Source organism: Equus quagga, chromosome 8 (genome assembly GCF_021613505.1).
Source record: "Equus quagga isolate Etosha38 chromosome 8, UCLA_HA_Equagga_1.0, whole genome shotgun sequence".
NCBI classification, from domain to species: domain Eukaryota; kingdom Metazoa; phylum Chordata; class Mammalia; order Perissodactyla; family Equidae; genus Equus; species Equus quagga.
The window spans coordinates 120,058,352-120,130,440 of record NC_060274.1 but is presented as its reverse complement, the minus strand read 5'-3'; the positions used below and the strand labels follow the sequence as shown (position 1 = coordinate 120,130,440).

The 72,089-nt window shown below is 39.7% G+C and overlaps 1 pseudogene and 4 gene segments (V, D, J or C); all 5 read right to left on the bottom strand.

Moving 5' to 3' along the window:
• Positions 1 to 7,700: 7,700 nt before the first annotated feature.
• LOC124243384 (T cell receptor beta variable 19-like) lies at positions 7,701 to 8,436 on the bottom strand. The segment is given in 2 exon segments: positions 7,701 to 8,197; positions 8,329 to 8,436. Coding segments are annotated over 2 exon segments (546 nt in total).
• Positions 8,437 to 20,337: 11,901 nt separating this feature from the next.
• Positions 20,338 to 20,827, bottom strand: LOC124243383 (probable non-functional T cell receptor beta variable 23-1). The segment is given in 2 exon segments: positions 20,338 to 20,663; positions 20,779 to 20,827. Coding segments are annotated over 2 exon segments (375 nt in total).
• Positions 20,828 to 37,548: 16,721 nt separating this feature from the next.
• On the bottom strand, positions 37,549 to 38,391 carry LOC124243382 (T cell receptor beta variable 20-1-like). The segment is given in 2 exon segments: positions 37,549 to 37,982; positions 38,318 to 38,391. Coding segments are annotated over 2 exon segments (465 nt in total).
• A 5,081-nt stretch (positions 38,392 to 43,472) lies between these two features.
• On the bottom strand, positions 43,473 to 56,830 carry LOC124243381 (T cell receptor beta variable 19-like; annotated as a pseudogene).
• A 12,058-nt stretch (positions 56,831 to 68,888) lies between these two features.
• On the bottom strand, positions 68,889 to 69,514 carry LOC124243380 (T cell receptor beta variable 11-1-like). The segment is given in 2 exon segments: positions 68,889 to 69,325; positions 69,427 to 69,514. Coding segments are annotated over 2 exon segments (486 nt in total).
• Between the last annotated feature and the right edge of the window lie 2,575 nt (positions 69,515 to 72,089).

Below are 72,089 nucleotides of genomic sequence, written 5' to 3'. Positions count from 1 at the left end.
ATTTGTGTCAGGTCATGTTTATCACTATTGTCATATTCCTCTAAAATTAGACATGCGGGCAGCAGGTTGTCTCTAAAAGTGAGCTGGATTGGAAAAGGCAAGTGTGGACACAGCATCCATCCGTGCTAAGTGATGCTGAACCACTATGAAGCTTAATGTAGAGGAGGGAAATCAATGACTGCTGGAGATAGGGATGTGATCATTTCCCCACGATGTTTCATAACAGAATATAAAATACTCTTATCTTTTCCTTGCCTTTGGAGAAGGAAGTGGTGGGATATTTAAAAACTATTTTCCCAGCTCTCTTCTCCAGGCTGAAAATGCTGAGAGAGTAGGAGGCTCCAATTAAAATGGGTCCCTGGTTTCAATGGCAATGAACACAGTCTGAAATGACTGACCCCAGGTGGGTTATTTAATCACCAGTAACGACATGGTCATGGTCATCATGTGGATGTAACATGGCAGCCTGTCCATCGCTGAACCGGCTCCCATCTTAGTCCATTCAGTTCTACTTTGGTTGGGGGCAACGTCTTGTTTCCACGCCTGCATTTTCACACTTGGTATCTAAGTCCTCATTCCCTGATCCTCACTACACAATGCTCTTCATTCTCCTCTTTCACAGACTCTAATCCCTTCAGTTATTTGTTTCATTTTTTCTCTTTTTTGATCTTATATGCATAGAATTTGATTCATTATAACCTTTGGTTCAGCACGCACAGGCATTATCTGTTGATGGTAATTAATTTATTTAAAAAATATAGTAGGCCCTTGTAAAACATGTCTCTCCCTCACCCAATGATACTCTAGATAGTTCTTGGCAATATTTAAATTTAGTAATGTGATTTTCTCCCATCCCGTCTCCTGCAATTCCCCATCCCACATTAAACATCATCCTGATCTCGAGTCATCATTGTTTCTTCCCAATGTTTGTTGGTAAATGTTTGACAACCAGCTCTCTAGAGGAAAATAACCCAGCCCTGATTTTCTGTGTCTACTGTTATCCATGGTGTAAATATTACCACTGTGGCTGATTTCAAGCTACCAACATGATGTCTTTGAAATTGGAGTTCGGAAAGCTGTGTACAATCTGCTCTTGTGGGCTGGTAAAAAGCATCAACACGTGTTTATTGATTTCTTTTAATATCATTTTATCTAATGTATTTATAGTTGTTAAAACTATGTTCTGGATTTTTTTAGCTTTATAAAAAGTACATCATCCTTTATATGATCTTATCAAGGTTTTTGCATTTGACATTGTATTGCTCAGATTCATCTATAACATTGCTCATCACCGGAGTTCATTTATTTTCATTGAATTATATATTGTTTTCCATCATACAAATATATCACAGTTTATTCATTCACTCTCTTGTCAGTGCATATTTGGCTTGGTTCCCTGTCTTGCTATTGTGAATAGAGCTGCTAAGAGCACTGTTATATTTATGTCCTCTGATGTGCGTATTCAAGAGCTTCTCCTGATGTAAACCTAGAAGTGGAATTGCTGGGTCAAGGAAAACAGGAATGATCAACTGTAAGAGATAATACCAGCTGTTTACATATTGTTTGTATCACTTAAGCTCCCACCCATGATCTTGTGCCTCCATACCGTCTTGAAAAGTTCATATTCAAAGCTTCTTATATTGCTAATCAAATGGATATAACTTACATATCACTGTGTCTTGCTTCACATTTTCCTGATCACCAGTGAATTTAATTGCTCCTCATATGTTTATTGGCCATGGACGTTTCTTCAATTAAACGTATGTTAATATCTTTTGCTCATTTTTTTTGGTCATGCAAGATTTGCATTCAATGTAATTTTTTGGTTTTTCAGAGGAAAGGATTTCTTTGAAGGGCTTACACTAACTGCTCCATTTCTCTTCCAGATTCTGACAGAAATTTCTAGTTCTGTAGACAAGCCATATTGTCTGAAGTCTTTCTTAAATGCTCCTTCCACCTTCTTTTCCCTTTGACACCTTTCTTGAGATCCAGCTCACTCACCTCTTTCTCTATGAAGGTTTGGTATGCTCTGTACCTAGGTATACAGGGTGCACACCTTCATTTGTACCTGGCCTTACCCTGTTCATTCACTAATCAAAACACTTTATATAGCACATCATCACCTTCCTTCATGAGTGAATATCTCTGCTTGGTTGCCTTACGATCCTCTTTATCTCGAGTGTCTGGGATGGAGACAAGACAGTGCTGAATAGTCTTGGAGAGTCAAATGCCAAAGTTTATTATAGTAAATACACAGTGTTTTATAGATGCATTTTGAGATCTAGCTAGAGGGTTATGTGCACATTCATCTAGGAACACATGATTGACATACAGTATAGTCAGGAAAAAAATTCAGGTTTTATAGTTTTCAGCCCAGGGAAATTTCCACGTCACTTGGCCACTTTCTAGGCCCAGCTCCATTACATTTTGTTAGTTTTCAAATGCTACACCTTCTTCACACTCCACACTCAGATATTATCTCTCTCTCTTTCTCTACACAAACACACACACACACACCCCTTACCCATTACCTTCCCAAAGGACCTGGACGTCCCCTCTCTTTGTGACCAGCAGAAAGAATATGACTTCTGGCTACCACTTCACTCATGCCAACACCCATGCACAATCGCCCAAGTTACTGATAAAATAAGGATCATAATGGGCCCCAGAAGCAGCAGAAGCATCACCATCTTCAGGGGTTGGCCTCACACCACACCTCTCTCAAGAGAGGTATAACCATGCTCTTCATTCTTCCTTTCTTCCACCCTAAAAGTTTGGATGACTGCTTATGTAATCCTGAGGATGCTCTAATCTGCCCCTTGGTGGTGATCTTTGACAATGATCTTTGATAGTCTTTCTGGCTATCAAAGAACCATACATCCATTGCTGAAAGGGCCCTCAAAAACGTTTGAATTCAACTTTTAATTTTATAGAAGATACGCTGAGACCTAGATCATTCAAATGACTGAAACAAATTTCTTGGCCTTATATGATGAAAGGGGTGTATGTTTCCGTAGTATATGGCATTATAGTCAGTTCTTTACCTCTGTGCCATATCCTCAAAGTAACCAAGTGCAGAATGAGTTGTGACAGTTGGATTTTTTTTATGGTAATGCAAGTACTTGACTTAAGCTTTGATTGCTGAGGCATCCCTTCAAAGAGGCACCCACTTCAAGGATGGCTGTCTTGAATAAACACAGTGGGAACCACATGACTGGATAAAGAACCAGGGCACTTTCCTGCTGCCTCTCTCACCAAGCCCCTTTCTTTAAAGACCTTGGTTGATTTCCATAACTAACCACTTCGGCCATTTGTTTTGTTTCTTCCAGTGCCTTAAATTCTGGGTCTTGTATTTTAAATTCACTAATACAGAGTGAGCCCACAGAACCCTAGACTGTCACCCTCAAGACCAATAAAAGCATATCCCTGGCCTGTGCTCTCTCTCTCTCTCTCCACCTGCAACCTTGCCCTGTGACCCCATGTCTTCCATATAATTTCCAGGATCTGTAAGTAATAAGCATTTTTTTTTCAAGTTTCCTGATGGTTATTGCTAAGGGAATCTTGCAATCATAAGAACCGCAAGGGCCCGTCCAGTCACAATGTTGGTTATTGATAGGCTGAGACCAGCACTCAGCACCAAGACAACGCATGGTTGTTAATCACTAGAACTACAGATGAGCATAAGAAATCCTAGGCTATAAGTTCAATGTTTCTTTATGTTGATGATGTGGACACTTCCTCATCTTAAATGAACTATTTATTTCACAGCTATCATGCCAGTTCCCCTCATATTGATGGACTTAACACTAAACATGGCTACTTACTATAGTCTCTATGTCTTTGTGTAAAGCACTGTGGAGGCTGTGAGGATAGTTTATCTATAGCTCTTTCACCATGATACAGGTCATAAGCTAAGTGTTGGCCAATGGAAATGCATTCTAGGAGATTTAGGGATTTATTTCTGCTTTGAACATGATGGAATATTTGTTTTAAATGGCTCATGCTTGGAAAGGTATAGCAATTTCAAAAAGGCTGAAGATTTGTCTACAAAGCATTATACTTTAATTTTTTTAACAACCTCCAAGTTGTGCTTTCAGTTAAGGTTTAGTGCTTTTTATCTAGAATGGGAAACTAGGAAAGGTGGGATTATGTGTTATTTATCAAATTATGTTTGTACTATAATGATGTAGATTTTTATCATAGCAAGTATAATTTTTGCATATTAAATATTACTACATACATAAGACTAATACACGTGTTAAAGGGGTTCTGACATGCTCTTGTGGCTATATATGTTTCATGGGTAGTACACACCACATTACACTGGGACTACCTCCCACTATAATTGTACATTTCCTGCAAAGACTGGGTGATTGTACCTTACGATGCATTACTTCTGGTATAACATTATGACATATATGAGATGAAGTGGCTGATAGCTCCTGGATCAGAAGAAAAACTTCCTACCATATTTGAAGACCACCAACCATCAGGTATATACTTGTGGTTGATATTACTATAACAACTTAACTAAAGAAGAAATGCCTTTCCCAGAACCTTCTTCCTGGTATAGCTCTTGATTCGAGTTGATCTCAAATTATTTGCAAATTAGTCAGTTGCCACTATGCTCTGAAGTCATCATTGGTCCAAGGCAGTGGGGAACAGGATCAGAAGTACCATTTTATCACATTATGGTAGCTACTCTTCAAGGATGTCATCCAGATGAACCCCACTTCCCAGTTTTTACATTCCTGTCAGTCCCTTCCTCTTGACTCTGGACTGGCCTGCATGTACTGGAAACAACATTGTATAATGTTCCAAAATTGGTCATAAGTACCCTTGTAGATCCCACCTGGGTCTTTTGAATGCTCATTTTTTGGGAAGTTAGACACCATGTGATACTTTTAACTATCCTGAGACCACCATCACTTGAGGAAAAATACCTAACCACATTGAGGGGCTGTGTGGACATAGAGAGACATGCCAACCTGGGCAATAGCTGTTCCAGCCACCCCAGGTGAGGAATCAGATATGCACATAAAGAAACCACCTTGGATGTCCAGCCCAGGTGAGCCTTCAGGTATCTCCAGCCTCAGTGATTATCTGACTGTGACGGCATGAGAGACCTTAAGTGGGAAATGCCAAACCAAGCCTATTCAAGCCACGGAACAATGAGAGATAATGCATTTTTATTTTAAGTGACTATATTTTGGGGTGGTTGTTGTTATTATTGTTGTTTTTCTAAGCTTTTTAAGTGAGCTATAAAATATGTATTATAGACTGCACAACTCATGAGTCTACAGCTTGGTGAATTTTCACAGATGAATACACTTTTCTGGCTACCATCCAGGTCAAGATATAGGACATTATCAGCCACCCAGAAATCTCTCTCATGCTTCGCTCCCAGTAAATTAGAAATATCCCCACTATTTAAATTTCATGTAGTATGCACTGTTTCACCTGTCTTCTTTCATTCAACATTATGCCTGAGAGATTCATCCATCCATGATTTTACAAATAATATTTTATTTTTTGCTGTTTTTTTACCCTGTTATATAAACATAACACAATTTATTTTTCTATTTCATTGTTTATAGACCTTGAAGTGTCTTCCGGTTTGAGGTCTTCATGCACAAAGCAGCTATGATGGTGTTTTTCTCACTCATTTTTTCTATTTCCTCAAAATGCTGGAATATTTGTTGAGTTTGTATCCAACTACCAGACTGGATTTCTGGCTTGTCTAATTTACTACTAACTGCTTGTAGTATATTTTTAAATTCATAAATTGTGTTTATTGTATCCAAGAAAGATGATCATTCTTTGATTCTATTTTCTATAAATTGTTCTTCCTAATTCAAAGATGAAATGGCTTCTCAAAACTTGCTAAGGAAACATTTAGTGATATTTTAATTTCTTTAACTTTTTGACTTTCTTTTCATACAGTAATTCTCTTACAGCTTGGTCCTGGGAATGGGAGCTGTTATGAAACCTCACAGCTTTTCACTGTTAGGACCACCCTGAAAAAGGAAATGGTTCATTAGCTTTAAAGTGGATGTTTTAAAGTCAAGTAAAATCCATATGTTCTATTTTTCAAATTCCTCAATGGACAGGAGGAAATCTGCATCCCTTCTGGTTATGCCCAAGACAACAAAGAAGAACAAGACTCTCTGTCTCTTATTGTTGTCCCTTTAATTTCCTTTCTTTCATTGGACAGATAGTCTCACCCTGTCCCATGGCTTGCACACAGGGATCAGAGAACTCTAGGGCTGTCTCCCCAATTGCCACAAAAGTCCATGACTGCATCATATGGCTCAGGAAATGATTGACTTGGAGGTGCCTTTGAACATGGTCTGCACATTCCAAGTGAAGCATCTTAGATCCATCCCATTCCCAACTGTTTCCTCACTATTATCAGACAGCATTTGTTACAATGACAGCTTGGAATGCTCATCATACCACATCAGTGTTTTAAATCCGATTCAGAGGTTAGTGTCTCTTTCTCATCTCTGTATCTCAGTAAATTGGTCTCTGGGTGAGTAAGGCTTCCATAGAATACGTGGGAGAAGAAAGCCAAAACTAAACTCAGAACCAGGAAGGAATCCAAATAAAATGCATGAAGCCAAGGCTTGTGTATTGTGGTTAGGGACTTCCCATATTTTCCCAGAATTTGCTTTTCCCAGGAGTGATAGGTCTGTAAAGAAGAATAGACTGGAGTTCTTAAATCCCTTCAAAAAATTTTTAAAATATATTTCATCCAGAACTTTTAGTTGGAAGTACTATGTGTGTTAGTCTGAATAATATAGACTGACATACATTTCTTGAAACAGAGTTAGGTGATCAAATAAACACTGGTAAAGAAATGCAATCCCAGGAATTAACACTACTTGCTCTTTAATTCCATACTTAGGTGGCAGAACACAAAGGGACAAACTATACAGAAAACATAAAGATCATTTGAAAAATAATACCCACCAACTGTCTGCTGATTTTTCATGCAAATATTTCTCACAAGCCTGAGTCTCCCTTCTGAGAGCCAAGTGCATTCGCAGGAGCCTACTGGGTATTTCTATGCAGATATCCAAGGAAAGTCCACTGGGACTAGAAGCTCAATTTTGTTCAATAACTTTGCTCCACTCCTTCTTCCAAATTTTCTATTACCACTACATTCTGAGGAAGGGGGTGGTGATCATCTTTATTCTTGATATTATTTTATCACTCTCTCCTAACATGGCTCCCTAAGGTTGTATCACTCAGGTGGTGCTCTTGCATCTTTTGAAATCTTGGTCATCATTTGAGTTTCATCTTATATTTTGCCTTCTCTTTGAACCCTTCCTGTGTCACTAGACAAAATTGGGCATGTTATTTCTTATACTCCACTAACACTTGTGATTAAAGCACACATGTATGATCAATCATACATGCATGATATTAGGTTATAGTATTTGTCTTCTACACATTTCTTTCCCCATTTGACTCTTGCTTTTTTTCTGAAAAAGGGGAACCTTTTCTATTTATTTTTGTTTCCTAGTGTTTAGTAATGTAGAAAACAGAGCTGGGTGGTAAAATAAACTTCTGTCCTCTCCTCTTTCCTTCTTCCCCTCCTCCTCCCGTTCATCCTTGTTCTTCTCCTTCCTCTCTCTCTCTGTCTGTCTCTCTCTCCATGATATAGTTGGATATAGATATATGCATATATGTCTTATTTAAAACCAACTTAGAGGATCACTGAACAACCCTGCCATTCCACAAAGCATGTTGATGGAAGCAGCTGCTTTGGGGGCCTGGTTGAGGTGGAAGAAAGCCAGCAGAGAAAGGTACTGAGTCCAGAAAAGCCCTGCCACCTGGTGGGAAGTGGGGCTTGGGACACATTTATGCACAAAGAGGAGGTGGCAGTGCTTCACTGTGTCTCTACTACTGGCACAGAGATACAGGGCTGTCTGGTTTTTTCGAGTTGATGTCACAGTGAGAGGAAAGAATGCCTTCTCCTCCCGGGAGGCCCTGTAGCCTTCAGATACATCTCCTTTCTCGACAGCCTTTAGAACCTGCGAGTAGTAGATCAGTCTCAGCCCTTGTCCCGGGTCCTGTCGGTACCAGCACATGTAATCATAATCCAAACTCTGTTCACATTCCAGGGTCACATCTCGTCTTTCTTCTCTGATCAGGTATTTTGGCCTCTGAGTGATTCCGCCATCCATAGTGCCTATGGAAGAGAGAGAAAGGCTCTGGAAACACAGCCCAAGAGGCTGCCTAACGCTGCTGTCACAGGGACAGGCTTAGATCTGGAGCTGGGCACCTACAGGATAGGATTTGCTCCCTGAACCCAGGACTCACTTGCTCCCAGGAGACAAAGGGCCACCCAGCAGAGCACCTGGTTGCCCATCCTGGGCAGAGGGTTCTTTGCAGCTCCAAGCACTTGCTGGAAACAAACGAGGAAAGAAACTTAGCTGTTGGGATCACCTCCCTATATTTGGAAAATTTGTCAGAAGGCTAGACTGGATACTTGGAAGGGATCCTGGAGATATTCGAGATGGGCTCCCTAATTCTGTGGATGAGGAGACTGAGAGGGGAGACCTGAATCACTTGCTCCCCACTTGTGCCTCCCTCCTGAAGCTCTGCACTCTTTTGACCAGAGTGGGCTGGCAGTGCCACATCTCTAGGTTGGAGTCTCTTCTGATTGGCCCACTGGATTTTACCTTCTTAGTTATGCTAATTTACAATGATTATGATAGCAATGAACACAGTGTGGGGTGATTGACCCCAGGTGGGGTATTTAATCACCATTAACAACAGGCACATGGTCATCATGTGGATATAACGTGGAAGCATGTCCATTGCTGAATTGGCTCCCATCTTACTCTGTTTGCTTCTAGTTTGCTCGGGACAAAGTCTTGTTTCCACACTTTCGTTTTCATACTTGGCGTCTAAGTCCTCATTCCCTGATTCTTAATACACTCTGCTCTTCGTTCTTCTCTTTCACAGACTCTACTCTTCATTTATTTATTTTATTTTTTTCTCTTTTTTGATTTCATATGCATAGGATTTGAATCATTTTAACCCTTGGTTCATCACATACAGGTATTGCTTGTGGATGCATGTTTCTTTCTTTATTTAAAAATATAGTAGGTACTCATAAATTATCTCTCCTCCTTACCCAGCAATACTCAAGATAGACCTTGACAATATGTAAATTTAGCAATACACTTCCATTACATCCCACCTCCTCCCACTCCCCATCCACATCCCATATGAAAACCATCCTGGGCTGGCCCGGTGGTGCAGCGGTTAAGTATGCATGTTCCGCTTCTCGGTGGCCCGGTTTTTGCCTGCTCGGATCCTGGGTGCCGACATGGCACCGCTTGGCAAAACGCCACACTGTGGTAGCTGTCCCACGTATAAAGTAGAGGAAGATGGACATGGATGGTAACTCAGGGCCAGTATTCCTCAGCAAAAAGAAAAAAGAAGGAGGATTGGAAGTAGTTAGCTCAGAGCTAATCTTCCTCAAAAAAAAAGAAAACGAAAAACCATCCTGATGTTAAGTCATCATCATTCCTTCTCAGTGTGTGTTGGTAAATACTTGACCATCACCTCTCTGAAGGGAAATAAAACAGGCCCTGATTTGCTGTGCCTGCTGTTAACCATGGTGTAAATATTCCCACTATGGCTGATTCAAGCTACCAAAATGATGTCTTTGAAATTGGAGTTCAGAAAGATGTGTATTATTAGTGTTTATGCATTGGAAATAGCCAGTTCCAGCAAAGTCTGTTTCTTGCTTTCCTTTCCATATAATTTTATCTAATATATTTGTAGTCAGGAAAATTATTTTCTTGATTTAGTTGTCCTAGATTTATAAAAAGTGCATCATGGTTTACATAATCTGATTTGAGTTCATTTTTACATTTCATATTATTTGCTAAGATTCACGTGTAACTTTGCTCATTCCTGGAGTTCATTCATTTTGTTTGATGTATATATAGTTTTCTATTGTATGAATAAACCACAGTTTGTACATTCACCCTCTTGCCAATGCGCACGTGGCTTGGTTTCATGTCTTGGTGCTGTGAAAAGAGCTGCTTAGAACACTTTTGTATTTGTTTTCTCACGTGCATATGTAAGAGCTTCTCCTGACATAAACCTAGGAGTGGAATTGCTGGGTCATAGAATACAGGAATGATCAGTTATAAGAGATAGTGCTAAACTGTTTTGAAACTGTTTGTATCTCTTAAGCTCCCAGAAGTAATCTTGTGGACCCATACCCTCTCTAACGGTCTATATTTCCAAGATTTTTATATTGCTAGTTAAATGGATATAAACTTACATACCCTTATGTCAAATTCACCTTTTCCTAATCATCAGTGAAGTCAAATATCTCCTCATTTGTTTATTGGTCATAGATGTTTCATCTATTAAATGCATGTTAGTATCTTCGGCTTATTTTTAATTAGATTGTACAAGATTTGTGGCCAATGTAATATTTTGGATTTTCCTGGAAAGGGATGTTTCTGAAGGCCTTACACTAACTGTTCCACTTACTATCTCCAGGCTTCTGAAAGAACTTTCTAGTTCTGTTGACAAGCCATGTTGACGGAAGTCTTTCTTCTATGCTCACTTTGCCTTCTCTTCCCTTTGACACCTTTCTCAACATCCAGCTCAATCATCGCCTTCTCCATGAAGGTTTGATATGCTCTGTACCTAGGTGTGGAGGGTGCACACCTTCCTTTGTACCTGGTCTTACCCTGTCCATTCATCAATGAAAACACCATATAGCACATCATCGAATTCTTTTATGAGTGAATATCTCTGCTTGGCTGCCTTACTATTCTTTTATCTTGAGAGTCTAAGATGGAGAAAAGACCGTACTGAATAGTTTTGAAGATCCAAATGCCAAAATTTATTATAGAAAATACAACGAATTTTATAGAAGTGTTTTGAGATCTACCTGTAAGAGGGGTGGAAAAGAGATTGGAATCTCTTTACACCTCTAGACCAGCAACAATATAGAAAACTGGATAATGCCATAAGAGGACTGGGGGCCATGGAAAGCCTTATGCATATTTAAATGGGATTTTAGACTTACACAGAATTTCTGAAGAGCCCTCTGGTGGTATTTGGATACAAAATATTACATATACATATAGTACTCCGTGTCTCAGCAATCCTGACTCTGGATCCAGGATCCCATAAAATGATTATACAGGTCCATGATGCAATATGTGCAAGCAAATTCAAATGCTGGCATGAAACTGGAGGAAAACTGGGTGTCTATTTCTGGAGATGGGGGCATGGAGTAATGTGCATCATATAGAAACCACAGACTAGATGTACATACAGAAAAATGAAGCATTTCACTTACTTTGAACTGAGTGGAACAATCTAACAGACAGAATTGCATGCATAATAAAGTAAGATTTACATGATTTTAAATACAAACATACACAGCAGGAGTTGAATTCTCCTGGAGAAGGTTCATGGCTGGATTGTAACCAGTGTGTTCTTTCCCCTGGGATTTTAAACCCCGGTTTAGAAAGAGCTGGGCTGATCTTTGTCAGTGTGGTGAAATGATAACTTATTATGACCAACGACGATTTTGTTTTCATCATAAGGACTGGAAGAAAAGAGAAACACAGAATACAGGGAGACAAAACTTGTGGCAGACAAAATAAGAGAAGTAACATGAGAACTGGAGAGACATTCATTCCAGACTCTGGCCAAGTGGTGTTTTGTCCAGAATTGTCTGTCCATCACTCCTTGACTGATACTAAACATCCTTTAGCCTTTTACTAAATTCTGCTGTGGCTTGAGCTTCCTTGTTAATTTCTGTTACTTCCTTCCAACCTCATACATCACCTGCTTCCTGAGTTGGGTCCACGATGAGTTTTCAAACTAAGAGGAACTACCATTTCAGCCCTCTGGATTGGCTGCTGGCACAGAAATACAGTGCCAAGTCTCCTATTTGGAGACTGGATTCCAGTCTGTAGGGTGACTTTTAGGGCATTGAGCTGAGAATCGCTCCTTGGCCAACTCAGTTTGATCAAGAACTTGTTCATCCTCAAAATAAACAAAAACTTAAACTCTTTTATCTGAATCTATTGATACCAGTAAACAGAATTATGTCCTTTTTAGGGCGTACAATCCACCCTTGCTTTCTCTCCTTTGCCTTTGACCAGATGTTCTGGAGTCTGGGTGACTTTGGCTTCAACAGAGCCTGTAAGAGGAGGACACAGCAGCTACAGATAAAGCCCAGGAGGGAGACTGACAAGGAAAAAGCTTGGGACTGGGAGTTGGCAAACCTAGAAGGAGAGTTTTTTTGTGCTCAGGATTCACCTACTCCCAGGAGACAAAGGGTTACACAGCAGAGGAGACTTGCACCCATGTGGCATTGAAGTAGCAAAAGGATGAGGCTTTTCCATGTTCCATCAGCAAGCAACTATCCTGTGATGTGATTGCTTTGCAGACTCATAATCCTTATGTTACTGCTTCACGTAACAGGACAAAACCACTTCATGGTATCAGAAGGAAAGCTTTTATCCTTGCTCAGTAAGCATAGTTTATATGTTACTCATTTTAAAATATTCATTTAAAAAACATTTTATAGTTTTCCTAACAGAAATGATATATATATATATATATATATAATTTTAAAAAGTTAGAAAATAAAGATAAAACACCGTATCACTGCCAAAGAAGATCACTGTTAACACCTTAGAGATGCTCTTAACAGATCTCTCCCTCATTCTCTGTTTTTCTTTATGCGTGTGAGTTTATACACAGACATTCTTTTTGATAAAAAATGTTATTCTGTTAATGCTGTTTTTAACCTATTCTTTTTCAATTAATGATCAGCATCTTTCCCTTTCATTGCATTCTCATTTTATTTACCAACCAGTTTTTCTTCAAAGTTTAGCAGTTGTCTGAAAAATGTCCTTTGTCATTGGTTTGAACATCGGTTTCTAACTCGGGACTGGGCACTGCTTTTGATGATTAATTACCTAATTATCTTTTACTATAATACAGATCCCTCTTGTTACTGTTGTTTTTATGATTTGGAGACTAGTCACTGCTTTGCAGAATGTTTCAGCTTCTTGATATTTCTGGTATATATTAGCTCGTTCATTTATTAGTGTTTATTTTAGATAAGTTCTCTTTTTCTTCCCTGATTTTTCTCTCCACCACCCTTTATTTTAAATAAAGCACTTCTTTTTTCATGATCTATATTTGATTATTTTCTTCTTCCTTCATCCCATCCCCATTCTAGGTAAGTAATGTTAACAGTGTAATGTGTATCATTTCATGGATCATTCAGTTGTTCTATGAGGATGTTTCCTCCCCCTTAAAAAATTGATATTGAATATGTACACAAGAATTTGATAAAATACCAATCAAATGAGAACTTGAACAAATAATCCCTCTTAGGGAATAAAATAGTGCCAGAGTCTTTGAAATCTCCTATTTCTTTCCAGGATCTGATGCCCCTCCACTCCCTGTTCTCTAACTCTATTGAGGTGTTTGTGTTTATCTTTCTTTGCTTCTAATCTATATTTTAACACATAGGTGTATAACTAAGGAAAATAGTGTGTATTTTTGCATGCTTTAAGCCTTGTACAAATGGGATAATGCTGTACATGTCTTCTGTAATGTAATTTTTCTCTCAAAATTACAAAATTCAGTCATATTGATGTGTTCACTTTTACATCATTCATTTTCACTGCTGTGTAATTTCTTCATAGTAATTCACAATCATTTATTTATCCATTCTTCTGATGGTGTTCATTTGGGTATATCATGGTTTTTTGCTATTACAAAGTAGTATTACGTGAATGTTCTTGTACTTGTTCTCTGGTTTTTACATATAAGAGTTCCTCTAGGAAAGAGTTTCTCAAGGGTGGAATTCCCAGATAGTGGGTACACACATCTTTTTCTTTTGTTTTTCACAGTTTTATTGGGTGTAACTGATATGCAAAAAAATGTATTTAATTATAGAGTCTGATGGGTTTGTACAGATGCATACACCTGTGATACCATCACCACATTCAAGATAATAAACATATCCATCACTTCCAAAAGTCTACTTGTCTGGAACTTTAGTAGATAATGCCAAATTGCTTTCCAAGTTAAATCTACCAATATACGCTCTGTCCAACGGTTCAAGAGAGTTCTTGACACGTTCCCTTGCCAACAGTTGATATAGTGCACTATTTCCTTTTTAGCTGTTTTTGTGATATATTTTATTGGGGTGTTAGTCTGTATTTCCTTGATTAATAATTAAATTTAGCAATGCTTGCACATTTAATGGCCTACAAAATTTTGTCTTTTGTGAGGTGAATGTTGAGATTTTTACCCATTTTTCTATTGGGTTAAGTTTTTTCCTTGGTAGAGAAATTAATTTGCAGGTGTTCTTTATAAATTTTATATACCAGCCTTTCTTTGGTACATAAATTTCAATATCTATAGGTATATTAATATATATTATATAAGAAACCTATTATATATTTCTATAAGTATATATAATATATAATCCTATCTCATTATATAGCTAAACTTTTCATTCTTATATGATTAACTCTGATGAATGGAATAACCTGATTTTGATGTGATTGGTTTTACCAATCAGTTCCTTACTGATTAACAGAGTTAAGAAATTCTTCCCTGCCTTGAGACGCTAAAGATATGTTCCTAAGGTATATTCTTAAAGCCTTTTAGCTTATTACATTTATGCTTCTAATACAGTGGAAACTAATTTTAGATATGTTGTGAGGTGAGGTAAGTGACTATCAGTTTTCTTCCTAGAGATATACAATTTTTCCAACAACACTTACAGAAAAATCTATTCTTTGGCTTCTGCAGTACTACTTCCGTGTGTATATGTACATATCCTTATATTTCTTTCCAATGGATCAATATATATATCACCGCCCCTATGCTACCTTTATTATTGTGGTTTTATAATAATTCTTGACATTAGTTATATCCTCCCACTTGGTTGTCTACTTCAAGACGGTCTTGACTATCCTTGGCTCTTTGCAGCAGAACATAAATTTTAAATTTAACTTACCAAGTTCTACCAAAAATACATTGGGATTTTGACTGGAACATATTAAATCTATAAATCAATTTGGAAAAAAATGAAATTTTTTTTTAAAGCATTGAATCTATCCAACCTATAAAGATAGGATCTGTTTTTAGTATTTACGCCTTCTTTAATGGCTGTCAGCAGCCTTTATATATTTGTATATTTACTGCAATGTAAAAGATCCTATTTACCAGAAGAAACTAACGTTTGACCATTCCCCTACTTCTGCCTGTTATCCGAGAAGTGTTTGAGGGTTTTTCTCTGCGGTTACCTTTTATTTCTCGTTTTTTAAGAAATATCAACATTAGGCAAGCCAAAACCCACTCTCTCTCTAAACTACTTCTTTGTTTTTGCATTTTGCAACCTGATCATTCCCTACTCAATCAGCCTCAACAGTCCCTTTCTGCATTCTTTTATCACCCTAAAGAGCCAGAATACCGCATTCTATATTTCCAAGCATTTTATCTCCGTTATGGAAATTTATACTTTGGGTGAAATTTTCCGGCCCCATAGTTTAACCCTTTATATGCTGAGCTCTGCAGAATCTATATCTCTAGTCCAGCTCTATTGCACCTCAATTTCACAATCGCCTACTTCCAATTTTCATCTGGCTGTCCCACAGACAACTCAAAGCTTACTAACCCAAATGGGAATTGCTACTGCTAGCAAGATCCCACATTACTTGAGGTTGCGGTCATTGTAAGAAACCAAAGTCATATGGAGACAGTTGAAAAATTGTGTTGATCACCTGTCTGCTGATGATAACCAAATATTTTATCAAGCCTCAGCTCTCTCTTTGGAGCAACAGCCTACAAGGGACTTCCATACTTACATCCATGACCAGAAACTCAACTTATTCAGAAACTCCATTCTATCTGTTCTGTCAAGTTTGTCCAATTGGATTTATTTCCTCTCAGTTGATCCTCTTCTTTCTCTTCATTTATTTTTCCTGAAGTATCACTCTCTTTAATATATCTTTGCAGAACTTGTTCTCTTTGTCCAGAATGAGCTTCTCACAATCAGGTCCATCTGGTGAACCTCAAATGTAACCTTCTCTTAGCTTTCTGTGATCCAACAAGAGAGAATTGGCATGTCCTCCCCAGAGTTTCCAAAGAACTTCTGATTATAGTATTGTCATATATTATGTTGCTATATTATGATACTATATTATGATGTATTATATTAAATTCCATTCTATTATAATTACTTTCCTTACTAGTAGACTGTTAGCTTCTTTGAGGAAAGATCTATTTCTATTCAACTTTGTATCTTTCGTATTTGAAAAAGTGGGAGGACATAGTAAAATCTCAAGAAACGATATAGATGAATGTAAAAGGAGTCATTAAATGACTGGAAGCACAAGGAGAAAGTGCATCCTCTGGGTCTGTTCTCCTGAGCCCTTGATGAAGAATTCAGAGAGTGCAGGGAGGGATACTTAGCCAAGTATTAAAATAGAGGCTGTGCTGGGGGCTGCAGGGCTGGAGCAGGTTTGTGCACAGGTGGACAGTGGCCGTGCTCGACTCTGCTGTGCTACCAGAATAGAGATACAAGCCTGTTTGATTGATGTGGGCCAACCTCACAGTCAGAGGAGACATCTCTGTCTCCTCTCGAGAGAAAGCGTGGCCTTCAGGTACGTCTCCTTTGTGAACATAATTTACAACCTGTGAGTAGTAGATGAGTCTCAGCCCTTGACCTGGATTCTGTCGGTACTGGTACATGGCGTTGTATTCCAAATTCTGTTTACACTCCACGGTCACATCCTATTCAGCCCCAGTGAGCAGGAATGCTTAGGTCTGGTAGATTTCAGCATCCACAGGTCTTGTGTGGGTAAGGATACAAATGTGGGGAGTAAGGCTTAGAAGGGAACCCCACTGTGTTGTAAGAAGGTGCTGGAGTGGGCGTCTGCACACTCAGGATAAGAATTTACCACCTGGGTGTTGGACTTACCTGCTCCCAGGAGACAAAAGGCAATGTAGCAGAGGGCCCTGCTGCCCATGGCAGGGACAGGATCTTTGTGACGCTCCAGACACAGACTCTGAGAGAGGCCAAGGGAAGGGGCTGGGGTTGAGGGCTCCCCCAGGCTCAATGTGCAGCTTTTGTCATTGCTATAAAATGGCTGACTGCCACAGGTGATTTTGTAGATGGGGAGACTGAAGCTTAGAGAGATGAAGTCACTTGCATCTTCTCTTCTGCCTACAGAGCTCTTTATATCCCTTCTAAATGGACAGGATCTTGCATGGTGAGAAGACATAATCTCCCATTTCCTGGTCAGAGTCGCACTCTGAACGCCATGTGCCTGTGCACAAGCTGTGTTAAGAACAAGGAAAAGAAATACGTACAAGTTTCAGAGTCTATTACATGCCTGTCAACCTCTGTGTTTCCCACCAGTATTGTTAAGTGGGGAATCTCCAAACACAAGAAGAGGTTAAGATGCTTTGTTGTTGTAAAATAGATCTAATCCTCTCCATCCTCTGTGTTTATTGATACAGTGGTATTTGATGCAGTAGTGAAGGAGCAGAGGCTACTCCAGTAATTTCAGCAATAGCCAAGGGCCCTAAACCCACTGTCCCCTGGTGGCAGTGCATTAGAGCAGGGATATGGGAGATGGCCTGGGTTTGAGTCCTATCTGGGCCATTTGGCAGCTAGGTAACCTTGGGCAAGTCTCTCACCCTCCTTTTGATGTGATTTTCTCATCAGTAAAATGGGTATAATGAGTCTCTACTTCTAAAGTTGTTGTGAATATTATATAAATAAAGAAATTAAAACACTTCTTAACACAAAGAAGCACCATATTCCTGTTTGCTATTATTATTTTCTGGACCTGGCATTCTAATCCACAGATTTAGGAAGTTAATGTTTTGTTAAAGAAAATGAGACACATACTGACATAGGATTGCACCAGCTAACTAAAATGTCATTTCCCAGCACTGAGTTGAAATTTATATGAGTGTGAATTCATTTCATGGCATACTTTCTTCTCAAGAGTCTTAGATAAATGAAAATGTGATCGTAGATTAACTACTTCTTAATGGATGCTATTATTTTGGTAGATAAATGTTTGTTTCATTTTTATGTCTGAGGTTATCTGTAATAAAAGACACTTTCATGGTGAAACTTTTGCTATAATGTGGTGACTTCGAAACTGTTGCTGCCCACTCCTGGAAGAAAGGCGTGTGTCTGTGTGTGTGTGTGGAGGGGAGAGAGAGAGAGAGAGAGGGAGAAGGGAGAAGAAAAGAATGTAATCATTTAGAATGAGCATCATTAGAAAGTGCAGCATGTGCACAGAACTCTGAGAAAGAATCCTGCTGACAGGTTGCTTCCAATGACTGCGTTTAGGATTCAGGTTTTCAGTCAAATCTGCAAAGCTGAGCATCTCATCCTCATATGGGATCTCTTACCCTTGTTGTACCACGTGCCCCTTTGACAATCTGGCAAATCCTAAGGACCCCTTCTCAGAATAATGCTTTAAACCCATAAAATAGAATGCATAGTGTTACAAAGGAAACCACTTATTTTGAAATGTAGTTATAAAAATATTTTTAAAAAATTTATGATATATTAATATACATACATCTTTAAATTTCATTAAATAAAATATATCCTAGCTTCTGAAAACTGCCGTGATTTCAAAGTAGTGATGAAGTTAAATGATATTTACTCTACATAACGTGATATGAAAATAACTGTGGCTTTCATTTCAACTGCAGTATATGCAAATATCTGTGATTTCCATTATTGACTTTGTCACAGGTACTGCTAACATTGCTGTGGTTTATTCACTACTTTCTATTGTGAACTAAATACTATATTTTAGTTAGAGATAAGTGAAAATAAAGATACATTTTTCGCATTCAAATTCATGGATTCCCTGAATGCCATCTATAGAAGAAGGTCCATTGGTCCCAGGTTAAAAATTTTTGCTTTAGAAGAGAATATGCCTCATGATGGAATCAGTGGACCTGAAACATTAGGAAGTTGACATATCCTTAGAGATAGTTTACCCACATGTGCAATCTCAGATTTTTCAAAGGAGTCCTGATTAAAAAATAAAAAAGGAAAAAAGATTTAAACCACTTCTTTAGACTGATTTACAGGCCCACATCTCCAATGAGAGCTACTTACTATGATTGTATTTGGTCCTGGGAACATGCACAATTTCTATAACTATGTTTCTGTATAGCACCTTCATTATGAGTCACCTTCATCCTCCTCCTCCTCATCAACATCCCCATCTCCTCATTATCATGATGTATATGTGATTCTCAAGGGGCACTATTGGAATAGAAAATGACAGGGACACAGTATGATAGAAATATACTTTCTTTCATGAAAGAGTGAGGTTTTATGCTAAGGAAACCTGCAATCAGAAAAAATATCCCCAAAATTGAATACCAAAAAGACCTACACTGTATATACTTTAAAATAATCCCTTACAATAGCATGTGTTGTTAATTCTGAGACACTTCAGATCTCACTGAATGGTAATATATATACTATTTTTGTTGACAGAATTTCAGACAATTCTAGTGGGTTCAAGATCCTTGATGCTTTCATTGTGAAGCAGTGTCAGGTTTCAGAGGTAGTTCAAAGGAGTAAACAATGAAAAAGTATATATTCCTCACCACCCTTTCCCATTTTGCAAAAGATTCCACACTCTGCTCCCATTCCGTGCTTCTAATGCTGTCTTTCTTCATCTGGAATGCTTACATATTTTCAAAGAAACAATGAAAAGATAAGCCAAGAAAATAACTAAAATGGTTACCTAGAAGGGGAAAGAAGAAATTGGGTAAGGGAGACTGAGTTCCTATGGCAGGGACAGCTATGAGAAGCAGTCATGAAACCTTAATGAGTCTCTGGGTCTGGATCAACGGAATGTGCTGGGCCAGAGGATCAGGGTCCTCAGGAAAGACAGCTGACCCGCCTGTTATCCTTATTCCTGAAGGCACAGGTTTGCCAGGTGGGAAATACAGAATTACACTTTTTAAATAAAGATTGTTAGAAATCTATCAAGCTCAGGGGGAAAAATGTATCCTGGGTCTTTCCTTTGCCAGATACCCTGCAAACCTAAGAATCTGAGCTCCCTTCACACCTTCCTTCCCCTTCCTTGGGTTTCTTGTCCCCATAAGCTATTTTAAACAGTATGTTCTGCTCAGCTAGAACTGCCATTTACACATTTTTCCTTCTGAGTTATGATCTTCAAGTTGGTTTCTGTTAGTTCCTGTTCACCTAACACACCACTATTTCCTGAGCTGGGTCCACGATGAGTTTGTGTGCTAAGAAAAGCTCACATTCAGCACTGTGGAGTCACTGCTGGCACAGAAATACAGTGCTGGGTCTCCTGGCTCAGTGGACTTGATTTCCAGGCTGTAGCGTTCATCTTGGGGCCGTTCAACTGAGAACTGCTGATCAAACCCTTCTATTTTATCCGTAATCTCTCCATTCCTTACGTAAACCAAAAACTCAAACTCTCCTTCCAGCTTCCGGCGATACCAATAAACATGAATATGTGTTTTTATGGGGAAACAATCCATCTTTGCTTTCTGTTCCTTTCCTTTGACTAGATGTCCAGGCCTCTGGGTGACCTTAGTGTCCATGGAGCCTGTGGAGGAAAAAGACAAAAAGTGGAGAAAGGACCCAGGAGGGAGCCTGGTACCCAGCAGCCCCAGCAGCGAGTCCTGAAACTGGAATTGGACATGTTCACAACAGGAACTCACCTGCTCCCCAGAAAAAAAGGGCCACACAGCAGAGAAGTCTGTGGCACATGGCTGGCTCAGGGAAAGTAATGGCAGGTGGCCTTTTCTCTATGGCTTCCTCATACCCCATGAGCAACCTCCTTGTGACGTGGTCGTTTCCCATGGTCTTCACGGTTGCTGTGTGCCTGAGACTAAAACATTTCACAGGATGTGGTTGGACAGGAAGAGCGGGCGAAAATAACCGGTGTGAATTTTCAAACTGCTTTTATTTTCTTTTTCCCTGACTCTGTTCTTTCATTATTTTTTTTAATAAAATCACTTACACATCATTTATTTATTTGCTTTTTGAACCTGTTAATGTGCCTCCCCCACTCCTTCCTTCCATATCAGGAAATACATCATATAGCTTGGTGTATACCAATCATAAGTTTCACCTCACTTATAAAATCACATAGCAGCGACGTTACATTAAAAAATTAAATGTTAAACTATCCAAAACAATATCTATTACAAATATACAATGCATCTAGGGGAACAATAAAATGAACATTCTTGCCTGAGCCAATAGCTTAGGAGAGAGACTATCACTGAGAATTTTTTAGCCCCTGTATTATTCTTCCAGATTTCATTGCCCTTTCTTCGCCACGTCCACGTAATCATAACCCTACAGCTGATATTTTTATCCACTTGGTTTTCATTATCGTTTTTAGATCTTATGTAAGAATCTGTAAATTACATATTTTTTAATGTTGTATGTCTTTGAAATTTATCTAACTGGAATCATTGGGTTCATATTTTTTTTCTGTGACATGTTCTTTTTCTATTCTGCATTATGTTTGTGATATTAATTCGCGTGGATTCGTATAAATTTAGATAATTCACTTTCATTATTATATAGGAAACCATTCTATTTGTTTGCCGAATTTATTAACCATTCTTAAATTAACTCACGCTTTTTTTTCTAGGTTTTCATGCTACTGCAGATAGGACTGCATTCTTGTACCTTTCTCTGCTAACCTAGGTGCATGATTTTTTCTATTCCTGGGAATGTAAAGATTGAGACTTAGTGAAACCACATCAACTTTATATAATATGACAAAATGCTTTCCAAATTAACCAAGTTAAATAAATAGTCTCATTAGCATTTCATGAGTATTTTCAAATGTTCCACATCTAAGACTCAATTGGAATTTAATATCCTTTTAATTTTGCATGTCTATGAGGTTAAAATTGTATTTCGCTGCAGATTTTGTTTGAATTTTTATGATTGCTGTGGAGATGGAACATATTCCTACTATGCACAGGCCACTCCTGTTTTCTGTAAATCCCTCTTTGCCTGTCTTTTTTTTGGATGATTACTATTATTTATTTGTAACAGTGCTTGATATATTCTGGATACCAAACCTTAGTCAGTTATATGTGTTTCTAATATCTTTCCAATTTGTGGCTTGTGTTTTCACTCTTTGTAATCTTTTTTGTTGAAATTTCTTAATTTAGTAGTTTATCATTTTTTTGGTGGGGTATGAAGTTTTTAATTCTTTATAAGGCATACTCCCATGGCCCAAGCTCATAAAGATATATTCTCATATTATTTACCCAGACAGTAAACATTTTGAATGTTGCATTTACGCATTTAATCCACTTAGAATTTATTTTTGCTGCTGCTGTGTTTAATCTAATCTTTCCTTGTATGGATAACCACTTGTCCAAGAATAGATTATTTTATTTATCTATCTTTTTTTTGGTGGGAAGATTAGCCCTGAGCTAACATCCATGCCAGTCTTCCTCTATTTTGTATGTGGGATGACTCCACAGCATGGCTGATGAGTGGAGCATGTCAATGCTGGAGATCCGAAACTTTGAACCTGGGCCGAGGAAGTGGAGTGTGCAAAAATTTAACCACTTGGACAGAGGGCTGGCCCCCAAAATAGCTTATTTTATGTTATGTCATTCCCTTACACACCTGTAATGATGTCTCTATCATATATTAAGTACTTATATATAGGCATGGGCTTATTTTTAATCTATTGTTTTCCATTTGTGTGTTTTTTCCTTATCCTAAATAATAAAATAATTTAATGATTGGTAGGGCAAGTCACCTCACTTTGAACTTCTTCAATAATATGTTGCCTGTTTTTGTCCCTCTTTTGCACTTAGATACCAGATTTGTAGAGTCAAATTTCATGAAACAATATCTTTTGTGATTTTGTTTAGTGCTGCATTGAATTTACAGATGATGTTTGCAGAAATTAGAATACTCTTACCAGTGAGTTTACTTATTCATGATCATGGGATACATCTCAACTTATTTCAGATGTTCAAAATGTCTTCCTCTAAAATTTTAATAATTTTCCACATTAAAGTCTTGCTTATCTTCTAATAGATTTGTTTTTAGGTGTTTTATATTTTATGTTACTATTTGTAAATGGTCTCTCTCTTTTTAAAACGTATCTTTTAACTGCTGCTAGTATATAGAAATAAAACTGATTCCTTATATTTGTGTTGAATTCTGTAAACTTATTAAATTTTGTTATTAATAATGCAAAGCTTCTAAAGATTCCTTAGTCTTTCTTTAAACTTTTCATCTGTCAATAATCACTCTTTGCCCTTCCTTTCTCATTCTCACCCTTTTTTTCTTGTTCCACTGACTGGAAACTCAGCACAAAGTGGAATAGAAATTGTGGTGACATTTATTTGCTTATTTATCAATTATATTTGAATCAGACAATTACAGGTACTGGATATGTGGTAAATGCACGGGGCTTACAAAGGGTAAGGTTGGATCCTGCTATGACCAATTGGCCTCCCAGGATATCTGCAAATCATTCTCCCAACCAATGTCTAACGTATCTCACCTGAGGGACCTGAAGGATCTAAGAACTTCCCTCAGGTGAAGGAAAAGCTGAGCCTGCTCTTTATTCTCCAGGGGTATTTTACAGAAAGACCCACATCACTTCCTAGTGGCCAAAGGGGCAAATTCATCAAATGCCTTCTGATCTCTCACTGCCTTCACCTTCCAGGTGAATGGGGTCTGAGTGGGGATTAGCCAGCTCCAAGCTGTGAAGCAGCATCCAGGCACCTCGAGTATCAGAGAGGAATTAGGAAATAAGCAGTCCTTGCTGTGATAACCTGCGTGTGCTGCTTAGAATCTTCGGGAGTAATTAGTTACATCAACACTCAGTCATTAATGTAATATTGGTTGATAGTTTATGAATATAATTTGCCTTCTCAATCTTTTCTAGCCACTGTTCAAGGTGAGCATCCTCCTTAAATCTCTGTCCAATGTTCTCTGCCCTTTTCTTGCTATGTTCTATGATCAAGGGATCATAAGCATTTTCATTCTTCCAATTTTGCTGAATGTCCCAACATTTCACCTCTCATCCTCATCCACTTTCTGTGTCTACGACTTGTACATGCCACTGCTTTCTGCTCATTTCAAGTCAGATTTCTACCTGAAAGACACCCCTAGTATCAAATAAATCATGGTCTTCCCACTTGGTCCTCCGAATCCATCTGGCTGTGGTAGTCTTCTTCAATCTGCCCTGTCTGTTGCCTTTCGTGTCTAATCAATTACCAACTCCTTTGACTTTACTTCCAAAACATCTTCTAAATCTCTCACTTCCAAGTGTTTCTGTCACCACCATCCTCACCCTAGCTATGCTTTCACCTGCCTGGGCCAATGCATTGGCTCTCTCTCTGCGTCAGCTCTTTTCACACTGAGTGTGATTTTTTCACGCTGTAGCCAGGCCATTTAATAAAACATGCATGTGCACACACACACACACACGCCCCTACACCAACAACAAACACTAATCTGATTGCTACAGAAGTCAAATTCTTTAACCTCAATGTCAGGGCAAGGACTATATGAGATCTCTCTGTACTTTCCACTTAATGTAGCTTTGAACCTAAAACTGCTCTAAAAAATAAAGTTTATTAAAAAACTTCTGAGTCCTATTGCATTTTATGTTAAATTCCATATCATATACTGTGAGTTATAAGGTCAGGAAGGGTCTGATGTTTGCCTACCTCTCTCCAGTCTCACCTTGTGCTCACTCCCTTCCTCCCGCCTCCTCTCTACATCTTTCCACTCATTAAGCACACTAATTTCTTTCCTGCCTGAAAAGTTTTGCACTGGATCTTCCATCTTTCTTAAATGCTTATCAGTTCATTATCCCCAGTACTATTTAATTATCTCCAGTTCATCTTTAGGATGTCATCTCAAACATGATGTCAACTAAGAAACCTGTTCCCTGTGTCATAAGCAGTGGCAGCTGGATTCAGTTTTACTCAATGCCCTGGCTGTGCCTCACTGATACAAGGGCAGAGACACTGGATCCCAACAAATATTCTCTCCCATGAGTTTAATAGAGACATAGAGATGGAAAGTAGTGGTAGAGGATCTTTATGGTGAATTTTAGAAAAAAGACTTCTGAGTTCCTGTAGCTTAGAAATATGAGACTAAGATTTTTGTTCTTATTCAGCCGCAGTTGATGGTCTCTTCTCTCATCCCTCTGAGTTCCTCCAGCATCTGTGCCAACAATTCCCTTTAATATGGAAGTTAGTGTCTTACGGAGCCCTTTTCTCCTTTATCAGGTTTGCTTTCCTTTTATTTATTTTTAGCCTTATTGAGGTAGAACTAATGCACACACAGCCGCACATATTTAATGTACAGAATTTGATGAGTTTGGAGATATGCCTACACCCCTGAAACCATCACCACAATCCAAGTAATAGACATATCATTCCCTCCCAAAGTTTCCTGGTGTCCCTTTGTTTTGTTGTGTTTTTGCTTTTTTTGCAGTAAGACCACTTAACATGAGATCTACCCTCTTAACAACTTTTCAAGTGCACAGCACAGTATTGCTATCCAAAGGCACTACGTTGTACAGCTATGTCTTACAGCAGATCTCTAGAAAGTATTCATCCTGCATAACTGAAACTTTACATCAATTGAACAACTCCTCATTTCCTCTTCGCTATAGGCCCTGGCATCCTGCCTTCTACTTTTTGTTTCTATGCATCTGGCTACTTTAGATATTTCATATAAGTGGAATCATGCAGCATTTATCTTTCTATGACTGGGTTGTTTCACCTAGCATGTCCTCCAGGTTCATCCATGTTGTCACAAATGACAAGATTTTCTTCTTTTTTAAGGCTGAGTAATATTCTACTATATGCACATACTACATTTTCTTTATCCACTTATCTGTTGATGGTGCTGTTTCCATGTTTTGGCAATTGTGGAATAATTCTGCAATTAGCATGAGAGTTCAGACACGTCTTCAAGATCATGATTTTAATTATTTTAGATATATACCCAGAAGTGGGATTGCTGGGTCATATGTTAGTTCTATTTTTGACTGTTTGGGGAACTCCATGCTGATTTCCATAGCAGCTGCACCATTTTACATTCCCAACAGCAGTGTGTGAGGGCTCCAATTTCTCCACATCCTCACCAATGCTTGTTATCTTTTGTTTTTGTGGTAATAGGCATCCTAACTGAAGTGAGGTGATATCTCATCTTGGTTTTGATTTGTTTTTTCCTGATGATTAATGACGTTGAGTAGCTTTTCATGAACCGTTCATCCGTTTGCACGTTTTCTTTGGAGAAATGCCTGTTCAAGTCCTTTGTCAATTTTTAAGTCAGATTATTTGTTTTTTGCTATTGAGTCATAGAAATTTCTTATATTATTTTGGATATTAACACCTTACCAGATATATGGTTTGCACATATTTTCTCCAATCCCAGGAAAATCTATAGTAATTAAAATAGTATGGTACTCACATAAAGACAGACATATACACCAGTGGAACAGAATAGAGAGCCCAGAAATAAACTCAATTAAAAAAGGTCAACTGATCTTTAACACGGTTGTGTCAGTGTGGAAAGGACAGTCTCTTTAACAAATGGTGTTGGAAAAACTGGATATCCATATGCGAAGGAATGAAATTGGACTCTTTTCTTCTACCACACACAGAAATCAACCCAAAATAGATTAAAAACTTAAATATAAGGGGCTGGCCTTGTGGCTTAGCGGTTAAGCACTCACGTTCACATTTGGCGGCCAGGGTTTGCTGGTTCAGATCCCGAGTGCAGACATGGCACCGCTTGTCAAGCCATGCTGTGGTAGGCGTCCCACATATAAAGTAGAGGCAGATGGGCACGGATGTTAGCTCAGGGCCAGTCTTCCTCAGAAAAAAGAGGAGGATTGGTAGCAGTCAGCTCAAGGCTCATCTTCCTCAAACAACAACAACAACAACAACAACAACAACAATAAAACCCCTTAAATATAAGATCTGAAACTGGAAAACTCCTAGAAGAAAATGGAGGGAAACGCTTCTGGAATTTAGTCTTGACAATGAGTTTTTGGATATCATCTAAAAGCACAGGCAACAAATGCAAAGACAGATGTGTGGGACTACAAAGTTTTAGACCAATAAGAAACTTAAAACCACCTAAGGGATTTTCTACTGGATTTCAATTTCTATGCAAGACATAATAAAATAACATTCACTTATTGAATCCTCAGGTTTCAGCCCTCTGGTTGTGAGAGCAGATCTTTTAAAATCTGAGACATCTTTATCCCCAACTCTTTTGGGACAGTGGACCCAAAAGTTTTATACTCACAACCAAGCGTCTGCTTCAAAAGTGCATGGTATTTTGATCTTATTCATGAGCATTCTGAAGTAGAAACAAAATGACAAAGTTATAATCATAATTCCATTAATTATTTGAAGTGGGTTTATTTTATAAGACTTTATCCTTTCATAAGGACTACAAATAGATTCCACGTAAATAAATTAGACCTAGATTTTTGATAGGATCTTTTGCAGCCTTTTTTACCTTATATTTTGTTACAAGGAGAAAGTAATGTTTCTAGTAAAAGGACACAAGGATCTTGATCTAAATATTTAGGAATAATGCTTAATGGTGTTTTTCACACCTTTTCTTAAAAGGAGGATAATCATTAAATATATGATGTCAGGGGCTTCAAATTCTCAAGGGAGTATTTGATCAAGAGTTGCCTGCAAGAAATTAGCCACAACCGAATTTTGCTAGGAAAAGCAAAGAATCTTAACTGTTTTTTTAAAAGGGTACCAGAGAGTAGATTACAAATAAAAGACTCAAATATATGTAGAGTATTTGAAATTGACTATCAGTCAAAAGCAGTCAGACGGCTTTCCATATTCCAGAATGGAAACATAGCTACAGTGGTGTGAAGTCATAAAGCGGCTAATCAAACGATCACCTTCAGACACCTGAGATGTAGTATGTCCTGTGCAACTGGGTTGAGACTCCTGTAAACTAGTTCAGGAAATTACTTTTGTGGAATGTTGAATTGCAATGACTGTTGAGTCCCAGCATTGCAAATGTCTTATGTGTAAGGCAGGGTATTGAGTAAGAAATGGACACTCAGAATTGGAATATGCAAGGATATGGAAGAAGTAAAGGACTCTAACTCCCTCAAAGCCTCTGAAATTCTCCCCTTGGCATCTCCATTACTAGAGAATACTGTGCCTCTGTTGAGAGTGTGTGTGTGTGTGTGTGTTGGGGAGCTGGAGATAAGAGACCATCTCTTACTCCATTCATCACTGGCTCTCAAAGGTTAACTTGATTTCAAATACAACGTAGACCATAGACTAGAATGTAGATTCAGAGGGTGAAAAGAAAGTAGTATACTTAACAAGAACTGCTCATTTATACCATGGAAAATTTGGAGGAAATGTAGAATTTTATTTCGATTGTCTTAGTCGAGGAGGACAGGACAGACATTTGGATCAGATCATACTTACTTCTATTGATATATTCCCCTAAAATATACTGTTAGATACATAGACTACTGTGTATCTAACAGTGAGCTGGATTGGAAAAGGCCAGTGTGGACACAGCATCCATTCATGTTAATTGATACTGCAATACTATGAAGTTTAATGTAAAGGAGGGAAATCAATGACTGCTTGACATAGGGATGTGATCACCTTCTCAACGTGTTTTATGCCAGAGCCAAAAATGCTCCTCTCTTTTCCTTGCCATTGGTGAAGGAAGCAGTGCGACATTTAAAAAAGTATTTTCCTAGCTCTCTTCTCCAGGCTGAAAATGGTGACAGAGTAGGGAGCTACAATTAAAATGGGTCTCTGGTTTCAGTGGCAATGAACATAGTTTGAGGTGACTGACCCCAGGGCGGGTATTTAATCACCAGTAACAACATGGACCTGGTCATCATGTGGATATAACGTGGCAGCTCGTCCATTGCTGAACTGGTTCCCATCTTAGTCTGTTCAGTTCTACTTTGTTCGGGGGCAAGGTCTTCCTTCCACGCTTTCATTTTCACACTTAGAGTTTAAGCCCTTACTCCCTGATTCTCACTACACAGTGCTCTTCATTCTCCTCTTTCGCAGATTCTAATGCTTTTGGTTCATTTTATTTTTTCTCTTTTTTGATCTCATAGGCTTTGGTTTATCTTAATCTTTAGTTCATCACTCATAGGCATTTTTTGTGGATGCATGGTTATTTATTTATTTAAAAATATAATAGGTACTTGAAAAACTTCTCTCTCCCTCATGAAACAATACTCAAGATAGATCTTGACAATATTTAAATTTGACAATATGGTTCTCATCTCATCTCGTACCACTATCTATCCAAGTCACATATTAGACACTATCCTGAACTTGAGTCATCATCATTCCTTTCCAGTGTGTGTTGGGAAATGTTTGACAATCAGCTCTCTAGCAGAAAATAAAACAAGCCTCAATTCACTGTGTCTGCTGTTAACCATGGTGTAAATATTCCCACTATGGCTGATTTCAAGCTACCCAACATGATGTCTTTGAAATTGGAATTCAGAAAGATGTGTACCGTTGGCTCTCAAGAGCTGGTAAAAGTCACTTCCAGCAACAACTATATCTTGCTTTCCTTTTAATATAGTTTTATCTAATGTATTTGTAGTCATGAAAATTATTTCCTTGATTTATTTTCTTTTAGCTTTATAAAAGTGCATCATGCTTTACATAATCTTTGCAGTGTTTCTGCATTCGATATTGTATTGGTGAGATTTACCTATAACATCGCTCATCACTGGAGTTCATTGATTTTGACTGATGTATATATCGTTTTCCATCCTATGAATATGCCGTCGTTTATTCATTTACTCTCTTGTCAATGTATATGTGGCTGTATTCCACGTTTTGCTAGGGTGAATAGTGCTGCTAAGGACGTTTTGTTTTTCTGTCTTCTGATGTGTATATGTAAGAGCTTCTCCTGATGTAAACCCAGGAGTGGAATTGCTGGGTCATGGAATACATAAATGATGAACTGTATGAGATAATGCCAAACTCTTTCCAAATTATGTGTATCACTTTTGTTCACACAATCTTTTGGCTCCATACCCTCTCTAATAGTTTATATTTCCAAGCATTTTATATTGCTAGTCAAATAGATATAAAGTTACATCTTGCTTCACATTTTTCTGGTCACCAGTAAAGTTAAATATCTCCTCAAATGTCTATTGGTCCTAGATGTTTCTTTTACTAAATGTATGTTAATATCTTTTGCTTATTTTTAATTGAGTCATACAAGATTTGTGTTCAATGTAACGCTTTGGTTTTTCCTGGAAAAGGATTTATCTGAAGGGCTTACACTAACTGCTCCACTTATTATCTCCAGGCTTCTGACAGAATTTCTAGCTCTGTAGATAAGCCATGTTGCCTGAAGTCTTTCTTATTTGCCCCCTCTGCCTTCTCTGCCCTTTGATGCATTTGTCACACGCCTGCTCAAGCAACACTTTCTCTATGAAGGTTTGGTATGCTGTGTACCTAGGTATAAAGAGTGCACACCTTCTTTTGCTCCCAGTCTTTCCTTGTTCACTCATCAATGAAAACACTGTATCTTGCACATCATCGCATTCTTTCGTGAGTGAATATCTCTGCTTGGCTGCCTTATGATTCTCTTTATCTTGAGGGTCTAGAATGGTGACAAGACAGTACTGAATAGTCTTAGAGAGCCAAATGCCAAAGTTCATTATAGAAAATACACAGTGTCTTATAGAAGTGTTTTGATCCACCTAGAGGATTATGAGTAGATTTATAAGAACATATGACTGACATATGGGAGAGTCAGGAAAAAATACAGGTTTATAATTTTCAGTTCAGGGAACTTTCCACACTAGTTGACCGCTTTACAGGTCCAGCCCCATTCCCGTTTTGATTCACAAACACTGCACCTTCTCCACACTCCACACTCAGATATTCTCTCTGTCTCTTTCTCTACACACACCCTCACAGATGTCTCAGTCAGAGAAGCTGTGGTTTTCCTCTCTCTACGTCTCCTTCCACAGAGCTCCATGGGTTTAGGGGGATGGAGAAGAGGGGGCTCTTGCAAAGGTTCTTGTTTAGGTAGCTGATGTCTGCCCAGCGCTGTGTCACTAGCATCACAGAAGTAGAGGCTGCTGTCTGCAGGATGCACTGTTGTCACCATCAGAGTTGAAAATGTTAGATTGGGATGGTTGATGGGAAATCTGGCCTTGGTAAACCTTGTTCATATGTGGGGCTGGAGCCCTGATTAAAGATTGCAATCAGTGTGAGGCCCTGTTTTGGCAACTGATGATACCAAAGCATTACTGTGGCCTGAAGGTCCACTGAACAGCACTTGATCTCCACGGAGCTTCTGTTCTTTTTTTTTTAATTAATTAATTAATTTTTTTTTTAAAAGATTTAATTTTTTTCCTTTTTCTCTCCAAAGCCCGCCAGTATGTAGTTGTGTATTCTTAATTGTGGGTCCTTCTAGTTGTGGCATGTGGGACGCTGCCTCAGCATGGCTCGATGAGCACTGCCATGTCTGCGCCCAGGATTCGAACCAATGAAACACTGGGCTGCCTGCAGCGGAGCACACAGACTTAACCACTTAGCCCCAGGCCGGCCCCTGGAGCTTCCATTCTTACAGATAATCCTGCGTGGATGTTGAGAGACGAGAACACCAAGCCCAGAGCCTGCTGAAATAGAGATCAAAGAGATGAAAGAGGCCAGCAGGACCAGTCAGACATGACCACAGACAGAACTCACAGCCTCCTTCCCTCACCTTTCTCCCAACTCCCAGAGAAATCTGGTTTGTTTTCTGAAGTCTTCCTGTCAGACTCCCTAGAATCATAATTCCCTATCTCCCCTGCCTGATGACTTCTCACCTCACCCTTTACACCTCCAGAGGGTGTAGATGTCCCCTCTCATTTTGATCAGCATAAAAAATTCACAAAGTTTGGCTACCACATCACTCATGCCAACACACACGCACATTCGCCCAAACTACTGATATAATAAGGCTCATACTGGGCCCCAGAAGCAGCAGACGCATCCGCATCTTCAGGGTTTGGTCTCACACCACCCCCTCTCAAAAAAGGTATGACTATGCTCTTCTTTCTTCCTTTCTCCACCCCTAGAAGGATGGATGACTGCTTACATAATCCTGAGTGACAAATAAAAATGGCAAGCAATAGGATATATTGGAGAATATGAGGAAGCCATTTGGTGTAAACCTAATTCGGCCAGACCTTGTCTTTCCAAAAGGGCCTGACCGAGGCCGTTGAGCATGCATTGTATATCTGCTTTAGATATTCCCTATGGAAAGAGCAAAGACCCTTGAGATAAAGGTGCAACTTCCCTCCCCCTCCCAACTTTGGCATTTCCTTAAGGATTAAGCATCTTTCCTTAGGCTAGAAACTGATTGCCACGCTCACCTGTGACCGCCCAGCTCCAGACAATCGGCTTGCCTCCTGCTATGCCCACCAAGATAGCAGACCCACTACCTGCTGTGTCCATCGAGCACTGTGCCGACAGGGCAATCTTGTGACTATTGTGGGAGGGACATTTCAATCATATGTGAAATGTCCTGTTTGGTGGTATATAACCACTCTATATATCTCACTTCTTTGGTGCGCTTTCTTCCCTCGGGAAGAAAGGCCCCGGGCCATGGTCCTCAGATTTCAGCTCAGAATAAACTCACCCAAATTTTCATTTACAGATTGGTTATGGATTATTTTCATCGACACTAAGGATGCTGTAATCTGCCCCCTTGTGGTGATCCTTGCAGTGATGCAGAATCTATTGCTCTTTCTATCAAAGAACCATACATCCATTCCTGAAAGGGGCCTGGAAAATGTTCTAATTCAGCTCCTAATTTTATACAAGATACACCGAGAACTAGATCATTGAAATGACTGAAACAAGTTTATAGCCTTATATAAGGAAAGGGGTGTATGTTTGTGTGGTAAATAGCATTAAGAGTCAGGTCTTTACTTCTGTGCCATATCCTCAAAGTAACCAATTGCAGAGTAAGCCCTGACAGTTGGATTATTTTCTTTGTCATGTTAAGTACCTGACTTAAACTTTGATTGCTGAGGCATCCACCTCAAAGAGGCATCCACCTCAAAGATGGCTTTATAAGACACTGGATCCCTCTTTGAGAAATTGAGCAGAAAAGCATTTCATTAGCATTCCTGGCTCATCTGACTTCTTATTTCTGAAGGTCAACCATGAATTTCAGACCTTCCTCCAGGAGGGGCAGATAATCCTAAACATGATGTCCTTTCCTTGGACTGCATCTCCTTGGCCTCTTTCCATGACCAAGTATTTCGGGTCCTGGATGATGCTGGCATTTGTGGCACCTCAGAAAAGAAAAGATTGCATGAGATAGAGTCATAATGGAAGAGGAAGTGAGTGCCTTACAGTGAAAGAAGCCCAGGCAAGCTCAAACATCTTTGAAGTCTCCTGTGTTCATTTAAAAATTCACATGAATTTTGCTTTTTACTCCCTAATGCAGGTCTCTGCTTTCATTTGAATGTCAATTCCTTTCACAAAATCTTTGGGCAACACAGGGGTCCAGGGCATATTTAGGACCCAGCTTTCTCTATAACCACAGACAAAGCCCGGTGATGCTGATCCACTAGCCCAGAACTCACCTGTCCCCAGGAGCCAGATGAGCACCCAGCAGAGGAGTCTACTGTCCATGGCGGAGTTGGGCATGAAGGGGAGCCCACAGGCAGGGCCCAGGAAGGTGCTGCCTCCCATGAGGCAGGTCTTACTGTGAGGTCACCATTTCCAGAGGATCCTGTTGTCTCTAGAACTGATCTTGTACATCAATTGACTGGGACATCCTTTTTTCTTAACTATACTTACAAATTGGCTTAACACGTTAGTGCGGGGTAGAGCATTGTGCAGGAAAAGTTGAGAGATGAGTACTTTCATTATTCATCCTTAATTTCTGTAACATTAAATTTTACCACTTCCTTCTCCACTGTTTATCTTTTATTTCTTTATTTTCCATTCCTTGGCTCATATGATCTTTCCATTTTCTGTTGCTGAGTAGAGGTAGTGACCAGATGTGATATCTAGGGACACATGTTGAGAGACAGGGAAGTGGAGAGCAGGATTGCTGGGGAAAAATTTAGAGACTTGAAAAGATTTGACTCAGTTTCCTTCTTTCCTCCTTCACCACAGCAAAGCAGGGTTTCAAGCATTTTGAAGGAACCTTATTTTATAGTTTATAATTGACTTTTTTTGTCTTTTGTTATTGTACTTGAATTTTTGATATAAGTAATTAAAAGAACAACCGTTAGAAAAACTATGGGCTCTTCCTCTCACCTCGTGTCTCCTGATTCTGTTTATGTGTCTGTGTTATTCTCTTTAAAATCATGGATGAGATACCTGTGTTTAAAGGATCTTCCCTCCTTCTATTCTTCTGTCCTTCTCTTCCACTCTGTGGCATGGAACAAAAATTCTGAGAAACCCTACTTTGTCCCAGGCATAGTGAGAGGAAGATACAAAGAAGAATAAGGCAGTACCAAATGTTAACTCAGTTTCAAATACAACACACTCCACAGAGAAGGATATAGACTTTGAGAAGAAAAAGAGAGTATTACAGTTAAAAAGAATTGTTCATTTATATCATGAATAATTTTGAGGAAATGTTGTAGAATTTTATTTGGAAAGTCCTCGTCAAAGGAGGACAGGACACCAATTTGGATCAGATTACATTCAGAGCTATTGCCGTATTCCCCTAAAATAAGACATGTGGGCATCAAGCTGTGTCTCTCACAGTCAGCTGGGTGAGAAAAGGCAAGTGTGGACACAGCATCCATCCATGCTAACTGACACTGTAATAGTGTGAAGCCTAATATAGAGGAGGGAAACAAATGACTGCTGGAGATAGGGATGTGATCGCTTTCTATGTTTCATGCCAGAACCCAAAATGCTCTTCTCTTGTCCTTGCCATTGGTGAAGGGAGCAGTGGGATATTTAAAAAGTGTTCTCCTAGCTCTCTTCTCCAGGCTGAAAATGCTGATAGAGTAGGGGGCTACAATTAAAATGAGTCCCTGATTTCAGTGGCAATGAACACAGTCTGAGGCGACTGACCCCAGATGGAGTATTTAATCACCAGTAAGAACGTGGACACGGTCTTCGTGTGGATATAATGCGGCAGCAAGTCCAATGCTGAATTGGCTCCCATCTTCGCCTGTTCAGTTCTACTCGGGTCTGGGGAAAGGTCTTGTTTCCACGCCTTCATTTTCACACTTGGTGCCTAAGCCCTCACACCCTGGTTCTCACTACACAAAGTTCTTCAGTCTCCTCTTTCACAAACTCTAATCCCTTCTGTCACTTTATTTTTTCTCATTTTTGATATTATATACACGGGATTTGATTCATCTTAACCCTTGGTTCATCAGACCCACTCATTGTTCGTGGATGCATGGTTATTTATTTATTTAAAAATGTAGCAGGTACCTGTGAAACATTCTCTCCCTCTCGCCCAACAATACTCAAGCTAGACCTTGACAATACTTAAATTTAGCAATGCGGTTCTCTCCCATCCCATCTCCTACCACCCCCTTCCCAGTCCCACGTTAAACACTTTCCGAACTTGAGTCAGCCTCATTTCTTATAACTATGTGTGGGTAAATGTTTGACAACAAACTCTCTGGAAGAAAATAAAACAAGCCCTGATTTGCTGTGTCTGCTGTTAGTTGTGGTGTCAATACTCTCACTATGGCTGATTTCAAGCTACCTACATGATGTCTTTGAAATTGGAGTTCAGAAAGATGTGTACAAGTAAGACTCAAGAGCTGGTAAAAGCCAGTTCCAGCAACAACTCTTTCTTGTTTCCTTTCAATATAACTTTATGTAATTTATACTTAATTGTGAAAATTATTTTCTTGAATATTATTAGCTTTATAAAAAACATATCATGCTTTACATAATATTATCGAGGTTTTTGCATTTTGTATTATATTGCTAAGATTCACCTATAACATTGCTCAACACTGGAGTTCATTCATTTTCTTTTCTTTCTTTCTTTCTTTCTTTTTTTTTTTTTTGAGGAAGATTATCCCTGAGCTAACTGCTGGCAATCCTCCTCTTTTTGCTGAGGAAGACTGGCCCTGAGCTAACATCTGTGCCCATCTTCCTCTGCTTTATACGTGGGACGCCTACCACAGCATGGTGTGCGAAGCGGTGCCATGTCTGCAACCCAGGATCCGAATCGGTGAACCCCGGGCAGCCGAAGCAGAACATGCGCACTTAACCGCTGCACCACCGGGCTGGCCCCTCATTCATTTTCACAGAGGTACATATAGTTTTCCATCATGAGTATACCACCGTTTAAGCATTTAGTCTCTTTTCAATGCATATGTGGCTCCGTTCTATGTCTTGCTGTTACGAACAGTGCTGAAAGAATATTTTTGTTTTCGTGTCTTCTGATGTGCATATGTGAGAGCTTACCCTGATGTAAACGTAGGAGTGGAATTGCTGGGTCTTGGAATACAGGAATGATCAACTATATGAGATAATGCCAAACTCTTTCTGAATTTTTTGTATCGCTAAAGCTCCCACAGTAATCCCGTGGCTCCATGACCCTGATGAACAGATTCTATTTCCAAGCTTTCTATATCGCTGCACATTTTCCAGATCATCAGTGAATTTAATTGTCTCCTCATATATTTATTGGTCATAGGTGTTTCTTCTATTAAATATGTTAATATCTTTTACTAATTTTTTGATAGTCATATGAGATTTGTGTTCAGTATCATTTTTTGGTTCTTCCTAGGAAAGGGTTTTTCTGACAGGCTCACATTCACTGCTCTACCTATTATCTTCTGGCTTCTGACAGAACTTTCTAGTTCTGTTGACATCCATGTTGTCTGAAGTCTTTCTTATATGCTCCCTCTGCATTCTCTTCCCTTTGACACATTTCTCGAGATCCAGCTCAACAACACCCACTCTGTGAAGGTTTTGTGTGCTCTGTACCTAGGTAAAGAGAGTGCCCATCTTCCTTTGTATCCAGTCTTACACTGTTCATTCATCTATGAAAACACTACATATAGCATATCATCAAATCCTTTCATGAGTGAATATCTCTGGATGCCTTAAAATTCTCTTTACCTTGAGGATCTAGGATGGAGACAAGACAGTTCTGAATAGGCTTGGAAATCCAACTGCCAAGGTGTTATAGAAAATACACAGCGTCTTATACAAGCGTTGGAGATCTACCTAGAGGAGTATGTATGGATTTATCTAAGAACATATGATTAACATACAGCTGAGTCAGAAAAATTCCAAGTTTATAATCTTCAGCCCAGGGACCTTTCCATGTCATTGGCCGCTTTATGGACCCAGTTCCATTCTATTTGTCTAGCTTGCAAACACACCACTTCTCCACATTCCACACTCAGATATTTTTTTCTTTCTCTTTTTTTATACGCACACACACACAAACACACATACACACACAGACTCACAGATGTCTTAAAGGGAAGCTGTGGTTTTCCTCTCTCTACACCTCCTTCCACAGGGCTCCAGGGGTTTGGTGGGGTGAGAAAGAGGGGGCTGCTGCAGAGGATCTTGTTTGGGTCTCTGAGATCTGCCCAGCACTGTGTCACTAGCACTGCAGAAGTAGAGGCCGCTGTCAGCAGGATGCACACTCATCACCGTCAGAGTTGAAAATGTTCGGTTGAGATGGTTGATGGGAAATTTGGCCCTGGTAAAACCTTGTTCATATGTGATGCTGGAGTTGTCATTTGAAGCTACCATCAGTGTGAGGCCCTGTTTCGGCAACTGACGATACCAAAACATAGTTTGGGCCTGAAAGTCCATTGCTCGGCACTCGATCTTCACAGAGGTTCCATTCATACAGATAGCCTTGCTTGGATGTTGAGAGACGAGAGCACCAAGTCCTAAACCTGCTGAAACAGAGGTCAAAGAGATGAACGAGGCCAGCAGAACCAGTCAGACATGTCCACAGCCAGAGAACCCACAGCCTCCCTCCCTCACCTTTTTCCCAGCTCCCAGACAATCCTGTTTGTTTTGTAAAATCTTCTCAGACTTCCTAGAATCAGCATCCCCCATCTCTCCTGACTGGTGACTTCTCACCGTACCCTTTACATCCCCAGGGGTATGGATGTTCCCTCTCATTGTAATCAGCAGAAAGTATCCACAATCTCCAGCTATCACCTCACTCACGGCAACACCCATGCACAACCGCCCAAGCTAACGAAATATATAAAAAGGCTCATACTGGGGCTCAGAAGCAGCAGAAGCATCAGCATCTTCAGGGGTTGACCTCACACCACACCTGTCTCAAGAGAGTTGTGACCCTGCTCTTCATTCTTCCTTCCTCCTCCCTTAGAAGGATGGATGACTGCTTACATGATCCTGAGAATGCTCTAATCTGCCCCCTGGTGGTGACCTTTGCCAATGATGTAGGATCCATTACTCTTTCTGACTATCAAAGAACTAACTGTATATATGCTGCTGAAAGGGACCTCAAAAATGTTCAGGTCAACTCCTAATTTTACAGAAGATACACTGAGATCTAGATCACTGAAATGACTGAAACAAGTTTCTTAGCCTTACAAAAGGAAAGGGGAATATGTTTGTGTCGTAAATGGCATTAGAGTCAGTTCTTTACTTCTGTGCCACATCCTCAAATTAACCAAGTACAGTGTAAGCCCTGATAGTTGGATTTTCTTTTTTGTCATGTAAGTGCCTGACTTAAGCTTTGATTGCCAAGGCATTCACTTCAAAGAGGCATCCACTTCAAAAATGGCGATCTCAAATATTCACATTGCCAGCCATATAACTAGATACAGAGCCGGGCCCCCTCCCTTCAGTCCTCCAGCCCAGGCTCCTTTGTTTTAAAGATCTTGATTCATTATGATAAGTGACCACTTGGGCCACTTATTTTTTGTTTTCCCACACTTTAAATTGCTGCTCTTATGTTTTAAATTCACCAATATGGAGTGAGTCCAAAAAACACGAGGCCTCCACCCTCAACCCCAGTGAAAACAGGATCCCAGGCCCTTGCATGCTTTCTCTACTTGAGATCTGGCTGTGTAGCCCCAGCTGTGCCATGTAATTTCTAGGACCTGTAAGTAATAAATTTTTTCCTAGGACGTTCCTAATGGTTATTGCTGAGGGCATCTTGAAATACTGATAATAACCACAGGGCTTGTCCAGCGACAACATTGGTTATTCATAGGCTGAGACAAGCACACAACACCAAGACAACTCATGGAGGTTTATCACCAGAATTATGGGTGGGCATAAGAAGTCCTAGGCTAGAAGTTCAATATTTTTTTATATTAATGATTAGGATACATCCTCATCTTCCAAATGAGCAATTTATTTCACAACTATGTCATGAGAGTCCCCCCTTATTGGTGGACTTAATTCTAAACATGACTATCTATTATAATCTATATGTCTTCATGTAAAGCACTGTGGAGGCCATGAGGATAATTTATTTATAGCTCTTTCACCATGATGCAGGTCATAAGTTATGTATTGGCTAACGGAAATAGCTTCTAGGAGATTTGAGGTTTTACTTCTGCTTTGAACATGATGGGATATTTGTTTTAAATGTCTTACTCTTGGAAATGCATAGCAATTTCAGAGAGACTGAAGGTTTTTTTCCCCAAAGCATTACGCTTTCATTTTTCTATCAACCTCCCAGTTGTGCCTTCACTCAATATCTAGTTCTTTTTATCTGGAGTGGGTAACTAAGAAAAGTGGGATTGGGACTTGATCCATCAAATTATGTTTGTCCTATAGTGACACAGATTTTAATCATAGGAAGTATAATTATTGCATACTAAATATTATGGTATACATAAGACTAATATACGGATTAAATGTCATCTTACAAGCTCCTGTGACTATATTTGTTTCACGGTTGGTAGACATCATATTAGACTGGGACCAACTCCTACTTTAACTGTACTTTTCCCGCAAAGAGTAGGTTAAATTACCTTGTGATGCATTACTTCTGGTATAACATTATGACATATATGGGATAAAGTGGCTGGAAGCCCCCAGATCAGAAGAAAATCTTTCTACTCCTTTTGAGGACCACCAACTATCAGGTACACACCTGTGGTTTATATTACTGTATCAACTTAACTAAGGAGGAAATGCTTTTCCCAGAACCTTTTTCCTGGTATAGTCCTTGATTAGATTTGATCTCAAGAAAATTATTTGCAAATGAAGCAGCTGTTACTATGCTCTGAAGTCATCATTGGTCCAAGGCAGTGAGGAACAGAATCAGAATTACGAATTTATCATATGATGGTAGCTACTCTTCAAAGATGGCACCCAGATGAAACATAACTCCCAGTATTCATGTTTACGTCAGTTCCTTCCTCTTGACTATGGGCTGGCCTGTTGGGGTAGAAACAGATGTAAGATTTTCCAAGATGGAACAGTACCCTTGTAGATCCCACCTGGCTCTCCTGAATGCTCACTTTTGAGGAAGCCAGCCGTTATGTAATAATTTTAACTACCCTGAGGCCACCATGCCATGAGGAGAGCCACCTAACCACATTGAGGGGTTGTGTGAAGAAAGAGAGACATGCCAGGCTGGTCCACAGCTATTTCAGCCACCCCAGGAGAGGAATCAGGTATGTGCACAAAGAAGCCATCTTGGCTGTCCAACCCAGGTTAGCTTTCAGATGTCCCCAGCCTCAGTGACTTTTTGACTGTGACGACTTGAGAGACCCCAGTGGGAACTGTGCAACAAAGACTGTTCAAGCCACAGAACCATGAGAGATAAAACATTTTTATTTTAGGTTACTACATTTTGGGGTGGTGGTTGTTAGCTTGGTTTTCTAAGCTTTTTAAGTGAGAGATATATATATATATAATAGACTGCACAAATCTAAAGTGTATAGCTTGGTAAATTTTCACAAGCGAATACACTTTTGGAACTGTAACCCAGATCAAGATATAGGACATTTTCAGAACCCCAGAAGCCTCCCTCATGCTTCTCTCCAAGTAAACTGAAGATACCCCCAAGTAGCCACTATTTTACCTTCACATACTGTGTACTCTTGCTTCTGGCTTCTTTTATTCAACATTATGTTTATGAGATTCATCCATCCATGATTTTTCAAATAATATTTGATTTTTTGCTATATTTTATTCGATTATATAAATGTAACACAGTTTATCCATTGCATTGTTGACTGACATTTAAGAGTTTTCCAGTTTGAGGTCATCAAGAACAAAGGAGCTGTGATGATATGGTTTTCTCACATATTCCCTTCTTTTTCCTCAAAATTCTGGAATATTTCTTCAGTTTCTATACAATTAACAGTTAGTTCTCTGACTTCTCTAATTTACTACTATTGCTTCCAGCATATTTTTAAATTTAGAAATTGTGTTTATTGTGTTCTTTCATTATATTTTTATATGAATTATTCTTCTTAGTTAATAGATGCAAAGGCTTCTCAAAACTTACCTAGGAAACATTTAGTGATATTTCAACTTTTTAAATTTTTTGGCTTTATTTTCATACAAGAACTCTCTTACAGCTTGATCATGGAAATCAAAGATATTATGAAACTTCACAGCTTTTTAGTGTCAGGACCAATATGAAAAAGTAAATGGTTCAATAGTTTTAGAGCGAACGTTTTAAAATCAAGTAAAGTCCCTATGCTTTGTTTGACAAATTCCTCAATGGACAGAAGAAATCTGTATCCCTTCCAGTTATTCCCAAGATAACAAAGAAGAACAAGACTGTCTCTCTCTTCCTGTCACGCCTTTAATCTCCTTTCTCTCATTGGACAGATAGTCTCACCCCATCCCATGGCCTCTGGAATGTGGCTTGCACACAGGGAGCAGAGAAGTCTAGGGCTGTCTCCCCGACTGCCACAAAAGTCCATGACGGCATCATTTGGCTCAGGAAATAATTGACCTGGGGGTGTCTGTGAACATGCTCTGGACAGTCCAAGTGAAGCATCTTAGATCCATCCCATTCCCAATGATTTCCTCATTATTATCAGAGAGCATTAGTTGCAACGACAGCTTCGAAGGCTCATCACACCACATCAGTGTTTTAAATCCTATTCAGAGGTTAGTGACTCTTTCCAATATCTATATCTCAATATATTGGTCTCTGGGTGAGTCAAGCTACCACAGAATATATGGGAGAAGAAAGCCAGAAATAACCACAGAATCAGGAAGGGATCCAAACAAAAGACATGAAGCCAAGGCTTGTGTTTGATAGTCAAGGAGAGTCTTTCCATATTTTTCCATAATTTGCTTGCCTGAGGAGACACAGGGCTACAAAAGAGAACAGACTCGGCTTCTCAGATTCTTCCAAGATTATTTAAAAATATAGTTCATCCAGTAGTTTTAGTTGGATGCATTGTGAAGGTTAGTCTGAAAAATATAGACTGTCATTCACTTCTGGAAACAGAATTATGTGATCAAATAAAAACTTGCAAACAAATGCAGTCCCAGGAATTAATACCATTTGCCTTCTAATTCCATAGATACGTGGAAGACCACAAAGGGGAAAATATACAGAAAACATAAAGATCATTTGCAAAATAGTATTGACTACCTGTCTGGTGATTACCCACGCAAATATTTCTCTCAAGCCCAACTCCCTCTTCTAAGTGCAGAGTGCATTTACAGGAGCCTACTGAGTTTTTCTATGCAGATGTCCATGGAAGGCCCACAAGCTCTAGTAACTCAATTTTGTTTCATAACTTTGCTCCACTCATTCTTCCAACTTTTCTCTTATTGTCGTGTTCCAAGGGAGGGGGGATTAATCATCTTTATTCTTGATATTATCTCATAGTTCTCTCCTAACATAGGTCCCTAAGCCTGTATCACTCAGGTGGTGCTTGTGCATCTGGTGAAATCCTACTCACCATTAGAGCTTTGTCTCATATTTTGTCTTTTCTTTGAAGCCCTTCCCGGTGTCACCAGACAGAATTGGACATGTTGTTTCTTATACTCCACCAAAACCTCTGATTAAAGTACACGTTTGCTATTAGATTACAGTATTTATCTTCTACACATTTCTCTCCTCACTAGGTTTTTATTGTCTTTCTGAAGAAACAGACCATTTTAGGTTCATCTTTCTTTTCCAGTGTTTGGTGAAATAGAAAACAGAACTGGGTTCTACAATTAACCTCTCTCTTCCCTCCCCTCCTCTTTCTTATCCTCCTGCTCCTCTTCTTTCTCCTCCTTCTTATTCCTCTCTCTCTCATCATGATATAGTCAGACAGATAGATAAATATATAGATATATGCATATATGTCACGTTTAAAACCAAGTTAATGTATCGCTGAAGTCCCTGCCATTCCACAAAGAGCGCTGATGGTGGCAGCTACTTTGGAGGCCTGGTTGAGGTGGAAGGAAGCCAGTAGACCAAGGTACTCAGTCTAGAAAACCCTGCCACCTGGTGGGAAGAAGGGCTTAGGGACACATTTATGCACAGAAATGAGGTGGCAATTCTTCACTGTGTCTCTACTACTGGCACAGAGATACACGGCTGTCTGATTCTTTTGAGTGGATGTCACAGTGAGAGGAAAGAATGCCTTCTTCTTCTGAGAGGCACTGTGGCCTTCAGATACGTCTCCTTTCTGAACAGCATTTACAATGTGCGAGTAGTAGATCAGTCTCAGCCCTTGGCCCAGGTCCTGTCGGTACCAGTACTCGGCACTGTAATCCAAATTCTGTTCACATTCCAGGGTCACATCTCGTCCTTCTCTGAACAGGGATTTTGGGCTCTGAGTGATTCCACCGTCCATGGTGCCTACGGAAGACAGAGAAAGGCTCTGGAAACATAGCCTTTCTTCAAGCCTTTACTGAATTTCCATTTGAGTTTATTCTTCCTTGGGTATCTTTTCATATATTCTTAGATACTTTTTGCTTCTTTCATTTCTTTCCGGAGTTCAATTGACATTTTTTTTAAAATTTCTCCCTGTGTTTGCCATTTCTCTTCTCTTCTTCTGGTTGCAGGTGAGTTATCCTATCTTCAACTGCTTGCTTTAGTGTATTTAACTGTGTTTGGAGTGTAGATTTACACTTTCTTCTGACTCATGATTGTTTTTTGGGAGGAGATGGTGAAAAGCGGAAGATTTCTCCTACTCTATGGATTGTGCTTTCCTCTTGTTCATTTTCATGCTGCTGAGGTGTTTTGCAACATACCCAGCGTAATGGTGCCCTCTCCTGTTGTTCTAGCAAAGTGCAGCCATTTTAGGAAGTTTTCTTTGTTTGTTTTCACGTTGGCAGTGTTCTGAGCCCTCTAGTTTTGTGATTCTCCTCTGTTTTGCGGGACTCTAAGTTTTCCAATTTTCCTTTTTTTTTCTCCTTCACTATCCAATTGTCAGAGGACCCGTCTTCTTTCCTTTGTGACTTTTCTTCTCCTTTAGAAGCTATATATTAGGAACAGGATCCCTTTCAATCACGTGCCTGTCTCTTTAAGCGATATGAGTGCACCTTGAAACCTCCTTCCTCAGGTCCTGTCTGGTCTGACTCAGGGGGTGTCTTTTTCTGGTGGTCTCTCAACCCCCACTCTGGCCCAGTCACTGCCCCTCTTCTGTCTCCTTCGCAGTTTTTCTGCTCCACCACCTCCTCCAGGGAAGGGGCAGAGGGAGCAGGACAATAAAATAATTTCAGAAAGTCCAAAGGCAGAAAACAGCCGAATGACGTGGTTTATACTCCATTCTGGTGAGGGGTCACTTCCTAGGTCTGTATGTTTTTCAAGTGACTTTGCATTCGTCTTCCTTTTGGTTTTCTGAGATTGTTTCAACAAAGCAAATGATATGAACACTTTTCTGTAGGTGCCCAACATCTGTTGCGTGATGAGACTAAGAAATTATTCATGGAGACAACAAAAAGTTGAGGAGATGTGTTTCCATTGAACAGCATTTGGGGACCAGACCTATTTCCTAAATTCCAGACAAATTTATCCAACTCTACTTCCACCATCTCTGGGATATCCCATAGCAGGAGCTTTTAATCCTGGCATCAATACACATACCTGCATAGGTGTTAGGCAAGAGACAAAACCTGGATTATTCCAGAAAGAATAAGAGGAAGTACAGCGTGGTATAAAAAGCACAGCCCTTTGAGCCAGACAAATTTCAGTTTGTATACTGTATCTTTCTCTATTTTCTTTCTTTCTTTTTTGATTTGATAAAGATAAATGAACTCCTGGAACCATGTTTTCTCATGGTGAAAATGAAGACAATATTTCCTTTGCTTAGTTGTCTTGTTGATGAAATGAAATTTAATATTTAAAGCATGCAGTTGAGAACTTGAAATCGAGTATGAAATAAAGAAAAGAGAACTATGTCAGTCAATAAGTGTTTAACCTGAAGAATTATGTCTAGTTTTTAAAAATCTTTACCTATTTCAGGTAACAGAGTCTTAGTTCCTGAGCTTGGGCTGGGATGCTCCATGATATTTCTACAATCCTCACTTATTTCCATCCTTACCCTGCAAAATGCCTGATAGCTGATTTGTTCCCTAATCAAACATGTGCTGTCTCCCAGCCCTCATTTCTTCCCTGGCAGGGCCTGGAAGGTGTTTGTATATTGAGAGGATGGGATTCTGCATTGATGTGGATCAGGATCTGGCACAGGAATACACTGCTGAGTCTCTCAGTTCTGCCAGCTGGATCTTTAAGACACTGGGTCCCTCTTTGGGAAATTCAGCAGAAAAGCGTTTTGCTGACCTTGCTGAATTGTGTATGACTTTGTATTTTTAGAGGTAAATCATGAATTTCAGACTTTCCTACAGGTGACGCTGACACCAGTAAACACGACTGTATACTCTCACCAGGCTGCATCTTGATGTTGCCTCCTGGCCTCTTCCCCTGACCAAGTGTCTTGGGTCCTGGATGACACTGGAATTTGTGGGACCTCAGAAAAGAAAAGATTGCATGAGACAGAGTTGTAATGACAGAGGAAGTGAGTGCCTTACAGTGAAACAAGCCCAGGCAACCTCAAATATCTTTGAAGTCTCCTGAGTGAGTTTAAAAACTCACATCAATTTTGACTTTTACTTCCTAATGCAATACTTTGTTTTAATTTAAATGCTGATACTTTTCAGAAAAATCTCTTGGCAACATGGATGTCCAAGTCATATTTGAGACATAGCTATAGAGCCACAGACAGAGCCCAGTGATGCTGATCCACTAGCCCAGCACTCACCTGCCCCCAGGAGCCAGATGACCACCCAGCAGAAGAGTCTGCTGCCCACGGCCGGCTTGGGCATGAAGGGGAGCCCACAGGCAGGGCCCAGGAAGGGTGCTGACAGCAGCAGCTCAGGGGGCTGGACCTCACAAATGCCTCCTATCAGGCGGGTCTTCCTGTGAGGTCACTATTCCAGTGGATCCTGTTGTCTCTAGTACTGATCTTGTACATCAGTTGAATGGGGCATCATTTGTTCTTAATTATAAATACAAGCTGGCTTAATATGTATTAGTGTGGGGAGTCATGTTGTTCAGGAAAAGTTGAAAGACATTTTCATTATTGGTCCTTAGTTTCTGAAACATTAGTTTTACCACTTCCCTCTCCACTTTTTCTTGTCTTTTTTCCTTTATTTTCCTTTCACTGGCTTATATTCCATTTTTTGTTGCTGAGTAGAGGTAGTGACCAGATGTGATATCTGGGTACACATATTGAGAGACAGGGAAGTGGAGATCAGGATTTTTGGGGAAGAAATTAGAGACAAGAAATGATCTCATTCATTTCCTTTTTTTCCTCCTCCATCTCAGCCAATCAATGGTTTCAAGCACCTTGAGGGAACCTTATTTTGTGGTTATAATTTACCTTTCTCATCACTTGTTATAGTACTTGAATTTTTGATATAAGCAATTGAAAGAACAACCATTAGAAAAACTATAAACTCTTCCTCTCACCTTGTGTCCCCCGAACCTACTTATTTATCTGCATTATCCTCTTTAATCATGGATGGGATAGCTATTTTTGAGGGACTTTTCTTCCTTATACTCTTCCATCCTTTCCTACTCTGTGGCATTGAACAAAAATCCTGAGAAAGCCTACTTTGCCTCAGACATAGTGAAAGGAAGATACAAAGAAGAATAAGGTAGCATCCCACCCTGCTGGATTTCACAGACTCCCTGGAGGAGATGTAACCTGTACTTCTAGAACACTCCAGGCTTTGAGTAATTAAAAAAATTATGTCAACTTTTAGTGCTCAAATAACAATGGCTCACAGACTTTTTCTATTAATAATAGGATCTTAAGGCCTCCCTCAAAGAGTCTTCATTACTTTGGGAAGTACTCTGTAGGCTTCCCCAAATGCACACTTCGTCCAACATGCAGCTTCCATCACCACTTGGAATCAGCTCAGTTATTTCTCTGGGAAATACTCTAATAGCATTGGTGAAAATGCCCATCACTGAGCACCCAGTGCTGAGCCCAAAGGGACTTTTCCTGGATGCTGTTAGACCCACTAATCCTCAGGATGCTAGGGAAGTGTTGGAGTTTACACTGACCTGGGGAAATGAGTTGTCTCCTCATAATCTCTGAGATATCCTTGTTACTTAGGGCCAAAGCAACTCTGCTTCTGTGTAGAATCTCACTGAGCAACTTGTGAATGGTTCCATCAGCTTCTGGTTACCAGTCTTCTGTATCCTGGCTCAAACTCAATCAAAGGATTGAGATAAGGACCTTTCCCTTTTAGTCTCTCCTGTTGGCTACTCCATGTTCCAAACCAAACCTTCTCCCTCCAGACTTAGCTACTAATCACATCATGATGAATATCAATAGATGCAAGCATTGAGTTGTGTGTTGGAATGGGAGGAGTTAAAAAGCGGTGGTCCTAATGTTCTGGTGAGATTGATGCTGATGACATGGTCTCAGCAGCTCAAAAGGCTGTGGGACATTTATTATAATGTATGTAATGCCTTTGGTGCTTGGAACTTACTTGGTCAAACCTCCACTTTCCGACCTTCAAACGCGGCTCTTCTGATAAAACTTCAGGTAACCTTCCCTCTGCCATGAGCAAGCGAAGGGCTGAAGGTTCTTTTCAGTGGCTAAAGCCTTAGAATATAGTCCTCACTTTTCCTCCTCGTTCCCTCTCATTTAAAGCCCTGGTAATGCGCCCCACCCTTCACAAGGGAACACTTCTTAACAGGGTACAGATTGCCTAAACTACAGACAGATGGATAAGAAAAATTAATTGGGCAAATACTGAGTAAGTTTAGGAGATAAGTAGGGTGGAAAATATCACTTAATTTCATTTGTCCCTCTCCAAACAAGTAAACTGGCTTAGACACTTTGCCAAACACTTTTGGATTTCCTTTCCACTGTTAGTAGCATTATAAACTTCAAAGCTGCTAAGAGACTAGATATTAGTTGTTCTCACTACGAAAATGTAATAATAATTATGTGACATGTTAGAGGTGTTAATTAACCCTATGGTAGTAATCATATTGCAATAAATAAATGTATCAAATAAACAAATTGCACATCTTAAAGTTAGACAATGTTGTGTGTTAATTATATCTCAATTTAAGAAATGGCTTTTTTGAGGTATAATTGACATACAAATAAACTGCACACATTTAAAAAGTGTTGACATATATATGCAAACATGGAACCACCAAAACAATCAAAATAGTGAACATAGCCATCGCCCCAAAAAGTTTGTTTGTGTCATGTTGTAATCCATCCCTCCCAACCCTTCCCACACCTATCCCATCCCTAGGCAATCACTAATCTTTCTATCACTATAGATTTGCTTGCATTTTCTAGATTTTCATATAAATGGAAGAATATAATATATATTCATTTGTTTCAGGCTTATTTCCATCACCATAATTATTTTGAGACTCAGCTACATTATTATGTACATTGCAGTCAGTTATTTTTTTAAGCCACCTAAAGAGTACATTTACTGAGAAGTTTTTAAAATGTTCAATAATTTTAGAAGATTGGCAAGTTCATCAATAATATTGATATACAATACAAATTAGACAACACATTCTCCTATTTACAATGGTAGCTCTTGAAAATATACTTTTTTTCTGAAATTCAAGCTAGAATATTTGACATCTTTTTAGGTGGAGTTGCTTTATCTTTTTTTGAGAGAATAATTGAAGTAATAATTCACATACCTTAAAATTCAACATTTCAAAGTGTATAATGCCGTGGTTTTTAGTATATTCATAAAGCTGTGCCATCATCACTACCATCTAATTCTAGAACATTGTCATCACCTGTAAAAGGAACCCATACCAATTAGATGTCACTTCCCATTCACTCCTCCCTCTAGCCCATGGCAACCATTATCTACTTTTCGTCTCTGATTTTTGCCTATCCTGGACATTTTATATAAATCGAATCATACAATATGTGCCCTTTTGTGTCTGGTTTCTTTCATGTAGCATATCTTTTTCAAGGTTCATCCATATTATAGCATACATCATAACTTTGTTCCTTTTTATGACTGAATATTCTGTTACATGAATAGACCACATCATGTTAACCTACCCATTAATTGATAGACGTTTGAATTGTTTTCATTTTTTTGGCTATTGTGAAAAATGTTGCTCTAAATGTGTGTGTAAAATTTTTTATGTAGACACATACTTTTGATTGTTTTGGGTATACACCTAGGAGTGAAATTGTTGGACTACGTGATAATTCTGTGTTTAACTTTTGAAGAAATGCCCACTATATTACTCAATGGCTGTACCATTTTACATTCCCACCAGTAATGCATGAGAGTCCTAATTTCTCCTTATCTGCATCAATATTTGTTGCTATCTGTCATTTATATTACACATTAGTGAATATGAAATCGTATCTCATTGTGATTTTGATTTTGGATTCCCTAATGATTGGTGATGCTGAGCATCTTTTCATGTAATAATTGGCCATTTGTATATCTTCTTTGGTTACATGTGTACTTAGATCTTTTGCTCATTTTTTAATTGGATTATTTATCTTTTTGTTGTTGAGTGCCAGGGTTCTTTATATATTCTGGATCCAAGTCTCTTGTGAGATATATATGATTTGCAAATATTTATCTCACTCTAGGGGTGTCTTTCCCTCCTCGAAAGTGTCCTTTGAAGCCCAAAACTTTTTTCAGTTTGAAAAAGTCCAATTGATCTAGTTTTTTCTTTGGTTGCCTGTGCTTTTAGTCCATATTTAAGAAATCATTGCTGATTCCATGGTCATAAAGATTTACATCTGTGTTTTCTTGCAGGAATTTTATACTTTTAGCTTTTATATTTAGGTCTTTGATTCATTGTGAGTTAATTTTTGTTTATGGTGTGAGGAAGGAATGAAGCTTCACTCTTTTGTACATGGATGTCCAGTTTTCCCAACACCATTTGTTAAAAAGACTGTTCTTTCCCAATTTTATGGTCTTGGCACTCTTATTTAAAATCAATTCCCCATAAATGTATGGATTTATTTGAGGAGTCTCAATTCTATCCCTTGATCTATATTTCTATCCTGTTGCAGTTTAACGCTGTCTTGATTTCTGTAGTTTTGTAGTAAGTTTTGAAATTGGAAAGTGACTTGTCCAACATTTATCTTCTTTTTCAAATTGTTTTAGCTATTTTTAGTACCTTGGACTTCCATATGAATTTTAGCATCAATTTGTGGGAGAAGAAAGGTAGCTGAAATTTTGGAATTTTGATAAGATCAATTTGGGGAGTTTTGCCATCTTAACAATATTAAGTCTCCCAATCCAAGATCATGGGGTATCATTCAATTTATTTAGATCTTCTTTAGTTTCTTTCTAGCAATATTTTACACTTTTCAGTGTACATTTCCTTCACTTCTTTTGTTAAATTTATGCTTAGGTATTTCATTATTTTGATGCATTGGACCCCTGAGAAACTCTAATTGCAATTATGTACGTCTTAATAGTAAAAGTAAAGAGATATGGATTAGCTTTTACTTCTCCAGAATGGTTTTCTTATTATATATAACAAGATTTAGGTAAGTGGAGGCAGTAATAAAGCAAAACTGTTAGTAAAAATAAAGCAGATTAGATTACTTTTTAAATCTGGTACCGTCCTCTGCTGGGGAGGGTCAGGAAGGGGAGGAAAAGTCGATGTATGCGTTTATGTGGATGTTTTAGTGTGTGTGTATGTATGTGCCTGTACACACGTGTGTGTGCAAGTATGTGGATGTGCATGTGTGTGTGTAAGCCTTGCAGCATGGGCAGCAGTGGGCGAAGACACTGGCCATGAAAGGAGGAGAAAGGGGGTTTCTTTTAGCTCTAAGGATATCCATGTGTATACCCCTAACGTACCTCAATTTTAGAATGACCTCAAGTAGATTCCTTTGTTGAACAGTCTCTCTTGTATGCAATCCCTAGATTTGTTGACCATCTTGTTATTCTCAAAATCAAAGGATCATGTTCATCTCTTTAATCTCTCTCACTTATTACAACAGATAATTGTTCAAATTCTGTCCATACTATACCTCAAGAATCCATTCTCCTCTTTTTCATTGAGACCTCGCTCTTGGGCAGTCCTTAAAAGCCCAATTTTAGCAAGAATCCTGTTAGGTCAGTTAGCCAGAATCCCCAACCTGCAATAGCTGAGGATTTTTGATATCTGACACAATTCCTCATGCCCCTCTATCCTCCAGATGGTGTCTGACCATCCTGACCTGCCTTCAGCAAGAATCCTGCAAAGTCAGTTCAGCCAGAATCCCCCTTACCCCGATGCTTCCTCTTAGTAATTCTCCAGCCACTGACCCCCTCCCCTCCCTGCTCCTTGGCTGCAAATTCCCACTTTTTCTTGTTGTATTAGGAGTTGAACCAAATCTGTCTCCCCTGACTGCAAAAACCAACAGCACAGTTCTCCTGAATAAAGACTGGCTTATGGTTTTAACAAACGTCTGAATAAAATTTTATTTAACAAAATGCACTGCAATATTAATAACCAATTTACTTTCAACAGAGGGATGTGACAGTTTGTGTCATGATCCACAATGGCATGTTAGTTTATTGTCCAAACAGAGACCCTTTAATATGTGGAAGAGGGTGCTATTAATAATTATGCAAGAACAGGCTTAAGTCAGGGCTGCCACGTTGAACCAGAGCCTTTGATTGTCCTGGGTGGTCAGCTTTCTGCCATGTTCCTTTACCGCCATCTGGCAGCAGTGGGGGAGATTGCAGGAAATGTATACCGCTCTCTTTGACATGACCACATTTCAAGTCAGAGTGAATCCTGAGGCATACAGGAATGACCTATTATGTTCTTTCCAACCAGATGTTCTCTGGATCAGTATTGTCTACATGTACAGTTATGCTCAGGTATTGCCAGATGGTTGTGACATGTCCTCCACAGCAATCCCTGGTGGGCACATATGTGGGAAAAATGGAGCTATTGAGTCAAAGAATCATAGTTATATTGGATCTTGGAGGCCAAATCATGCAAGCCTGTAGCTCTAAAGAAAGAACACTGAGTCCCAGAGAGGAGAAGGCACTTATCAATGTCTTACAAATTAAAAAAAGAAAAAAACCCAGAGTTGGGATCATGAAGCAGGTTTCCTGACTCCAATTCCAGTGTCCATGGACCTGGGACCTGCTAGAGAGAGAAGGGAGAAGCTGAGTGTTTGAAATCATAAGTGCTCCCCTGGATTTGAGGTTTGAATTTCCTGGAATAGTCCCTGAATGAAAATTATTCATCAGTGTTTCTCTGGCTTCTTTTCTCTCAAGCGAGTATGGTTGCTGTACCCTCATAGTTATTCCTACTTAATCCCTGCCCTTAAGGGACTGTCAGATTTGTAGAGAAGGCAGAGCTGTGATAAAAGGACTCTAATAAACTTGCAGTAATCAACGTTTTGTTGCTCCACAAGAAGTCATCGCCTCTATGGGGTACATTGATGGGTACAGAGTTTGCAAGGGAGTTGTTTGAAACAAAATTAGTAGGAATTTCTTAGCATCTTGGTCGGATAATATCAGCTTCAAATATCTGGTCTCAGCACTTGAAAATTTCCTGGTGGGAGCCTTCATTTCTAAACTTGGAATCCACAGACAACCTAATCTGCATTTTTTAGGGATTTCAGAAGCCCATCTCCAAAATTAAGAGATAATTTATGGTCTTGCTCTCTTACTGATTGCAGTTGGAGCTGCAATGATCAGTCTGATTCTTTCTTCTGAGGCAGAAAGACGGGGAAGGAGTCTTTTCAAATGTCCTAGAGTTCAGGGGAGAGGAGGGTAGCCAGTGAGTTTGCACACTGGAAGAACTGGCCCAGCAGCACTGTGCCAATGCTTCTGTGGTGCAGAGATACAGAGGTGAATCCCCAAGCTCTGCGGGATGGATCTTCAGGGTGGAATATGTTCCATTAGGTCTTTTGGCTAAGAATCATTCCTTGGACATCCCCAACTCATCTGCAGTGTTTTGGTATTGGAAAGAAATCAGAAATTCCATTTCCTGCTTCAGATTATGTTGGTACCAGTAAACAAATATGTGGCCAGAAATTGGATCGCATTTCAGAATCAACCCCATCCCATCTCTGTGATCTGTGGCTGAGGGTCTGGCTGACTCCAGGGTCTGTGTGTCCTGTGGGAGAAGACAGAAGCCATAGAGAGTGCAGAGGAGCCCTGGGAAAGCATCCTCTACACAAATTCTTATGTACCCCTGATCTCACCTGCTCCCAGGACACAGAGTCCCCTGGCAGAGGAGCCTGGTGTCCATGGCGAGATCAGTGCAGCATGAAGCTCTGCCAGCAATGGTTTCTCATGCACAGCAGCAAAGAGGAATGGAAATTCTGGGCTCCCCTGAGGCCCACAAGGTAGGATCTAGCCATGACATCACAGTCCCTGGCAACACTCACAGTTCCAGGGGCAGCTTCTGCAGGAGAGGGGGAATCCTTGGTCAAATGTTTGGTCTCAACTATATTTTGTTACATGGATGATGTAAACAAGCACCAAAAACTGTTGAGTGTTCTTGGGAAAATTGAAGTTTAAAGGAAACATAAGTGGTATGGAAAAGGGAAAAAGAGAGAGTGAGAAGAAAAAGAAAAAGAAAAGGAAGAAAATGGTAGAGCACTACAATGGTGTTGCTGTTTATCAAGCTCATAAAGTTCTCTTGGCAGAAGTTCTTGAACAGAAACAGGAATCACCAGGGGCTTGGCGAAATTATATTTAATACTATAACCCACCTCCAGAAATTCTGACTCTAAAATTCTGACCTTATCCTAGAATATACCTGTTTAACTTAAGCCTCTGTTCATACTGAGGCAAGTTGTCTCAGATAGAACTTTAAATTTATTTTTCAGTAGAGATTTTATTTTATTTTTTTTTGAGGAAAATCAGCCCTGAGCTAACATCTGCTCCCAATCCTCCTCTTTTGCTGAGGAAGCCTGGCCCTGACCTAATATCTGTGCTCATCTTCCTCTGCTTTATATGTGGGACGCCTACCACAGCAAGGCTTGACAAGCAGTGCGTATGTCTACACCCGGGATCTGAACCAGCGAACTCTGGGCCTCCGAAGTGGAACGTGCGAACTTAACCGCTGTGCCACTGGGCTGGCATCTTGAGTAGAAATTTTTAATAGACTAAACGAACAAAAGAGAAGAGTACTTAATGCATTATATTAGAATGTTAAAATTTAAATAGAACCAGAGGAATTTTCCCAAGAAAGGGAATATTTAATGGATAGATATAGGTTCTGGAAACTGCACTAAAAAGAAAAATGAATACATAGGAAATAAAAAACTAATTAACAACAATGTGAATGAAGCTGAGGGAAGAGCAATTTCTGGGATTTAGAGTATAGTCACTATTGTCAAATGCTGCAAAGAGATAAAGCAGCAGAGAAATAAATTCAATCTTTGGTCTAATAAGTATATAATGTTAATATTTAGGAGAATCATTTCAGAAGGATGGAAACATAGCATGAAAAAGCTGAAGATGGCATCCAAAGGAGTGATTCCTCAGTGATGAAAGCAAAGGTGAGGGTCACTAACAGTAGATGAGACTTGGAGAGGTCCATCAATGGACACTAAGGAGCACTCATTTGTGAGCGCTAGAAAAGGAGCTTGAAATAAAGATCCATATATTAGAAAGACAAGACAAGTGAGAGCTTCTCTTTTAAGGGGTGACAATGAACCTCTACCTGAGAAAAGAAGTATATTTGGACTTCTGGGAGTAAGATAAGTGGGTTCCACTTACATTGACATAAGAGCAGGTGTGACTAGAAAGACTATGTAAACTTCCCTAAAACTGAGTGATGGGTGGTGCAGAAATGACCAGTTTTGTAAACAGAATGGATCATCAAATTTTAGCAGAGGTCTTTTGAGCTCTATATCTGCTCTAGTGGGTGGAATGGCCTCCCTAGGTAGAGTTAAAGACATGATGCCACCTTTCACTTCCATTGATGTCGAATGTATTGACCCTCATTACAATCTGGATCAGATACTTCAGGGTTTCTCAACTCTCAGCACATCAAGCTTCAATTGTCTGCACTTTAACTGTTTTTCCACTGAGAACACATTAATACACCTCCTCTCTCAGCTCTATAGAAGCTAATTAGCAACTTTGTGGGGTCTGAAGTTGTCACTTAAAATGAACATGCTTTTTGTGTTATCTAGATTTACTCCTTTAAAAGAAACTAGCCAGAGTCTTTGCTTCATCTAACATTGTTCTAAAATCTAAGGATTTTATCCCCTCTCTGATTCCTTCTCTTTTCCTAGATTCTCTGTGTCCAGCAAATGTTTTAATTAACCTTCACTCCTCACTTGTGATGGAATTCTAGAGTGTCCTGGCCCCTAAGTAGAGAATTTCTCTCTTTGAAATCTTTGATCCATAAGGTCAAAGTAAAAGGCCCCAGTCACCATGTTGTTCAAAACAATCCAATACTTTCAGCTAATGCTGAGTTTTCTGAGAACATGTTCTTGAGTAAAATAGAATCATTTTTTTCTGTTTTATGGACTCATACCCTTTCGTGAAAGAAAGTTGAGTTGGTCCTTCTCAGCATGGCTGAAGCATTGACATCAGAATCTATAATCTTCTATTCACTATGAGATCAAGAAAGAGAGGAAACGATTTATAATAAGGGAGAATAATGGGACCAACAAGGTGGACAGAGAAATAAGAGTTGACAAATCAGCCATATCATGATTCCAGGACTTCATTGCAACCTGTTCCTGAGAAACCCCTGTGTTCTTGTTTTGGGGTTCTGGGGGACAGACATTTAGCCTCACAGTAAATTACCCTTTGGCTCAAGTTAGCTCTAGTTAGTTTCTGTCATTTCTTTTCAAGCTAGTAAACCACCGGCTTCCTGAGCTGGGCCGAGGAGGAGTTTGTGCACGAAGATGAGCTAATATTGAACACTGTGGATTCACCGCTGGCACAGAGATACACGGCTGAGTCCTGCAGCTCTGTGGAGGGATCTCCAGACTACAGGGTGAGTTTGGGGGACACTCAGCTGAAAATCTCTCCTTGGGCATCTCTGTTTCATCTAAGATATTTTCATTCTGGAAGGAAATCAAGAACTTGAACTCTTTTGCCAGGTTTTGTTGATACCAGAAAATAAAAGGGTGTCCTTTTTTTGGGACACAATACATTTTTACTTTCTGTTCTTTCCCTTTAATCACTTGCCGTGGAGTCTGGGTGACTTCTGCATCGAGGACGCCTGTGAAGAAAGCAGATGAGAGTTAGAGACGTAGCCCATGAGGGAGTCTGATGGCATGGCCGACATGCTTAGGGCAGGAGCTGACAAGTTCAGAACAGCCTTACCTGCACCCAGGAGATGACTGAGGACCATGAAGCAGATGAATATTGGACTCATGGTAGAATGAGGGGAGGAACAGAGGCAGGGGACTTTCTCTGAGGCTTTTTCATCCCCTGTGAGAAGCTGCTCTGTGACGTTATCACTTCACAGAATCCAATAGACTTTATACAAAGATGCCTTTACTTTCATCACGGAGGAATCATGAGGAATCATTCCTTTAGATGCCATCTTCACCTTTTTCAGGAATACTTCCATTCTATATACTCCTTCAAAAGTATTCTCCTAAAGATTAACATTATATACTTAGTAGAACGAAAACTTATTTTTGTTTCTCAGTTGCTTGATCCCTTTGAAGCATTTGACAATACTGACTATATCCTAAGTCCTGGAACTTTCTCTTCTCTCAGTTTCGTTCACATCATTTTCAATTAAATTTCTTATTTCCTGTCTATTGATTTTTAACATGCAATTTCCAGAATCTATACATATCTATTAAATTTAGAATCCTACTCTATAGAAGTAAAGAGAACAGAATATCTGGAGCTACTGTACTCAGTCATTGGAAAACAGGCAGCACAGGACTGTGATTCTCCTACAGCAAGAAAACATGGGATGATGTCTACACACGGTGAGGAGGGGATAACAGAGACAGAAAGTTTCCTGAGCTGTGGAGACCAAGGTTGAAAGATAGAGGGGACAGAAGCAGCTAGAAATTGTGAGGAAGACTGCCAGAGGGGCGGACGCTCCACCAAGAACTCCAGAAATCTTCACAGGGATCAGAATGAATTTTTGTTTCCACAGAAATCTGTGTCTGTGTAAATAGAAACTTCAAAAAATACTAGAGAGGGACCCACAGAAAAGATTCACCACCATCCCCAGAATGGCCATCATGCTTTAGTAGTGGGACAAAATTAGGCTAGAGCAGGAGTTGGTAAATTACAGCCCGGGGGCTGGCCACTTGTTTGCACAGTTATAATGGGGGGAGAAGCGCTTCCAGAATGGCAGCATGAGGAGCTCTGAGTACCCTCTTCCCAGAGAAAAAACATAGCTGCTGAAAGTTTAGAAACAAGCATTTAATGCCTCTGAAAATTGTCCCAAGAGCATACAGTGAATAGAGAAAGACTTATTTGAGAAAATCTACTCTCTCTCACTAACGGCAGGAAGAGTCTGTGGCATTGGAGTCATGACTCCCTTCCTCCTGCACCACCCCAAGCTCCGTGTAACAGATGCTCTGCTCCTTGTGGACATGGTGGAGAACACAGGGGTCCTTCAGTTTCTCCCAGTGAGGGGCAGGCTGCCAGCATTTCTCATTCCCACCAGCTCCATGTTGTAGAAACTGTGTTGCTGGTGCTGCCCATAGTTCTGGACTCCCTTCTTCTACCTGGTGCCCTTGCCCACTCATAGGCTGGGCCCTCTATTCCAGAAACAACAGGCCAAGAATACCAGGTCCCAATCTTCCTCATTCTGGCTTGCTCATTGTGTAGAGTTTCCATGTGAGAGGGGCAAGTCAAGAAGATGAGGGCACACTACCCCATCCAGGGACCCACTCAGAGCAGGGGTATCATTCCGAGAGGAGTGGGCCACTGCCCCTGCCCCCAGTTCTGGAGCCATGTGCAGAGGTTCTGCTCATGGGAGAGGCAGGCCATAAGGACAGAGCTTCATAGCTCTGCTATGACTTAAGGATCGGCCGTCTTGCTGAGATTTTCTTAGAACTGTACTGCAACCTAAGGCTTCCTTTTTTTCATCTCTTGCTTCTTTCCACCCTTTCCTCCTTTCTTCCTTTCCTTTCTCTTTATAGTGGTCAGATCTGCAACACAGTATAACGGCCCATCCTCCTCGGCTTCCTTCCCATTTTCTCTCACAGGCATTTTCTCTACCAAATCTCTTGCATGACTAATCCAGGCTTGGAATCTACTTCTTGGAGGACCTGAACTAAACAATCTCTCTTAGGTGGGTTTGGGGCCCTCCATAAGGGTCACAACCAGTATAAAGCTGTGCTGAGGAAACTGAAATTTCTAGAAAATAGTTCCTGTAAATCCATATAATGGCACTGGATCTTCACAGAGATTCTACTCTTAAAATACGTCCTTATTTGGCCTTGGGGAATGAAAGTCCTGAACAAAAATGAGAGAGATTAGAGGAGGCTGCAGCTTGGATGAGACGTAATCCCAGGAAGAAACTGCTCACTCCTGTCGAAGTGCGATCATGCAGTATTGGTCCTTCTGTGACAGGCTTATGTCACTTGGCATAATGTTCTCAGTGTTCATTCATGTTGTGTATATTAAAGAATCTCCTTCTGTTTTTGACTGAATATTTTATTGTATGTGTATACTACATTACACTTAAAATTTTAAGGGGGCAGATCTCATGTTAAGTGTTCTTACCACAAGAACAACAATAAAAACCACTCACTCTTGCTCCCTTACTCTCTCTAAAATCCCAGAACATCCAACATCATGACTTCATGTTTATTTTCCAGATTTTTCTATCAGATTCTCCTAAGATTTGATTACCTCCTTCTTTGAATGTGTCCCCACAGTTTTCGTGAACTTCGCACCCCTAGAGAAGAAGGGAATTCTCTGCTGCTCTGCTTAACAATGTCCAAACATTCCCCTTTCCACCTCCTTCTCCTTCGTCATATCTCTCAAAGCCATCCAGGTATAAGGATCAGACAGGGCACCAGAGCAGCAGAAGTATCTACATCATCAATCTCGAGTGTTACATTTTATCTGGGCCTGAAATGAGATGAGTCTCTGCTCTTCATTTCTCTCCTCCCCTTATTCAGGAGGATGTGGAGTGTTTACATAATCTCAAGAAGCTCCAATCTACCCAATGGTTGAATTCTTTGGCCATTTCAATCAAGATGTACCAATTTTCTAAGCCATATCATGGAGCCATAAAATGCAGGAAAAGGCCCCAGAGACATCTATCCCCAACATCTCATTTTATGAAAGAAAAAATAGAAATCTGGGCAGGTGAATGAAGACACAAGCTTTAATAATTTGTGAGAAAAGGGGTGTAGATATATGGTGAGTACAAGAGAGAGGAAAAGCAGGACATTGTAGTTAGATGGGAGTGGCCCAGAAGACAGTTTTTAGCTTCTCTGATTTTTACTTAAAATTAGCAGAATTGGATCTTGGATAGCACTTCTTCGGCTCTTGATTAAAAAGTTGGAAGCATGTGACTTTGTTGTTGACTATATGTGGTGGAGTAATAAACAAATCGCTTAATAGGCGTATCTATGTGTTCTTCAAAATTAAAATGAGGACACAGTCTCATCCTCTGAATCTCATGCTAGAGGATTCCAATTCCTTCTCCCACTGATGAACTTTATTCGCCCATGCATCCACTTATTCAATGAGTCATCATAAGTATTTTAACTAGTAAAGACCATAAGATATTGGTTTTTAGAAAGCTGTTCTAATAGATTGCAGAAATCCCTTTGGTTTCAAACAAAACACAGTGAGTATATTTTTTATTAATGTTAAAAATTGGGGCAAATTCTAGTAATTTTAATACACCTTCCAGAGCACAGCATCTAGCTTTTGATATGAGTTCTATTTATGTGTAACTTACATGATTCATAGACAGATTTCTATCAGGCAAAATGGTTAAATACGTTCTATAATGTATGCCCCAAGCAAATCATTTGTCTTTAAATTTGACACAAATTGTGAGACCACATCTACTTGCCTGCAGGGGAAGTTTCTTCTCCTTAGGGCAAGGATTCGTGAGAGTGGGGCTACATCTTTCCTGGGCCTGCTCTTTAAAGTATTTCTAAGTCTGCAACTTAGATTAAAAAAAAAAAAAAAACACTGAAAAAAAGTTCCTGTTTATCTACTGAAGCAAACAGAATGTGAGATTAAGGTAATTCTGGGAAAATACCACAAACTGAATATTGGGTAAATATAAGCACTTTCCTATTCTTAGCCTGTCAACAGTTTTTCTTGTTTTATGCCCAACTTCTGTCTACAAAGGAGATAAAGACAGTCATAAACCCACTTCCTATTGTTGAAGGAGGGGTGGGAGGTCTAAGAAGGTCCTTGCATCTGGGAAACAGAGGTTTATGCACAGTGGGGAGGCAGTGCTTTGGCTCTGTGTTTCTGCTGGCACAGAGATACACTGCTGAGTCCCCCACTCCTGGGGAGCGGATGCTAAGAGAACAGAAGGAAGTGTTAGGCCGGCTGGGTAGGAAGTTGTCGGAGGTGTCTGTTTCATTGTTAAATTCTTTATCATAGTAGTAGAACAGCAGCTTTGGGGCTTGGCTCGGCTTCTGTTGGTACCAGTACATGAGCTCATGACTCAGATTCTGAGAACAACTCAGGTTCACTGGATTTCCCTTCCTGGTAATCTGGTATCTTGGGTTCTGGGTGACCATGGCACCCATGTGACCTGCAGAGAAAGGAGGAAAATTTAGAGACAGAGTCAAGAAGGAGACAGATATTGCTGCCATAAAAAGAAGGCATGTAAATGAGGACACAATAGCTTCAGTCAAAGATGTCCTTTCAGACTGGGACTCACCTATTCCAAGGAGACAAAGGGTCACACAGTGGAGAAGCCTGAGATCCATGGCAGGGCCAGGACAGGAACAGGGTGTCTGTCTGTTCCAGACTCTGATCTCTGTGTTGAGAGGTGGGAGTTCAGAGAGTCCCTGGTCCCTGATAGGTAGATCTCCCTGTGATGACAGTGCTGCTGTTGACTTCACCATGGTGGGGGTCACTCCTTGGTGTGATATTAGACAGAGCTTCCCACTTGGCAAGGGAGTCTGGGCTTGGCTGGACCATGTATGAAGCAGATGTGTTCCCTTATTTGTCCCTGTTCCTATATCTGCCGCATGTTCATCCAGGCCTCTCCTTCTCACTCCTAGTTTATTAAATCCTGTAAGGCAGCTCAGAGGTTTCTCAACACATGACTACTCTTACTAAAGTCTCACTTATAAACCTGTTGAGATAATCTCTTTTTGTTCTGTTATCCACATAGCAGATGGATTACTGATGTCTGCAAATTATCCCCACCTTTATATAGAAACCAAGCCTGGAATTTCTCTATCTCCATCCACTTTTCAAAGACTATCAAGGAACCTCAAGGAACTATCAAAGAAGATTTTTGTCTCTCTGTGGCATCATAATGCCCCCTTGTGGCCAGTAGAAAAGTGTCTAGAAGCAGCCTTCCTACCCTGTGGAAACCTGTGCAGTAGTGTGAGATAAAATAGGGCTTAGAAATGTATCTAGTTTCTCATTCTGCTCCAATTGGATCTGTAACCCTCAGACCGCCACAATAGCAGTGTCTGGCAAGCCTCACTAAAAGTAATACAGCTCTATTGCAGCCCCTGGAAGTGACCTCAGAATGTTTAGGATTGGCTAACATCCATCTATATATAGAATTAACTCATGCTTTTTATACTAACAAATCAGACCCTATGGATAAAGGAAAATTAACTTTAATTTGTAATGATTTATGTGCTTCTTCCACTCAAAAGGAGATTTAAAAAAGTATTTGGAAATGGGTTTGTGCTCAACAAATGTAACTTACACCTATCGCTGCCATTAACATCATTATCAGCGAGAAACCTACAAACCCAGTAGTAAATGCATTTTCTTTGTATTTTTAACCTATTTTTTAAGTTGAGGTTATGATAGTTTATAACATTGTGAAACTTCAGTTGTACATTATTATTTCTCAGTCACCATATAAGTGTGCCCCTTCATCCTTTGTGCCCACCCGCTAACCCCCATCCCCCAGGTAACCACTGAACAGTTCTATTTGTCCATGTGTTTATCTCCACAATTGAGTACAATCATACTGTGTTTGTCTTTCTCTGTCTGGTTTATTTCACTTAACATAATAGCCTCAAGATTCATCCATGTCGTGTGAATGGGATGGTTTTATTTTTTTATGGCTGAGTAGTATTCCATTGTATATATATACCATCTCTTCTTTACCCAGTCATCAGTCTATGGACACTTGAGTTGCTTCCACATCTTGGCTATTATAAATAATGCTGCAACGAACATAGGGTTGTATAAGTTTTTTTGCATTGTTGATCTCAAGTTCTTTGGATAAATACCCAGTAGTGGGATAGCTGGGTCATAAGGTATTTCTATTTTTAGTTGTTTGTGAAATTTCCATACTGTTTTCCATAGTAGCTGCACCAGTTTGGATTCCCATCAGCAGTGTATGAGGGTTCCCTTTTCTCCACAACCTCTCCAACATTTCTTTTCTCCATTGTGTGTTCTTGGCTCCCTTGTCAAAAATTAGTTGTCCATAGATGTGTGGGTTTATTTCTGGGCTCTCGATTCTATTCCATTGATCTGTGTGTCTGTTTTTCTGCCAGTACCATGCTGTTTTGATTACTACTAACTTTGTGGTATATTTTGAAGTCAGGGAGTGAGATAACTCCAGCTTTGTTCTTTTTTCTCAGGATTCCTTTGGCTATTTGGGGTCTTTTGTTGTTCCATATAAATTTTAGCATTCTTTGTTCTATTTCTGTGAAAAAAGTCCTTGGAACTTTGGTAGGGATTGCGTTGAACCTGTAGACTGCTTCAGGAAGTACGGACATTTTAAATATGTTAAGTCTTCTAATCCAATAGCATGGAATATCTTTCCATTTCTTTGTGTCTTCATTTCTTTCTTTCAAGAATGTTTTATAGTTTTCAGTGTACAAGTCTTTCACCTCTTTGGTTAAGTTTATTCCTAGGTATTTTATTATTTTTGTTGCAATTGTAAATCGGATGTATTCGTAATTTTTCTTTCTGCTACTTCATTGTTCGTGTATAGAAACACAACTGATTTTCGTACCTTGATTTTGTATCCTGCAATGCTACTTTATTCATTTATTATTTCTAAAAGTTTTTTGGTGGATTCTTTAGGGTTTTCTATATATAAAATCATGTCATCTTCAAATAGTGACAGTTTCACTCCTTCCTTTCCGATTTGGATCCCTTTTATCTCTTTTTCTTGCCTGATTGCTCTTGCTAGGACTTCCAATACTATGTTAAATAAGAGTGGTGAAAGTGGGCATCCTTGTCTGGTTCCTGTTCTTAGAGCGGTAGCTTTCAACTTTTCTCCATTGAGAATGATGTTAGCTACAGATTTGTCATATATGTCCTTTATTATGTTGAGGTACTTTCCCTCTATACCCATTTTATTCAGGGTTTTTATCATAAATGGATGCTGTATCTTGTCAAATTCTTTTTCTGCATCTATTGAGTTGATCATGTGATTTTTAGTCTTCATTTTGTTAATGTGGTGTATCACATTGATTAATTTGTGGATGTTGAACCATCACTGGAATAAACTGAGTTGATCATGGTGTGTGATCTTTATAATGTAGTTGTATTCAATTTGCTAGTATTTTGTTGAGTATTTTTACATTGATGTTCGTCAGCAATTTTGGCCTGTAATTTTCTTTTTTTGTGTTGTACTTGTCTGATTTTGGTATTAGGGTAATGTTTGCTTTACAGAATGAGTTAGGAAGCCTCCCCTCCTCTTCAATTTTTTTGAAAAATTTGAGAAGGATAGATATTAAGTCTTCTTTGAATGTTTGGTAGAATTCAACAGGCAAGCCTTCTGGTCCTGGACTTTTATTTTTGGGGAGAACTTTGATTATAGTTTCGATATCCTTACTGGTGATTGCTCTATTCTAATTGTCCACTTCTTTTGATTCAGTTTTGGAAGGTTGTATAATTCTAAAAATGTATCCATTTTTCCAGATTATCCAATTTGTTGTTGTATAGCTTTTCATAGTGTTCTCTTATAATCTTTTGTATTTCTGAGGTGTCCATTGTAATTTCTCCTCTTTCATTTCTGATTTTATTTATTTGAGGCTTCTCTTTTTTATTGATGAGTCTGGCCAAAGGCTTATAAATTTTCTGTATCTTTTCAAAGAAGCAACTCTTAGTTTAATTGATTTTTCCTATTGTTTTTTAGTCTCTATTTCATTTATTTCTGCTCTTATCTTTATTATTTCCTTCCTTCTACTAATTTTGGGCTTTGTTTGTTCTTTTTCCAGTTCCTTTATGTGCACTGCTAGATTGTTTATTTGATATTTTTCTTGTTTGTTGAGGTAGGCCTGTATTGCTATAAACCTCCCTCTTAAAACCGCTTTTGCTTTATCCCATAGATTTTGGCATGCTGTATTTTCATTTCCAATTGTCTTCAGGTATTTTTTGATTTGTCCTCTTATTTCTTTATTGATCTAATCGTTGTTCAGTAGCATTTTGTTTAATCTCCACAGATATGTGGCTTTTCCAATTTTCTTCCTGTAGTTGATTTCTAGTTTCATACCATTGTGATCAGAAAAGATGCTCGGTATTATTTCAATCTTAAATTTATTGAGACTCGTACAGACTGGGTCTTGCTTGTTCAGCAAAAGCCCCCAGGCCCATTGCAACCATGTGTCCTTCTGGCAGCCTAGCTACCGGGATTTGTATCGATATGGGCCTGGCCAGCCTGGATCCTCCCTTGTCCCACTAGAAGAACATCACATCTTACAGGGACACAGAGACCCTCCATGTGAGCTACTGTTCCTGAGAACACTGGTCGTACCAAGGACAGCCCTTTGGCAAGTATGCAGCCTTTGTTCCTCTGCCTACTTAAGTAAGCTTCTATTAGGGTGTGGTTGCGGGTGCACACTTTCATCCATCCAGCCGCCACTGGACATGCTCCCATAAGTAGGACCCCATAAATATATATGTCTCATTCGCAGTCTCTGGGTCATTTCTTCCATCTCTTGGCAAGATATCCTGCCACCCTAGCCCAACTGGGCCTGTGGCAGAACAGACTTGTTTGGTAGCCTAAGATGTATATCGGTTACCCTCTTATCAGGGAAATAGGCAATTTTAGTACTTTTGTCTTTTGACCTTCATAATAGCTTCATAGCTGGTTGATCTGCTACCTTTATTGTATTTTTGCCTTTACCAGTGATTTTATTGCTTTTTTTTGATAATTTTCTTATTCCTATTTGTAGTGTTCGCTTTTCCACTTGAATAAGTCCCTTTAGCATTTCTTGTAAAGCTATTTTCTTGGTTATAAACTCGTTTAGTTTTTGCTTGTCTGGGTAACTCTTTATCTTTCCATCAATTATGAATGATAACCTTGCCAATTAGAGAATTCTGGGCTGTCGGTTTCGTCATTTCAGCACATTAAATTTGTGGTGTCACTCCCTTCGAGCCTGTGAGATTTCTGCTGAGAAATCAGCATTATGGCTTATGTGGTTTCTTTTGTATGTAACTTGTTGTCTTTCTCTTGTGGCTTTTAAGATTCTCTCTTTATCTTTAATTCTTGACATCTTAATGTGTCTTGATTTGGGCCTCTTTGGGTTTATCTTGTTTAGTGGTCTTTATGCTTCCTGTACCTGGATGTCTGCTTCTTTCTTTAGGTTAGGAAAGTTTTCAGCTATTATTTCTTCAAATAGATTCTCTGCCCATTTATCTCTCTCTTCTCCTTCTGGGACATGTATAATATGGATGTTAGTGTGCTTGATGTTGTCCTGGAGATGACTTAGACTGTCTTCATTCTTTGTAATTCTTTTTTCCGTTATCTGTTTGGCTTGGGTTATTTCCTTTAGTCTTTTGTCCAGCTTGCTCATCTGTTCTTCTGTATTATCTACTCTGCTGTTGAGTCCCTTTAGTGAATTTTCATTTCCAGTATTGTATTCATTTCTGATTGTCTCTTTTTTATAATTTCCAATTCTTTGTTGAAGTTCTCACTGAGTTTATCCATTCTTCTGCCAAGATCAGTAAGCATCTTTATGAATTTTTGCTTGAACTCTTTGTCAGGTAGATTGTTTATTTCTGTTTCATTTACTTATTTTTCTCAGATTTTGTCCTGTCCTCTTACTTTGACTATATTCCTTTGTCTCCTCATCTTGCCTCTTTCTCTGTGCTTATATCTATGTATTAGGTAGGTCAGCTATGTCTCCCAATCTTGGAGAGGTAGCCTTACATAAGATATGGCTTATGAGGCCCAGCAGAGTGCTTCCCTCTTGTCACTAGTTTCAAATGTTACAGGGGTGTTCTTGGTGTGTACTACATGTGTCCTTCTGTTATGGCAGCATTGCTCTTGCTGCAGGTGTCTGGGGAGTCTAGGCTGTCCCCTTGCCAGGTGGTTGTAATGCTCAGCTGCATGTGGCTGCTATGGTCTTTCCAGTCACTTTATCAGACATGGGGAACCCCAGGACAGCTAGCTGCAAGGTCTAATAGCACATAGCTGTTGCAGTTTTCTGTTAAATGAATAGGTCCTCAGTGTAGCTGGTTTCTAGGCTCAGGGGCTTGCAATTGTTTTAGACCCCCAGCCTGCAAGGCTGTTATCAGCTTTCTCAGAATTGCAGCTGAGTAGGGCTGGCCCCAGGCACAGGAGCACTCACTTGTTTCAGGCTTTAGAAGGTGGGGCTCATCCCCACTATGGCTGTTTGAGAAGCACAAGTCTGCTGCAGCTGACAAGCCCCATTGCCCATAGGATGACACACCCCATCAACACACTCCTGTCCCATGTTGGTTCCTTGGCCAACTGAAGCCAACCCAGTTGCCCTGCTGCAGAGGCTCCACATACTCCATCAATAAAGCCTTCCCCTTGAGCACACCCTACCTCACAGAGGCAGACCCACTCCCCTGGCTGCAGAGGTTCAAGCCACCCCATCTAAGCACACCCATAAGTTGCCCAAGGTCTTACTGTTGTGTGGGGCCAGTCCCTAGGGCAGACTGCCTGCCCTGGCTAAGCTGGATTAAATCAGTGCTCTAGTGGGTGGGGCAGACCTCTGCCCTAACAGGCCAGGGGAAGACCTCCAATGGCATCTGCCAGCATCTACATCAGCACACCTGTACTAGGTCACAATAATGGCTGCCTCCAATGTCTCAGTCCCTGCAGAGGTCTCACTTCTCACTGAGGTGCAGCCAGAGACTGTCAGATGAGTCTCTTTTCAGCAAAGTACTGTGCACCTTTCTTTCACGTGATATTAGGAGCTTTCCTCAATGGGTAAATTTCTGTGTAGGCACGTTGAGAGCAGGATTTTCTTTCCCCTATGTCCAATAGCTTTTCTTGTGGGTATTCCCCAATGTAGTTCATAACCATCAAAGCTAGGCATTATGTCACTCATCTCAGTTGTGCTGAGTCCAAAAGCTGCTTATTGTGGTAACACTTCCCTGCTCAGATCGCCACTCTTCCAGTGAAGTCTTCGTACCTTAAGGTTGCTCCTGCCCAGCTGTGAAACATCACAGCTGGAAGGGGGTTTTTTCCTCTCTGGAAGAATTTCTGCCTCTTCTACCTCAGTCAGTACCATCCCTAGGAGTTCTTAATATCCAGTTTTCCATTCTGAGGGGTAATTTTTCCAAGAGTAGTTGTAACTTCATTGTGTCTGTGGGAGTAGGTGAGTTCAGAGTCCACCTATGCTTCCTTCTTGACACCGTCCCCTCCAGAAGTTCTTACTGAAGAATATTTTAAAGCACTAAGGAGCTTTTTTAAGACACTAAGGCAGACAGATGGAAGTGTTCTCAACAGCCTCTGAACTGGGTTGCTCAGCCTAGAGATAATGTTGAGCTGTGCTGGTTACCTTGAAGAGTTAGAACTCTCTGGAGAACAAAGAATTAGTTTTGAGCTATGATTTGGGACTAGTTGCCAGGATATCCATCTGTGTGTATTCCTTTGAAGAGGAAAATGGCTGAATAAAATAGCTGAAATTATCATCATCATCAATAACATCATTACTATCAATGCAATTCTACAAAAACAGGAAAAAAATGTTTTCCAAACACAAACTATGTGTTGAGACTTTGAGGCAGAAAACTTCCTGAGAAGAGGCTTGAGAGTGAAGGATATCCATTCAAATAGTTTAGATGGTGATACAACCACAGAGGGAAAGCCCACTGTTCACTACTCTCATCTCATCACCATCTATATTATTAATGTTTATTGAGCATGTTTCATGATGGCATATTTTTATAGGAGAGCAATCATCCCTAGCCCCTGAGGGCTGAGTCTGTGATCAGTTACTTTCAGTTTTTCATCTTTGAGTCCTCATCAAGAAGTACTTCAAATCCCTGAGTCATAATTATTTGCAAACATTTCAGCCCTCATGTTTCAAGAAATATTCATGTTCTCCCTTTATATGCATGCCAGCTTATCTCTGCAAGCCCACTTCTTTCCCCTGATCGTGAGGAATAAGGGAAGGGCTCTGTTTAGAGCCTCCATGAGCTGAATAGACAGAGGAGAACCATGATGCTTTGTGCACAGGAAGGAAGGGGTTCTGCAGTGCTGTGGCTAAGCTGCTAGCACAGAAATACACGGCTGAGTCCCCCAGCTCTGCAGGCTTGATCTGGAGAGTAGAGTCTCCTCCTTTGGACCTCTCTGCAGAAAACCGATGCTTAGGCAGCTGTGAATCATCTGCTACAGCCTCATCCTCAAAGCTAATCAGAAGACCCAGGCCCTGTCCCAGGGTCTGCTGGTACCAGTAAAGGGCACGGTGGCCAGAAATAGGGTCACACCACAAAGCCACAGCCTGTCCTTTTCCTGTGATCTTGTGTCTGGGAGACTGAGTGACTCCACCTTCAGTGAGTTCTGTAGGGGAAAAAGACAGAATTTGAAAATGGAAAAAGGAAATGATTGTAATAATCACTGGAAAGATAAAATGCAGAGATCTTGGCATCTGTAGGACTCACCTGCTCCCAAGAGACAGATGGTCACCCAACAGAGGAACCTGGTGCCCATTTCAGGGTCAGAATAGGAACAGGAGGTTCAGCAGTTCAGGTCCTTGTGAGCATGAGCAGAGGAGGAGAGATGTCCCTTTTGGCCTTACGAGGTAGTTCCTGTAGTGACGTCACTGTCTCCACAAATACCCACAGTCTGAAACATCAAATACTGTGCAGTAGATTTGCTCATTGCTACTGGGAGCACAACCACAAAGAAAATAAAACAATTAGACAATTGGCTTTTGAATTGTTTCTTACACCTTTCCTTGGATAGAGTTAGGAAATATGTTTAAAATTGTAAGTGCATATTGATACCTCCAAATCAACACAACATTTTTACCTCATATTTTCCTGGTTCTTAATTATACTCCTTTCTCTTAATAAGTACCCTCGTTCCCAATAATATCAATACATTTACTCATTTTGTCTCTCCTACAGTATGTTAAAATGTTTCAGAAGTATTATATACACTAAAATCATTATTGATAAGCAAGCTCCCAAGTGAAGCTCATCCTCAACCTCATTTAGCCTTATCACAGTAAAACTGCTAAAATATAAAGACAGAGAGAAACTCTGAAAAACAGTCAGACAAAAAATATGTCACTTCCAAAGAGATATGAAAATGGTCAATAAGCACATGAAAAGATGCTTAACACCATTAGTCATAGGGAAATGCAGATCAAAACAACAAGGACATTCCACTTCAAACTTACTAGGATGGCTATTAAAGAAAAGAAACAAGTATTAGTGAAGATGGGAAGAAATTGGAACCCTCATGCATTGCTGATGAGAATGTAAAATAGTACAGCTGCTGAGAGAATCACCTTGGCAATTACTCAAAAAGTTAAACATAGAATTACCATATGACCCTGCAATTGCACTCCTAGGTTTATAACCCAAAGAACTGAAGACAGAAACTCAAAGAGATACTTGTTGATCAATGTCAGTGCAGAATTATTCGCAATAGCCAAAAGGAGAAAACAACTCAAATGTCCATCAAGCGATGAGTAGATGTTCAGAAGGTGGTATATCTACATAGTGGAATATTATTCAGCCACACAAAGGAAAAAGATTCTGATACATGTTATAGCATGACGGACCTTGACAGCATCACACTGAGTGAAATACTCCAGACACAGTAGGAGGAATATTGTATGATTCCAAATATATCCACTATCTAGAATAGGCAAGTTCACACAGACCGAAAATAGATGAGAGGTTCCCAGGGCCTAGTGGGGGAGGGGGCCGTAAACGGAGAATAGGTTCAGATTTTCTGTTTGAGATGATGAAACACATTTTGGCAATAGAAAGCGGTGATGGCTGCACATTGTGAATGTGCTTAATGCCACAGAATTGTACATTTAAAAATGTTTAAACTGACAAATTTTGTTATATATATAACCACAATCTTAAAAAAGTTAAAAAAATATGGATCACCATCATATAAACAGAACCTAAGTTAATTGAATAATTTGATAATTTTTCTAGAAGTGATGTATGTTGGAGCATATCCCCAAAAGAGTTACTGTTATAGCTGTAATCTTCTTTTGTAGGGTAAGAGAGTTCCACTACTCCATACCTTTACACAAATTTCAGATTGTCACTCTTTCGAAAATTTTCTTGTCTGGTAAGTTTGAATTCATACCATATTGTCCAGTTTGCAACACTTTGATTCTAAGTCAGGCTGAGAATCTATTCATATGTTTAGTGATAATTTAGTTTATTCTTCTGTGAACTACCTGGATGAAGTATTGCCATTTTTATTGAGTTGTCCTTTTCTTATTAAGTAATAAGAATTATTATTCATTCTAGATACTAGCTCTATTAGACAAGATCAGCTAAGCTACAGAAAACAAAGAAAAACAAATCCTAAAATCTCAGTGGTTTTACTCTATAAAGCTCTGTTTCTCATGACCACAAAGACAGCATGAAGAGCTTTCTTCAGTGTTTGTCCATCAAATTATGATCCACTGAGCCAGGCTGCTTCCGTATGGTAATCAGGCAACCTGTAACAGGTACCTTCTAAGTTCAGCAAGGCATTGAAAAGAGAGCTGAGGGGTCTGTGCAGAGAAGCCTGTACACAGCAGACCAGAGACCGCCGTGCTTAGAGAACCCTGCCTGAGAGACTGGCCTTCGGCTGGGATGGGGGAATTTGGTGGTAACCAGCTGCCTACACTGATGTAAACTTTCCTAACTGAGAAAGGTGGCTCTTTGTCCCTAGACTGTGAGTGCAAACAACACAGTTTATCCTGAACACCGGATTTCCTTCCGGGAGACTAAACTTTTAGTGCGTGATGGGCAGTGGGTGCCCGTGTGATGCAGTCCTGATAAAAATTTGAGCACCAGGTCCCTAATGGCTCCCTTGGAAGAAAAATTGCACTCATGTTGCTGCATTTCTGTTGCTGAGGGAAGCATGAGCTCCCTGTGACCCCTCCAAGGAGGAAAAGAGCCTCAGGAAGCCTGCATGTGGATTCCTCCAGACTCCACCTGTATCTTTTTCCCTTATGATCTGCCACTGAGTATTTACTGTGTCACTGATAAATCTTAGCCATGATCACAACTATATGCCATATCCCATGAGTCATTCTAGAGAATCTCCAAACTTGGGACTGCATTGGGGACCCCCAACACAG